This window comes from Photinus pyralis, unplaced genomic scaffold (assembly GCF_008802855.1).
Source record: "Photinus pyralis isolate 1611_PpyrPB1 unplaced genomic scaffold, Ppyr1.3 Ppyr1.4_LG5, whole genome shotgun sequence".
In the NCBI taxonomy this organism is placed as follows: Eukaryota; Metazoa; Arthropoda; class Insecta; order Coleoptera; family Lampyridae; genus Photinus; species Photinus pyralis.
The window spans coordinates 22,341,801-22,403,143 of NW_022170596.1; the positions used below are offsets into that span (position 1 = coordinate 22,341,801).

Consider the following 61,343-nt stretch of genomic DNA (forward strand, 5'->3'; position numbering starts at 1 on the left):
GTCCAATTTATCCGATAGATAAACTAGGAAATAGTTGATATATTAGTGTATCGGGTAAGTAACCGCAAATAATTTAATGTTTTTAAAAGTTTAAAGTCATTAAATACATTAAATTATTTGCCGATACTTACCTGCTACACTAATATATCAAAAAAAATAATTTACATATGGAGCAATACATCAATAAAATAGGAAATGGTTATTTACATATAAGCCAGGAAAATGACACATTACTGGCGAGGAAATATTTTGGGTAAAATGGATTTTTGTAATAATAAATTACCGAAATGCGGTACCGAAAACCACGTATCGGATGTAAAATTGTGTGCAGAATCAGATATTGTAATAATATACAGAGTGTACCATTCGTCCGTCTACAGTGGTAGACAAATCTATTTCAAGCATTCAATTCGTCACATCAATTCGCTTACAAAAATTTTTTTTCATACCAGCAATTCTGTCGATGTTAGAAGGTTGAGCCTTGTTTAATTTTCACACGCTATTCCTATGTGATGATTTTGTCCGTCCGTCTGTTAGTCTGTTCCTTGTCTAACTCGAGAACGAAAAGAGACAGCGATGTCAATCGATTTCTACGAGTTGAAGGATTAGTTCTATTGCACTGTACTGTATTACATACATAAAATTTTATGCCTAGTCAAAAAATATATCATAAACAACACTGTTCATCCAAAAGATATTAAGGCGTATAATAAGGAAAAAGCAGTTACCTGTGCCTCGTTATAAAAAAATAGTTATGAAAGCACGACACTCTATTGCGGAATAAAGTTTTATAACTAACTGGACAATGTAACTAAACAGCAACAATTGAAACAATTTTTGGCTGCAATCAAAAAACTTCTTACATTAAAAGCATTTTACACTACACAAGAATATTTAATTGATAAATGAATAAACAAATTCTATGTCGAAACTTGGCTTGTTAATTACTTTTTAGCGCATTTCCACAAAAATAAAAAAAATGCGCTATTGTGGCCACTTTGTCCGTCCGTCCGTCCGTCCGTCCGTCCGCTAACTTTGCGACGCTACTAGTTTTTTATCTTTAGAGCTATTGTTCTACTTTTTTCGCTATTTGGTTCGTTATGGTGTCGAGTCTTGTACCAAGGAAGGAATTTTTTCTGTACCGCTTACAAAAAAAGTTATTGCAAAAAAAACAAAAAAACCGTTTTTTACATGTTCCATAATTTTACACTTTTGCCGTTTATTAACGATCCTAGAGATCGTTTATAATTTTGCATTGCTATCTGTCGCCTGCCGGTTGGTCTCTCCGTCCGTTCCTTTGTCTGTCTGTCCATCTATCTGTCCGTGAGAACGATAACTTTGTTTAGAAATGTTCGATCGCTTTTACATCTCCGTTAGTTATGAACTGAATTGCATGAAATTCAATATGGGCATAGCTTTAGCCATATAATACGCATTGCCAAAAGTTGAATCGAATCGATTCAAAATTCACAGTGCCCTTTTCGCATCTCGACCATTTATAAACCGAATTGCAAACTTTTTTACTTATGAAAGTATTTGAATGAAATTTGATACATAGGCACTTGGAATAAAGGAAAATCAAACGCAAATTTCAAAATTTGGTTTTGCGCATGCGCAGTGCCAACTTTTTTATTTATGGAAGAATTTAAACGAAATTTGATACATAGGCACTTAAGATAAAGGAAAATCAAACGCCAATTTCAAAATTTGGTTTTGCGCATGCGCAGTGCCAACTTTTTTATTTATGGAAGAATTTAAACGAAATTTGATACATAGGCACTTGGGATAAAGGAAAATCAAACGCCAATTTCAAAATTTGGTTTTGCGCATGCGCAGTGCCAACTTTTTTATTTATGGAAGAATTTAAACGAAATTTGATACATAGGCACTTGGAATAAAGGAAAATCAAACGCCAATTTCAAAATTTGGTTTTGCGCATGCGCAGTGCCAACTTTTTTATTTATGGAAGAATTTAAACGAAATTTGATACATAGGCACTTGGAATAAAGGAAAATCAAACGCCAATTTCAAAATTTGGTTTTGCGCATGCGCAGTGCCAACTTTTTTATTTATGGAAGAATTTAAACGAAATTTGATACATAGGCACTTGGGATAAAGGAAAATCAAACGCCAATTTCAAAATTTGGTTTTGCGCATGCGCAGTGCCAACTTTTTTATTTATGGAAGAATTTAAACGAAATTTGATACATAGGCACTTGGGATAAAGGAAAATCAAACGCCAATTTCAAAATTTGGTTTTGCGCATGCGCAGTGCCAACTTTTTTATTTATGGAAGAATTTAAATGAAATGTGATACATAGGCACTTGGAATAAAGGAAAATCTAGCGCCAGTTTCAAAATTTTATTTTGCGCATGCGCAGTGCCAACTTTTTTATCTATGGAACTATTTAAGTGCAATTTGATACTTAGGCGCTTGCAACAAAGGAAAATCTAACATTAGTTTTAAAATTTAGGTTTGCGCATGCGCAGTTCCAACTTTCTTATTTAGAAAAGCATTGAAATGAAATTCTTCTCATAAACTTGAAATTGAAGTAGCACGTCAACAATGGATTGCCCATGTGCAACGCTATCTTTCATATTTGTGGCCGGATTTTTACGATTTTAACAGAAGTTGCATCTTACAAATAGGAAATGAATGCAAGTGGAAATGCGCTTTATGTAAATCGTTTACGATTACTTTTTAACTTGTTGGAGGTTTGGGCAGTTCTTGGGCTGTAACTTTTTGGCCGGTTGGTCTACGTTTCTACACAAAGTTATCGTGCACATGGACAGACAGACGGGCAGACAGACGAACAGACAGACAGGCAGACAGACGGACAGATAGACAGCAATACGAAATTATAAACGATCTCTAGGATCGTTAATAATGTTTAATGCATTGTTGTGCCAAAGAAAATATTTTTTTAAAATAAAATAAATGATTTGTTTGGACGAGCATTAGGATTTACAACCCTAACGCTACTATTTACAACATATCACTGCCGCGAACCATTTTTTAAATTAATATTTCACTTCGGAGACACCATTAGAACTCTCTAAATCACATTTCCATTTGCTTATATAGAAAACGCCCATCGTTCTCCAAAGTTCTCGAACGCTATCGCATATTCTAGAATGTTCTCGAACAAATACGTCATATTTCCCGGAAAAAATGCGTCACATCCGCTTTCGTTTCTTATCGCCGATGGCAAATATTTTATTGCGCCTGGATGTCTATAGGGATTTCTAGAACATTACAGTATTCGTAAATCTTTGGGAGTTTCCAACGATTTCAAAAGTCAAGCATTAAGAGGCTGTGAGTGTATGTGTGTGTGTGTGTGTCTTTGTGAGGGAGTTCATTAAAGAAAAGAGGCGAGTGTTTCGCCAATTCCTAGGATCCCGTACTGCAAGAAAACCTAACTCGGGGTATCCGGAAGAACGCTCGAAACTGTTCTAAGGAAATTCCCATCCCTGTCACAGATAAAAAATTCTTACCTAAACTCAGGTTTGAACACCCGACATCCAGCTTTATAGCCCAATGCTCTATCATTGAACTACAAAGTCGGTCTTCTTCATCCAATATTACCCTAAACGACTGTAGACCGCTGGGCCCAATTCACGTACCTTTCAACGCCATGGAAATCCTATACAGTAGGTAGTTATGATCCCAAATGTCCCAAAACCACAAGCTGATACAACCAGACCATCCTCTTACCGACCTATTTCTCTCTTGAAATTCATCGGTAAAACTATAGAACAGGTTATGGCTTAAAGATTAAGAAAGCAAGTAGAGACTAACAATCTCCGCACGTAAGCTTCGTATTGAATTTATCCGCTTTGCAACCGTTCCTGCAGGAATATTTAAATTGTTTTTACAAAGGTATTGCTAAACTGTCATTTGGAGATTTCATTCCGACTATTTGGATAAGTGTAATTAACCGTAACTAGTTGAATGTAACAGCCTTCGATTAAGTCAAGATTTCTAGGTGCGCCCTTAAAAAACTTGAATTTTGACATCAGTCCCGTCATTTAACCATAGTAATCAAACTCACGGGTCCAAGAATCCTCAAATAATATCTGAAGAACCTGCAAGGACTCCTATTAACTGAAATATAATCTCAAAATATAATTTGGTTTTTTTGGGATTGGATCGTTGTGTAGATTGCACATAAATAAATAATCGGTTTTAGCACTGGTTTTTCTTTAGTTTCTTATCTAGTTTTCTTTCGGGATCAATCTAAATAGGCCCAGGGTTGAAAATATTTAATTAATTTCCACTGACGAGGTCAGTAACAAATGCCCATCGCATAATGCATGTGTGCTAATGTAAACTGGAGCCCTCAATTCAGCGCAGGATTCTTGTAGGTCAATTTGAAAAACCAAGATGCGTTCATCATAAAATCATCGTCACCGTAAGCTACCAAATCCACTTGAAATCGACCTTTTACCATATTTGGAGGGAATTTACTATAGTCCGGTCCCCAATTACACAATAAGTACGATCCCTGTGGTGGTAGAAGGTAGTATGTTGGCAAAGGGTGTCGTTAAGTTACTGTCTTAAATGGGCAAGTTGTAAAATTTCCGCAGGAAAAGACATTTGTCAAACCAAATTCGTTGTTCTTCATTAGATCGCAAAAATTGCGACCAAATGACAAAGGAAACTCGCGATAGGTGTTGCTCAGAAATATTTTGGAATATACTCGTCCCTAAAAGTGTTTAGTAAGGGCTCGTTTTGGCTAAGATTTGGTACCGTCATAACGTTGATAGTTCGCGTTAAACTTAGAGTCAAGTTTATGGCGGTATAGGTCCGGTTGTACTTAAAACACCGAATGGATGCTTCGACCAAGGCTGGATTGTACTCATTCATGGTACACCACTCCGTAAGTATTTCATATTGATCTTGTACGTACTAAAATAAAATGCAGAAGTAATTTCGATGCCAAAACTAACCCCATCAGCCATTACTGAAGTGTTTCCGAGATGAACTGGTACGAAAATGACGAGAATACAAAATTTCCATGCTACGACCATGGTAGAATAGTACTCGCAAAATCACTGTCCGATAAAATCGCAAACCATCGGTCAGTTGGCCATAAGCTTCAATTGTTGGTGTTATTGTTGAATAACCACAAAATTTGGAACAATGGCTGCTATACAGAGATATGTGAATTAATTGCAGATGTGGGTCATTAAAAGATATTATCTAATGACCACTCAATAAATTTTATTATACTTGTGTCAAAGAGAAAAATTTTAGAATTAGATTCAACGTAATTGTGACGTACCTAATCTTGAGTGGTTTTTACCTTGGGTAAAGTAAAATGGGTTCTTATCTCGTGTGGTTTGAATCTAGGGTAATCTTTGATTTCAGGTTTAATTCGAGGGATTATTAAAAATCGCGGGGTCAACCGTGGTCAATTTAAATGATTTACTTGTTCGTTGAGGTAATGTCCATTAACCTAGCAGAGCAAGGTCAGCTGAACACAAACATACTGAACAATTAGGTGCTAATTAAGTGCCCTATTCCCGAATTAAATGTTCCTTTTTTTTAAATTATTACATATGTTCTGCCAGGTTCATATGAACTCAGCAGAGCATTACCTCAAATAACCAAGAAAATGAAATGAACTAACTATAATTAGGTGCTAATTAGGAGCTAATTAAGTGCCCTATTTCCGAATTAAATGCTCCTTTTTTTTAAATTATTACATGTTCTGCCAAGTTCATATGAACTCAGAAGAACATTACCTCAAAAAACCAAGAAAATGAAAAGTGAACTAACTATAATTAGGTGCTAATTAAGTGTCCTATTCCCGAATTAAATACTCCTTTTTTTAATTATGAACCTGGCAGAACATGTAATAATTTTTAAAAAAATAATTCGGGAATAGGGCACTTAATTAGCACCTAATTATAGTTAGTTCATTTTTCATTTTCTTGGGTTTTAAAGGTAGTGTTCTGCTGAGTTCATATGAACCTGGCAGAACATGTAATAATTTTTAAAAAAATGAATCATTTAATTCGGGGATAGGGCACTTAATTAGCACCTAATTATGTAGCACCTAATTATTATAGTTAGTTCACTTTTCATTTTCTTGGTTTTTTGAGGTAGTGCTGAGCTGAGTTTATATGAACTTGGCAGAACATGTAATAATTAAAAAAAGGAACATTTAATTCGGTTATAGGACACTTACTTAGCACGTAATTATGCAATATGTTTGATTGCGTTCTGCTGACCTTGCTCTGCTAGGTTCATGGACATTATTAGGTCAATTTAATCTATTTCGCGCTCTAATTGTCTGGTTAATTTCACGGTGTTGCGGTTTAAATCACAGTCCCAATGAAGTGTCAACTAAATGGTGGGAATCTTAGCAATTTGTGGGCGTGGCCAAGCGATTCTCAACCATATGCAGTTGATAGGCAGATTTATTCACGTACTTTGATTGCTAACCTACTGTACCCTTAAACAATGACAAATTATTCATTTCACATGGGCCAAAGAAGAATAAAAAAAGATACTTATGTGAATAATAGTCCTATGGATGACTGCTGATGAAGCAAAGTAAAGCGTTCAGCAAAAAAAGCCCTTTAAACGGCTATGTGCAATGGAAAACGGTCACTAAATCACCCACCTAACAACCTAACCAGCTGCCTCAATAAATGGATACTGACCAAACCTTTAAAAGTGATTATTGTAAGGCCCCTCTCGCCTCCGCTACATCGAAAATTTCTAAAATATGCATTAATTTAAGGAACCCAGTAGCCAAGAGTAACTTCCCACAATTCCAAACAACAAACTTTAATAACACCTAACATTGTCCTAAGTACTGCTAAAAAATTTAACTTGAGAACCCGTATCTGGGTCGGAATTTGGGCTCAATTAATCACAAAACAAACTATTTACAGATGAAACAAATTTATTAGACATACAAAAATCAAGTGGAAAGAAAAATAGGCACTTGGGGCTGGAATAACACATACCACGCAACAAGCGATCGATAGAACAAATGATTTAAGAAATTTCAATTACCTTAAGGTGTCAAGAATCCAAAATTTCCAGTCGTACCGGCGATTTTCACAATGATACTTCGAACTTCACTCCTTTGACTTCACTTAAAACTCGATTTAGAAAAATACTTTGTTGCAATTACAATTTTTGATGGTGAATAGAACCTTCTTTAAATGATAATTTGAAAATCTGCACCTGTGTCAAACGGTAATCACACGTCTGTATCTTGAAGCTAATTAGTTTTGCAGCTATAAGAAGACTTCTTATCTAGGACCGGAGAAAGACATGAGATAAACTTTTACAAAATGCTACGCAAATAATTTCCATCTAGAGCTTTAACACGTAATTTATATCTAAAATGATCAAAAGAAAATAAACAAAACAATTATTTAAACAAAATCAAGCATCAAATAATTAAACAATTCTGACACATCAACATTGACCTCAAATTTAACTGGTATGGTAGGGATTGTGCTTAGTCTCAAATTACAACCAACATTTAACGTTAACCATAAATGAAATTCCCATACAGGGCGGTCTATCGTTAAAACAGGCCCGCGTGGCCTAGTTAACACTACAGTAGCTAATATCACTATACCTAATTGTTTAAACTTTATGGGATGATGAGAAGCTGATAGAACTGATAATAATAATAATAGGCTAATGTTAACACGACTGTAGACAGCCGAATACTAAAAACACTTAGAAAGTATTTCTTTAGAGTTTAGACTGCAATTAGGAAAGTGAAAACTCTTGCAAGTGAGTATTCCTTCAATCTTCAATCTCTACGTATGAATTTAAAAGATACATAAAAGATACAAAATTATTAAGGATACGCTTTATAATAGAAAGACGTGGAGGAAGTTGTCTCAATAGGAGAGCGATCTTGGATGTTAATACCATCGCCGTGACCCAGTGACCTACTTCTGGTATTCACAGCAAAATGGCCGCTTGCTATCAGCAGATGAAAATATAAGCCAAAGGAGCAGACAATGGGGAGCTAACACAAGGTTACAAAAATTATAGTCCAACAGGATCGTATGGAACTTGAACTTAAACCCTAAAAGAAACCAAAGGTAACCTGGTAGGTAGGTGTTTACATACCACTTAAATAAGAGGGCTAATCGTAGATTAGCATTGTCAATGGAAATTGCTGTACAACAAATTACAGCCGAACCCTAAAGAGGGTACACTCTAAATCAACGAAATGCAAATGGTGGTACTTACGAGGATAAAAAAGAACGCAAATGTATATCCTCACTAGGAGTACAGGTGAATCCCGTCCACTAATTACTTCGTAATTCAATCGCCAGAGATCAATATATCGGAAGATGGCAATTGAAATTTCGTGCGTTCTACCTCACGATTTCAGCTGCTTGTTTAATTGACGTGTACCTCGATACGGCTTACGAAGGAGAGAGATATGGGAATCGACACCCACAAATCAAGGGCTGGCAAATTAAATTCCATCAATAGATATAGCCACCTATCAAATCGTTTCAAAAGTGACGGGGGCCTTTCAACAAGTACCTAATGAACCGTAAACAATAAGTAATATGCTTCCTAATGGAAAAAACAAGTCGTTACAGGCGTGGTTGAAGTAAAAGGGGTTCTTATCTGAACTAATATCTGCGGTTTAGGTATATGTCTGCCAGATTCGCCAGTTTCGGTGGTTCCGTTATCAATTTTATATAAATAGCTAAACGCACGAAAGCGAGGAGAGATGTTTATTGTTCTGAAAGTGTAAACGTTGCGAAGAGATGCCTAGTGTTTTTGTAACTGTACATACGCGTATAGTGTAGTCTGAATACAGAATTAATTCAAAGCGAATAATCGAGTATTACAATTTACGTAGAAAACGCGCCGACTACGTTTGACGAACATTGTGGGTTCAATTGAAAATCTTCATTAATACTGTTGCTACGAACAAATTAATTCCTATCTTTGAACTGGCGAGGATGGTGAGAGGGCCAATTTGATTTAGTTGGGGGTCTGGGGAGTAAAAAAAGGAAAGAAGCAAAAGAGGAAGAGTTGTTCGAGGTGTTTAGAAGGAGCAAAAAAGGTTATACAATTACCGGAGGGAGGTTTTTTCAAGGCTTTTAATCACCTTTTAGAGATTGTGTTGACTTTTAAAGCCGTTTAAATGCCCTCACGAGTCATCAAATGAATTCTTTGTCCGTTCTTTCCAGTAGGCTTTAGTTCATCAACATCAAATCAAGTCGATAAAAGGGTTGTCACCGACAATAGAGAATGAAAACGGATGTGACGCATTCTTTCCTTGAAGTATGGTGCTCCTTCTATACTCTTCAAGAATGTTCCATAATTTTTGCTAGAAACTTTCCGCTTGATGTATAAGTAAATTGAGGCGTGCTTAATGACAGTTCATACATTGATGAAGTTCTGAACCATTAAAATCGTGTGAGAGTAAGATCAGCAGTCAGCCTTTAACAGTTTCCTAGAAGAGCTTTTATAGTCGAGATTGTACCTTTTCTTTTAGAGTAAAGCATTTTCCAACTGTTGTGCCTTTGAGGCCTTTTATGAGTTTGAAAAATCTGTAATGCAAATGGACTCAAACATTCGGTTTGTCTGTCTGTCAGTCGCTCTGGGCTGAACCGAATGGAACCAAATTTGGAACACATACTCTTACTTTTGGGCAGAATTCCGAATGCGCAAGTGTGCATCAGTGCTGGTCACAGCAATTTCTTTAGAGCTTCCTCTACCTGTTTTGAATAAGATTGAAATAAATCCGCTTAACAACCATTCTTATTTTTAATCAGAAGGTTTCTGTCTATTTGAACAAAATTTATTGCAACAGCGGATTCAGACCGATTGATATAGGATGTTTACAATTACCATGAAATACAAATTTGATAGTCCGATATCGCAGATTCGCAAGGTTATCAAAACCGTTTTTGTTTTACTCTAATTAGGTTTTGGACTTGATGTTGGGAAATCAACCTTGGTCGAATGAAAGTGTCGTCAAAGCGTCTCTATGGACGTTAATTTTAATTGTTGTATGCGTGGTAATAGTTACCCAGACTCTTTAGCGGTTTTTTGAATGTTCATTTCTTCACAGTCCATTTTTTTTAAGTTGCCCTTTATTTGTACTGAAGCAGTTGTAATGTATCGGGTGACCCAGTAACTCTGTTCCTCGGCCATATCGGGTAAATCAGTTATGAAGAATCGGTGGAAAATATTTTCAAGTTCTAAAAATGACCACCAAAGGGCGTAACTGCCATCTTAAATTTTAAAATTTGCATTTTCCTTAAATTTCGCATAATAAACTAAACATTCTTTTTTCACATTTTTAAAGAGAACCAGTTTATCTTTCTGAATGTAAACACAGCAGAATAATTTACAAATTACGGCTGTTATTATTTTATAGTGCATCGTGTTTCATTTGTTTAATTTTTCAAGGCCTACCTAAAAGTGTAGGGTGCTTTTCTTTCGCTCCATCGACAAATACCGGAAATATGTCAAATAAGATACAATTTAAGCATTTTTATTAATTAATAAATTAATCTCATTTTCCCAATATTTGAGGTTAGGAACGATATTTTGAAAAACGGTTTTCACTGGCCTCTTTGGGTGTTATTTGGCTACTTTTTCATACAGAAAAAGTCATATCATTCCATTTGATTTTTTTTATTTTTTTAGGATTTTGGGTCATAGTGTCAAAGCTAGCCTCCTGGCGGAGAAGGATTCAACTAAATTAACTCTATTTCTCTCATTGCCTAAGGAATGCTTTTTTCAACCATACCAAATTTGTTAAAATCGGTTAAACGGTTAAGAAGTTAAAGCAGGTTATTGCAAAAACAATTGAACGCCCCACACCATCTTTGTTTTTGAAATAACTGAGTTTTTGTTTTCACGAAAATGATAGATAAACTCTAGGATAAACTGGTTCTCTTTAAAAATGTGAAAAAATGTTTTTTTAGTTTATTATGCGAAATTTAAGGAAAATGCAATTTGTTACGGCCACACTTCCTAAAGGCGTAGCGCATACCGATACGCATACGCCATCCCACGCCAATGCACCCCAACTACCTTTAGCCACAGGTGCCCGCGCACCTGTACAACCCTTAACCACTGACGCCCCCGCACGCGTCACCAGGAGCGGCCGACAGATGCCGCAAAGGGAAACTCCCTCACGCAAGATCACAACACAAACCATTTAAGAGCCGTTGAGATTCCTCTCAACGGCACCGAGGCACGTGGCGCAGTGGATGCGCTCACCGATGCTATTCGGAAGGTTGTGGGTTCGAATCCCGCTGCCGACTGCTCTGTCTGGGGTTTTGTCAGGGGGTTTTCCTCAGACATACGTAGCTTCGCATAATGCTAGCATTATGTTGAAATCTACGAGGCGAATTCTGGAGCAGTACTCTCCCCCTCAGCACCCTAACTCCGTTCCTTCCGTTCCAATCCCTAACTTTACCCATCCTTACAATCCCGTTCTCTGGCTGAAGAGGGCCAGGAAGCCCTGAGCAGCCCGCCTCCGGTATCCCTGTAGTCAGGGGTGCCGGAGGAATGAAACACGTTGGCCCGGCCTCTCAACGGCAAGAAGAGCAACGAGCTTGCTAGGTGGGACAAGTTCTCAACCAAGCCTCGGGTCTTCAGCCTTGTATCAGCCACGGCGACGAGCAGTGCATTTTCCCGTAAGATCGCTCTCGTTCCTTAGCGTGATAAGTAGGACGGACTGCTCTCTTTCGTCGCGGTATCGTGAAACCCGTGCCCAAGGACTCACTTTTGTGTTGTTACTTTGTTAGTTAAGTGTTAGCGTGTATATATATAAATACTGTATAGTAGTGATAAATAAAGTCACTTTCTATCCGTAGTAAATAGTACTGCGACTCTTTTGCCAACCAACATCCATAACCCCTCTAACAAATTTTAAAATTTAAGATGGCAGTTACGCCCTCTGTTTGTCATTTTTAGAACTTGAAAATATTTTCCAGCGATTCTTTATGACCGATTTACCCAACAATTTTTTTTACCCCTAAGTCATATGACGAACGGTTCTCGAGATATCGCCGAGGAACAGTCTTATTGGGTCACCCGGTACAGGATATCTGACTTTCAAAGTCATTTTTTTTTAATTTTATGCTGAAGAACTCAAGGGCTCTGTTGGTCTTTCGGGTCAGCGTTCCATAAGCATACAAGATACAACATACAGGAGAGGTTCAAACACCTTCGAAACGCTGGCGTTCCTCAAAAATCACTATAGTTCGTAACAGTTCAAGAAGGGCCTTGTAAGGTAATAAAAAAAATTAAGTTCTAAAGCGGCTTAGAATGCTCTAAGATGGTCTTGAAAGCCCTTAGAAACTCCTTGAAATTGTTGGTGACTGCTTAATTAATGCTTTTAAATGCTCACGAAACCTTTAGATGTAAAGGATCTTAAATGTTAAATGCTTCGTAAAGACTCTAGGCTAGTGCAGAATCTTCAATACCGAAGATAATATTTTTAAGGGCTTTTAAAGATCTTGTATCCTCGGCCTTAATTTTGGCTCAATTAAACACACAGCTGATTAAGGTCATTTATTCAACAAAAATCAATTAATGGGGGGGGGGGGGCACGAATGGAAGGCGCTCAGGGCCTACAAACCAGGTACCACGCATATGCGATCGATTGAAAGAAATTAAACTTAAAAGAGAACTTTAATTATCTTAAAAAGTTAATAATGATAACATCAGGTTATAGCTGCGATTTTTAACGAGCGGACAGAAACACTGATGCTGGTTCGGAATCCTCAATTCTGTACTTTTTCTTGATTCTTGATTTCAACAAGCAACAAGCTTTGTTATAATATGGAAAAGTGATTTTTAATGTCGGATAACTTCACTTTATCGGATACTAGGAAAAACCTAAAAGATCCCATTTATGTAATAGATACGACACTCGAACTACTTCTCCGTATACGTTACACAAAGCGTAAGCTTATAAACTTCCTTGGAATACCATCTAAACTTTTTTCTGCAAGAACTTTACAACCACCAAGACTGACTGTCTTTCACAAAAAAAAGAACTAACCCTAGTCCCGTATATCGTCTACTACGCCCATCTAAAAATCCTTCCTTTCTATTCTTTCTTCTAGCCACTTAGAAAGAGGGAACGCCGGTCGCGTCGATAAACTAACACATGTGTTTACTTCGGCGAACACCTGCTTATCTTCAAATTAATTAGCTTTTACGGAGAGATTACGAAATCCTTATCGCAAGACCGGAGTTAAATGAGATAAATTTGTAAAAAAAAGAACACAATGCAATTATTTCCAGATGCCCCTAACCCTTCTGAACGTAATATAACAACAATAAAACACCTAAGTTCAGATTAAAGTGCTGGATCGAGGAGCCTATGTTCACTGTAAGGGATTTAAATGGCTCTTGCTTTTTTATGGGCTCTATAAAATTATTATAGGCTCCCCAAGCCTAACAGAGATCTTAGAAGTCTTAAAAAGTGTGAACATTTTCAGCGGTTCTATAAGCTTCTATGGGACTGTTCGGGGAGTCTTTGAGACATTTAAATACATTTGAATGGTCTTAAAAACCTTTTAGGGCCCGTTAAGGCTTTTTGGTCTCATTAAGGGTCCTTAATGGCACTATTGTTGAGGGCCCAGAACAAGAGAGGGATAATAAATAAATAAATAAATAAATAAACAGTTGGCCGCTTTGTCGTTTCAAAAATTTAGTTTTAAATTTGTATTTTGTTAAACATAGAAACATCGCTTCATAGTGAACATGAACAAAAGTATATCTGGCGATAACAAGCGATTACAAGAAACGTATTACGGAAAGCGAGCGCGGTTGCCATGATCTATTCAATTCTAAGAGGTTGGGTTCATAGCTCTCCGTTCATCCGTTGCGTTGATCCGTCAAACGGATAGTACATTTTGTTAAGGTTCATAGCAATCCGTCCACATTGTACATTTGCAACGTATAACCATAACCTAAATTTTATTTTGTATTGTACCCTCCGTGATTTTCAGTATGAAAAATGGTACGAAAATAAGAACACGTTGCTATCTGAATATCACCGTGAAGAACGAATAGGCGAACACTGTTAACGTACCAAACATAACCTCACTCTTGTTAAAAACGGACCAACGGAAACGTAAATGTTCAACTTCAACCAACTTTTCCGTCGTAAACGGACGACGTACGATTTAAAAATTTGCTGCCTTCTGATTGGCTAACGGACAAACGGAAAGTATGAACGGAGAGCTATGAACTTACCTTAGGGTTTTGTTCCGTTCCGGTTCCGAGCACGTTACCGAAATGCACGTTTACTATTCGTTTAAAAAGGTTCGCTGGTCAAGGAATTTTCCAAGATAAACTCAATTGTTACCAGTGGAGAATATTACCCAAGTGAGTAATGATAATGTTTAAATTTTAGGATTTGTCTAAAGTTATAGTGGTCGGTTATTTTTAGGAATTTGCATAGGACACTTTGTTTAAAGTCATTTTAATATTCTTAAAGGAATCGGCCTATAGAACCATTTACATTTATGAATAAGAATCGAATGTAAACATTGATTGATTGGAAAATTCCATTCCATTGACAGTGTCGGAACCTCTGCTGCTTATTTATTCCAATATTGATATAGTAAATATCTACGTACGTTTATAAAAGTTCAATTCAAAGCAGTTGCCTTTGAAGAATAGTCCTGAAAAGTTGACTGCCCTGACGGCAGAAACATGTGAAGAGCCAGCGAAGAAGAAGAAGGCTGGTGCCCGGGACTTGTTACTTCGGTATCATATAATTTATTTATATGAAAAGGCCAAAGGGCGATGTAATATAGATACGAAATAAATACAGCCAACCTATCCGACAACCACCTAGAATCCTGTCGTTGGCTAAGAGGACGGAGGCGGAGATGATTGTACTTGAGATTTCCCGGTCACCCTTGTGAAGAAGAAAGCGGATACCCAGATTTTGTGTGGGTTTTTGTCATATCAACAACGTCACTAAGAAAGACAGCTATCCGTTACCGAAAATTCACGACATTTTAGATACTATTGCCGGATCAAGAATATTCACAAAGTTAGATTAATAGTTGCTATCTCCAAAAAATAAGGAAAAACGACTTTTTTACCCTTGGATCGGGATTATGGCAATTCACCGTTATGCCATTTGGATTGTGCAATGCGTCAGCCACTCTTGAGCGATTAATGGAATCAGTTCGTAAGGGGTTATCCTGAAAGAAGGGTTGCTGTTATCAAAATTTAACCCCTCGAATAGGCATCTAGCCCCTCGTGCGGAATATGCCATGGTAGTAATGTTTGCCTTATACAATATCTCCTTACGTTTCTTACGCCACTCGGAGAACGCTATCGGTCAACCTTTCTCGCTTGACTTATTTGCCACATAACTAAATTACGCCACTGCGAATCAGATCTACGGGTAACTTTCCGTGCTAAGTTCACGACACCGCGTTTTGCTTTGTTTAATATCGCCCAGAGTTTGTAATGTACAACATCGCGATCCTAGGAGGCGGAGTGATAGGGCTGACTACGGCGGCCGTTCTTCAAGATCGCCTCAGCTCCACGGCGAATATTACCGTCTACGCCGACCGACTGTCGCCCAACACCACCGGTGACGTTTCCGCCGGCCTGTGGACACTTTTTCTCATCCAGGACCCTGATCTGGACAAAATTTTGTAAGTGCAAATTGTCTTAGTTTTGACTTAGCCGAACACCATCAGAGCGTGGGGGAGGAGAACCTATGAGTGGGTGTTGCAATTGTGGAAGGCTGGACATGCGGGCGAGGCGGGTATTGCCCTGCAACCAGTCAAGTTGCTGTTGAACGATGGAACGCAGTCGAAGAATGCGAGCGTCGTCTTCGGCGAATGCCCGATGGCTAAGGTCCAGGTGGAGGAGGTGAACAAGGCTTTACAAGTGGAATTCCAGTGAGTGACTGGAGGGTTCTTGGCTCTTTCATTAGTTCCTTTAGGGCAGGTGTCAACTACGTCACGTTTACTTGCCAAATGACAAAGTACCTACCGTTCTTGCAGCGCAGATTCGTTCAGGAGGGTGGCAAAATTGTGGTGAGGAGAGTGGATAGCTTAAACCAGCTAGGTGAATATGATGCGATTGTAAATTGCAGTGGAATGGATGCATCTTCTTTGGTGGGGGATGACCAAATGTCACCCATAAGAGGCCAAGTTATTAAGGTATCCACCAGTCCTTCTGCTGCAGGTTAATGTATCCTAAGTTTTTAGGTGGAAGCTCCATGGCAATTCTCCACTGTGCTAGCGGGTGGTAGTTACGTCATCGTTAAGTGAGTATTGATACCGGAGACTACGACTGGGATTATACGTAATCTTGCAGTGAGGAGAGTACAGTTCTGGGCGGTACTGCGCAGATTGGAGACTATGGACAGGATGTACGCAGTTCTGATTCGGAAAAGATTCTTCGCAACTGTACCAAACTGGTACCTTCACTTAAAGTAGGTAGTTTGACTGATACCACCGACTTATATAAACCTCTAGAACACCAAAGTAATCGCTCACATGGCGGGTTTACGTCCGGGAAGAACGCGCGTGAGATTGGAGACGGAAATTAAGGAAATTGCCGGAAGGAGACTACCTGTCATTCACAACTACGGACACGGAGGTTCGGGAGTAACGTTATCTTACGGATGTGCTTTGTCAACGCTACAGCTGGTCAAGGAGGCGCTCAAAATCAACCTCAAAAGCAAAATGTGATTCGGAATCATCTCACTAACCTATAGACCTAAAAACAATTTATTGGAATACAGATTTAGCATTTTTTATTAGTGCAAACTGTTCCGTAATCCTTCACGCACCAGCAAGTGTTGCAGTTCTTCAAGTGGGTCTCTCCAACGGAACAATGTACCAAAGTGGTTGGTGTTCCAGAGCTGAAGATTTGCGCATAGTCGATTGTGTTCTTAGTTAAGAAGGTTCACTTACCAATGCTTGTCGGTGCAACCCAGCGTTCCGGACGTATCGCAAACGCAGTCGTTGCACTCGTTCTGCTTGTAGGGAACGCCAACCTTGCAAACTGAAAACAATCGTACTATATTGCGAGTTTAAGACCGGGTTTAGGCTTACCAAAGTTCGCCGAGGTGCAGACGACGACAGTGCAAATAACCAACAAAATTGCAAGCTTCATGGTGTGTTTCTAGACGAACTCGGCGCCTTTGACATTTATATCCACCATTATCGTTATCACTTTTGTAGAGATATTTGGTTTCTAATTAAGGATTTGTACATTTGACCTTCCCGATTGGGCTCAGAGATAAAACAAAATGGAGCGGTAAACAAGTCATGTCGAATAAAGCATCTGACGCCATCATTAAGTATGTTTACATAGCGTCATGCAATCAATGGAAGAGAATATGTATGTGGGCAGCCATACAGACAGTCCTGCAAAATGTTTCGGTAGTTTTTTGTAACAGGTTGTCCATGTCGCGATCTTTTACTAACAAAAGAGACATAATTATTTGGACGCAAAGGAAAAATTTTTCAAAAACAATCATTTTTTCGTAATAACAACGCCCGCAGTACTTAACAGCAGCGGTCGAGAAGAGATTTTGTGCGTAAAACAAGACGAGAACATAAAATGTGTTACGCACACAACCAGGAATTGTCAGGGAAACCTTCGTCGGGACAAAAACCCTTTCATAATAAATAAATAAATAAATAAATAAACAAGAAAAGCAAAAGAAAATCCACGAAACATTTCAAATTGTGTAACAGAAAAAATCAGATCACGAACTTCAAGATTCTAGGAACGTCATATGTTTTTCAAAAACAACGTGCGTCGTTCCAGCTGGTTGTCGAACGTCCCAAGAGATAAACTTGTTCGTCGATCTTCCTGTTTTCGATATTTTAGTAAAGTTGAGCTAGCCGTGGATACATTGAAGGCAAAATTCTAACAGTAAAAAAAAACTTGCAATGTCCTGGTATGGATTCCGCTCTGTTGTCACAATGCGCCAGTTTTTTCCACCTACCCTCCCTATGGCACCCTCTCATACGGCATTTGAGCTAAGAAACCATGAACATTTTTTTTGTTCAATCTCCTCCAAGCCGTTTCCAAACACCAGTACTCACCGTACGAACCTTGTGTAACGTAGATTAACTAATGGCCCAAGTAAAAACTGTCCGTGAAAACTCCGTAGTGCTTTATCTGTTGATAAACAAAGTATAATCAGCTCTATAGAATATCTTATCACATGTTGTTAACTTATTATCTAAATACACAAAAAAACATTATTAATATTTAAACAGATTTCCTAAAGATAACGAAGACATGTAGTTGTAGTTGTTGTTTTTGGTGAATAAATAAATTTTTGTTTAATGCTTAACCAGTATGAAGGGATACTTACAGCCAGGAAGACTGGACGGTACACCGAAAAACTGTTCGGCAGTAATTAATTGATTAATATTCATTTACCTACATTCATAAAAACAGGCGCCAAAGACCAAAAGAAAGACAAGAATTGACATGAAATTCACACAAAAGAGGGAAAAAACCGTAGATCTAATACGAGCCCTAAGTAGCATGGTGAGTATAAGAAGCCGAAAAAAAGAGGGATCAGCGCCATTGGGGGAGGGGGGAGATCTTGGTTACAGACATCTCTCTACGTACAGGGTGTCCGATTAATAATGGTCACAGGTTATATCTATGGAACCGTTAATTGCACAGCTTCGGGAAAAAAAATTTGGTAACAAAAGGGGCCAAGAGAAATCGCTGGAAATTATTTTCAAGTTTCTAACTTTGCCGCTAGAGGGCGTATGATTCATGGTTAGGTAGAAAAATGACTTTTTTCCTAAAATGTACCCAACAAACATGCATAAAAAATACATGCATAGTAATCTTGTATCAATTTTGCATCATTTTGATGGAGCACAAATTGCTCTAGCTCATAAAATATGAGGAGTGGGGGAAGGGGAACATCTCTTTAAAGAATTGATTGTAACAGGTTAACAGATTTTCACAAAATAGGTCTTGTTGGAAGGACCTCTCTTCGCGGAATCAGATTTTATTAAATAGAGTCTTTTTAGTAAATGTGATGAGAGGGCGCGATGTGACATTAACATACACTTTGCAGGTTTTTTTGGTAATTTCAAATGGAATGATATTATTATTATATGATATTATCAAATAAGGTGAAATAGTGAGAATATCAGTGAAAACCGGATTTTGATATCTGTTTTCTAACCATAGATCTGGCGAAAATACGAATACATTCACAAATTTGAATTGCAATATTGATGCTCATTCAAGTTGGCTTTGAAACAAAAGAAAACAGAACAAAAGAAAGTTCAGTCCTTTCATTAAACGTATTCGTGCGAATTATCACCACGATGGATGCCCGGCACATTTCTTGGTAAGCGGGAGTCGAGGCGAGAGTGTTTGAATTTGAGTTATCCTGGCAAATGGATAGAAAAAGGAAGTATTTTTTCATGACCAGCTAGGTCACTCGACTTAACTTGCTTAGACTTAAATTTGTTTGAAGGGATAAAAGACGCACAGTCTTTCTAACAAGGCCAACTACAAGAAACGATATGGTGACGAGAATTAGAAATGTATTTCATAGTCATGGCTGAAGTTAAAGCAACTGTTCTCGCTACACAGCAGAGACTCGTCTTTGTGTCGAAAATAATGGCAGACATTGAACATTTCGTTAATTATAATTATTATTTCTTTTATTATTTACTTAATTCATATTTCTCTGATTTAAAGTTTGAATCATTTTTTTGTTGCTCAAAATTAAAAAACTTAGATTGAGTGTTAATTTTGAACTGCCATCGCCTCATTCACTTTGACATAATTATCGGTTGCTATGTGTTCATTTGTTTCAAATCCAATTTGGATGAATATAAATATTGCAATTAAAATTTGTGAATGTTCGTATTTTCCCCATATCTCTGCTTAGAAAACAGATATCAAAATGCGGTTTTCACTGATATTTTCACTTTTTCATCTTATTTGATAATATAATATAATAATTATATCGTTCCATTTGAAATTTTTTAAAAAACTTGCAAAGTTTATGTTAATGTCACATCGCGCCCTCTACCACTTATCACATTTACTAAATAGACTCTCTTCATGTAAAATCTGATTCCACGAAGAGAGCTCTTTCCAACAAGACCTATTATGTGAAAATCTGTTAACCTAATCCGAAGTTAACATCAATTCCTTAAAGAGATGTTCCCCTTCCCCCACTCCTCATATTTTATGAGCTAGAGCAATTTGCGCTCCATCAAAATGATGCAAGATTGATACAAGATTACTATGCATGTATTTTTTATGCATGTTTGTTGGGTATATTTTAGGAAAAAAGTCATTTGTCTACTTAACCATGAATCGTACGCCCTCTAGCGGCGAAGTTACAAACTTGAAAATAATTTCCAGCGATTTCTCTTGGCCCCTTTTGTTAACAAAATTTTTTCCCCGAACCTGTGCAATTAACGGTTCCATAGATATGGCCTGTGACCATTATTAATGGGACACCCTCTACATAACTTGGACTTCTAATGACACAAACCAGGTTTGTTGGTACCTGGAGAATATAAAAATACCCCTTGTTCCACTCTCCGCTACTTTAACTGGGACTACCAATAATGCACCTGATTAAAAGTTTTGGTATTTAAAAAAAAGAGGTTAGGTACCTCTCGCCACACTTTTTAAGAGGATTTAGTCTCTGCACCACATAAGACATAATTATTTCTGCTTTTGCTTTTGATACAAATCAGTTTTGGTATCAGGAGAATATGAAGACAGCTCTGCGACTTCTGTTCATCTCAGACAGGCAGAATGCCTTTGTTGCCAGGGTATTATGAAACTACTACCTCCTCTGCTTGTACACTCTGAGATATTCTGGATTTTGATCACGATAGTAGGGAGGAAAGGGTCCACGCGTACCTAGGCCTCAAACTCGCGCCCTTTGTACTAGAGTTGACTAGAGTCGTCCAACCCCTCAACGCCACTCAGGCGCCCACGCGTGAGCTGTACCTGAGGACGCTGGAAGGGGAAATTTGCTCCAAATCTCTTTTTTTCCAAGTGAAACTCTAAGAAGTGGATGCGTTCTTTGAATAGCGGGGAAGTTCGAAGGCCCTCTACTTTACCTTTTCTTGTGAAGAAAACTAGCTCCGTTTTTGTCGGGTTGATGGACAGGAAGTATTCCCTACACCATTCTTCGGTTACTCTAAGAGCGGATTGCATCAGTCTGCATAGGGTAGTCTCAAATTTTGCCGATTATTATTGTTCTTCTAGTATAAAAACAGTCACGTCAATCATCGCAAGTAACTGCCCACTGCAAAAAACTGGTCGTCTGTGGGTTGTACACAAATTATCTATTATCTTTCTCTATCTAGCCCATGTGAAGAAAAAGAAGTATGTTTTTCAGTGTTCTTATACTAAACGACGTATAGTATGGATATGTCATCCGCAGACCCCAGCGTATAGTATCCACTGTCATCGAGGTGACAGAGGAGACTGTTTACAGTTGAGTTCCACAGAAGTGGTGCTAGCACCCCACCGTGTGGGCGTCCTCTCACCACTCTACAAGTGTGTACCGTAGTATTTCGTCACCAGCGCTGATGTACAAGGCTCTGAGATTCAGTAGTCCAGCTTCCGATGACTTTAGTTACGCCGTGCGTGGTGGCGGAAAAGTCATCTCAATTGTTTCGAAGGTTGTTTTCTCAAACACCCCTCCTATATCTATGAATACTCCCAGTGTGGACTGTTTATAGTTGATTGTTACAAATTTTCCTTTTTCTCCTACTTCTTCTAGTTGATTAAGTTCTTGTTGCGTAAAATATATTAATATTCCGCGGACGCTCGTCGGCCAATAACCCTCTTCTGGCTTCAAATATTTTTATTCAAGGTTAACGGTTCTTATTTTCATATCGCCTTCAATGTCAAAGAACACATTTTAGTAAATGGGGGGGGGGGGGGGGGGTGAGGCGAAACTATCCTGTAGGATAAATGGTTAGACCACATTCCTATGCAAAATCATACTTCGCATTGGTAGGAACTACTCAAACGTTCGTTTATAGTCGTGTGTGAAACCAACACAAGGTCAAAATGAATAAGTAGACCTTGCACGGACCGTGCACGAAATATTCTCGCTCTCTTCGTGCTCAAAATTTTTCTGGAAACTCGTCCGGGAGCTGATACGGGCTCTATGGAAATAGTACCGGGTTTTAGATGTAATTTTCGGTCTTCTGAATATCTCCAGGAAGACGATTCGCTCGGCTACGCACTATTTGGTTGCGCGAAATAGACTAGCATAGGTTCCCCGCCCGAGAAACCAGTGAAAACACACTTCTTTTGAGCACGAATTGACTTGTATTTATACCCTCTCTCCCAGTATCACTCGTAAGTAAGTTTGCGCACTCATTCTACAAACTTTTGTTAAAAATCAATTTCGGTACGAAATAGACGTATTTACGTATTGTTTCGAAGGTTGTTTTGTCAACACCACTTCTATATTTATGAATATTCTGTGTGAACTGTTTATAGTTGATTGTTAAACATTTTCCTTTTTCTCCTACTTCTTCTAGTTGATTAAGTTCTTGTGTAAATTATATTAATATGCCGCGGCTGATTTCCGGTAAATGACCCTCTTCTGGCCTCAAGGATTAAATAAAACCTCAAATATATTTTATTCAGAGTGAACGGTTCTTATTTTCAGTTCGCCTTTACTGTAGAAGAACACATTTTAGTAAATGGGGGTTGAGGCAAAACGATCCTGTAAGGTAAATGGTTAGACCAAATTCATACGAAAAATATACTATATTTCGCATTAGTAGGAAGTACTCAAACTTTTGTTTATAATCGTATGTGAAACCAACACAAGGTCAAAATGAATCACCGCTAGGTGCTAACAGAAAACTACTTATAACTTTACAAACACTCTGTACAATAAAAATAAAGCAAACTGCAATACAAATACAAAACCGATAGGCGTGATTTCTCGTTGATTCGCTGTGGAACTGGCATGGTTCTCTTAAGTAGACTTTGCACGGACCGTTCACGAAATATTATCGCATTCCTCGTGCTCAAAATTTTTTCTGGAAACTCGTCCGGGAGCTGCTACGGGTTCTATGGAAATGGTATCGGGTTCTCGATGTAATTTTCGGTCTTCTAATTGTCGCCAGGAGACGATTCGCTCGGCAACGCACTATTTGGTTGCGCTAAATAAACAAGCGTAGGTTACCCGCATGAGTATCCCGTGAAAACACTCTTCTTCCGAGCAGGAATGCATTTGTATTTATACCCTTTCCCCAAGTATCTCTCGTAATTAAGTTTGCACACTCATTCTACAAACTTTTGTCAAAAATCAACTTCGGTACGAAATAGGCGTATTTTAACAACTCGCTTGGCGAATAGCTTACTACAATGGGAGATTGCCAACTACGTCCTTAAACAGCTCAAGATGATTGATATCCTGAATGTGATTGCTAGTGTAGCGCCTTTTATGGATGCTGGTCAAAAACCTTGACCAGGTGATTTTGGACCATATCCGCCTGGTTAGCCTACCCAGAGGACTATTGATATCTATAATGCTTACTTCGAGTTGCCATTCGGAAGCTTACTTGTAGCTACTGCGAGGTGCTCTAGCCTTGCTGATACCCACCTTAGTTTGGGGCTAGGGAATTTATTTTATTTTACATTATTTTATTTTATTTTATTTTATTTTATTTTATTTTATTTTATTTTATTTTATTTTATTTTATTTTATTTTATTTTATTTTATTTTATTTTATTTTATTTTATTTTATTTTATTTTATTTTATTATCCCTCTCTTGTTCTGGCTTGCGCCCAATTATAGAGTGACCCACATAATGCTTTTTAGAGGTGCCTCTGCAGAAAGTCTTAAGTTGTTCTATACTACTCCTGTATTTACCTTACGAATTAGGAAAACTGCAGGAAAACCTAATTCGGAGTAGCCGGAAGAATGCTCGAAACTGGTCTAAGGTAATTCCCATCTCTGTCACAGATAAAAAATTCACCTCAACCCAGGTTCGAACACCCGACCTCCGGATTTATAGCCCAACGCTCTACCACTGAACCACAAGGTCGGTTTGAATTTGTGGGATTGCAGAATTTATGGACCAAGCTTACCACCACACATATTAGCAACTCTACGAATTTGATTATTTCGCACATGTTTGTTTTGCAGTTCATTCAATAATTACGCGCAAACCTGTATCTGTTATTAACTTTGTTAAACAGCGAGTGAGTGCGACAATCGGACATATTTTGATACTGTTTTAAAACGCAGGAACCGTTATTCTTATGGACAATATGCCGGACTCGTCGATTGTTTATAGAAGACCTAGTAGAATGGCTGTATGGAAATATTGCAGCGAATATTCTAGAAATCCAGATAGACATGGAGATTACTCACCAGCGACAAGAAAAGACGGCGGATGTGAAGCATTCTTTTTTCGCGAAATAGAATGTGTTTTCTTGAGAATATTCCATTAACGGCACAAAATTGCTTATTTCCGAATGTTTTGCCTTCCCTAGTTGGGGCTGTAGGCTTCCCTTCTTCGTTGCCGGTCGGGTCGGTGTTGAGTCATCCGACCTCTGCCTCTTTTTTCCCGCCTACCTGTTTGCCCGCCTGACTGAAGGTAGCTCTAGGAGTCTGTCTCTTGGTCAGAATGGTTTGGTGTCATTCGGAGCAGTGTGTCACCCATTTGGGCTAGGCTGGCCTTCTTTCTCCTTTCCTGGGTAGTTTGGAGTGCATGGAAATTGGAATAGAGGCACATCGAATCGTAAAAGCTTTCCCTATCACTATCGTGCTAATTACCACTTAAAGAGCAATATGCTCAATGGTCAATGGTCATTGGTCAATGGTCAAGTTTACGTTTGGAAACATCTTCAACTCCTCATCAACTACGTAAACAAAAGACTTATGAAAGAAACAGAAAGTAATGATTGAGAAAACTGATGCTTGTTTCTGGTGTTTGACAATTGGTCACACGTCCACGAAATGCAAGAAAAATTCCGATTTGAGTCATGTAACCGCATTATCAAATTATGGAAGTGTCTCGACCGACTAAGGTGCTTATTACTGTGAAGGAGGTAGTTGGTACAGAACCAGTGGTTTCAACAGCTTTAGAAACAAGAGTCATTCAAACACGTCGAGGAAGAATTGTGGAGAAGCCGTGTTTTGTCCGATCGCGGCGATTTCAGGAGACAGAGTGGCTAGAAGGGGAGGTGTCATTCCCACGGACACCTTCACAAACTGCTACACAGGATGACCCAAAGAAGTCACCTGCATCGTGATTTTGTGGAGGACCTTTGAACAAACAAACATCTTAAATGAAGTGCTCAGGCTTAAGGTGGGAGGATGTGAACTAAATCTGAAGATAAAGAGAGAAAAATAAGTAGATCAAAGGGGTCCTATTCAAAAACAGTTTCACTTTTCCGTGTTTCGGGTCAAGTGGCAAAAGTTAAATTAATGCTAATCTAGAAACCGAAATGTTACTGTCAAGCAACAGGTGTTTAGATAGCATGTCTAAACGATGTTATTATTTATAGATTATCTATAATAGGCAGTTATCGCCGGAATAACAACTTAATAGCTCCAACGTCGCATTAAACAATATCGACTACATTTATATAGACCAGAAAACAGTGCCATTAGACAATCAGAACAAATCAGAATGAAGTATCAGCTGCTTGTCCTGTGGGTGCTTGCGCTAGTTGCTTTTTCCGGGGCTGAATTTCGTAAAAGCCGCGTAGTTTTCCGGTGTCCAAGTTTAATAACTTTTCTATTGCAGATTGCGAGATGGGCACACCTTACGTCGAGAACGGTTGCAACTCCTGCAACTGTATGATGGGAAATCTGCTGGCGTGCACAGAAAAGGCCTGGTGAGTGTTGCCATGGACAATATTTTGTCAGTCTAATTTTAACAATTCTCAGTCCGGGAGACGATTATAATAAATCGTTTAATTGCGTCGAGGGTACCGTTAGCAAGCGAGGCTGTAACACGTGCACTTGTTTTAAGAGCATGGGAACTATCTGCACCAACAAACGATGTGATGATTAGTTAGTAATTTGGTACTCATTTAATAAAGAATTGCAAAGAATTTTCTTAGTCTACTAATTTACGAACACAAAATGTGAGAAAGCGCCCCCAGGTTCTTCACTAGAAGCCCCCTACCCTACTCTACCCAAATTCTCTGAACGATTTTCCTGGGAAGAGCTGTGGTAGTGACCCTGGGCGCATCCCTTAAAGAACCAGACTCGTTTAGTAAGCTTTCTGGAACGCATTCTAACAAAAGAGGGTAGCTAAGGATTTGAGAAGAACCTCACTAATGGCGCCCTAGTTTCGAATGGAACAGCTCATTTTGAACGGATAAAGAAGAACCTCTAGGTTAAATTCTCCCCTTGTAAGGAGTGGAGTGATGGCGTACGTGACGTGGGGGAACTGTTTGGCGAGAACGAAAAGCACAACAGAGGAAGGCATTTTTCCAAGAGCACCGACAGCGCTATCAAAACCTGTAAGATCTTGGAATTTTCTCTTAATTTTTTTCGAAAGTCAACACCTCGGACGAGATAGCGTTCGCAATGGGTGAGACAGTAGCGGAAATGGTTAGAAACAACTCCTCTCCTTCACTGATCCCTTACCCAGAGGAATTTAAGATCCCTGCGGTGAACCTAATAAGAGAAAAACTCAAGGCGATTCAAAATGATTCTAGGGACATTACCAAAAAGATTTTTGGGACTAGAAGATAAGAATAAAATCGTGTGCAGAGAGGTTCAAGCATAAAAACCAAGAGGTGATTGCCGGTACATTGGTTTTTATTCGAACGTACAATTTTGCAACGCGAGGTCCGGTAGTTACAGAATTCTACAATATCAGTTTCGGATTATCGCGACACTAGGGAAGTAATAAACAGTTAACATGATCTTTGTGTATTCGCGTTTTCGTCACATAAAGGAGAGCCGAAGACCCGGTTAAGGTCAAGCTAATTAAGCGCGCCAGTATTACCATAGCTATTGTTAAAAATTCAGTATATTTGTTTGCTGCCCGTGAAACAAGAGAGAAGATTGAACTATATCTTCGTGGTCATAAAAAGTGCAAAGTTGTTTGGGATAGTATAAGACTCACCGAAGAAAATGATCGCATGACAAAGTTCCAAGTTGCAGCTCCGTTGTCTGTGTTTTTATATGGCTGTAAAATTAAACGTCTGACTCTAAGAAACACATCGTAAACTATACAGGGTGTTTTTTTGGGAGCTTTAGTTAAAAGTTTCTGGGAAAGTAAAATAGGTAGGTTTTTGAAAATTTGTACTTAGGAGTTACTCTGAAGGCCGAATCGATGTAAAATATTTTCAAAATGGCCGCACTTCCGGAAACACTGGAAGTAGATAGTAACTTTGTTATTTTAAATGGCAACCCCTATTTTTTATTGCATTTTTGGATTCTACGTGAAATTTCAGTTCTTTTGATACCCATATGTCGATATCTGCCATTTATGGTTTTTAAGTTATTTTGACTTTAAGAAAAAAATTGGCGGATGCAGATGGTACCTTGATAATTGATTACTTGAAAACGGTTGTAGTCATGGCAACCCATTTTTATCAGTGCATAGAGAATGAATAGGGCTTTCTTTTAGTGCACTTAAAAAAAGTTAAGTTGCGTACGACCGCCCCTATGGATATCCAACTTTATGAAACTTCAAAAACTAAAAACTCAGTTTTTTTAAATGGAATGACCATGTTCTTACTACTCCATGAGATAGAGAATCGAAATGGGCATATTTTGACTATACATGTTCCTATAGCTATCTTTAACAGTTTCTGACTTATTCCCATTTTATTGAATTGACACTATTTTTTTCGGATTTTCTTTTTAGTAGTCGGCCATGATTCTATAACAATTGAATTTTAAACAAATCTAGTGACACTAATCCATCACCCACTGTTATAGGTTAACAGTTTTTCAAAAATCGAAAAATGACTCGCAGTGGTTTCACTTATTTTGGAATTTAATTGTTATTTATGGTGAAATGGGCAGAATCGCGGCGCGTGCTTTCCGTACATTCATTCGAAAACTGGAACGAAATTGTATGAATTTTGGAAATTTTGTACCCCTAATGCACTACAAACCGTTGAAGCACAAGTGATACAAAGCTCTACAAGAGAATATTTAAGAAAATGAAATGAATTGCAAATGCAAGATTAACATATTAAATTCAATGCAAAATATAAAAAACTTCGTTGAAACATTTTTGGTATGGAATTGTTGCTAGAACAGATATCGCATTACCTCTCTTAATTTCCAGACTTATACGTTGTTTAAGAAATTCAGTTGAACGACTCTGTTTAGATTTTTCAAAAATTTTCCGTCCTATATCCTTAATAATGAGTTACCTATTTATTAATGAATTATTTAGACTAGAACTAGAATCAATGGTATTAAGGAATCCATTCCTTGATTTGTTTAAAATTCGATTGTTATAAAATCATGGCCAACTACTAAAAAGAAAATGCGAAAAAAAATTGCATCAATTCCGAGATCAATTCAATGAAATGGGAATAAATCAGAAACTGTTAAAGATAGCTATAGGAACATGTAATATCAAAATATGCCAATTTCGATTCTCTATCTCATGCAATATTTAGAACATGGTCATTCCATTTAAAAAAACTGAGTTTATAGACTTTGAAGTTTCTTAAATTTGGATCTCCATAGGTGCGGTTGTACGCAACTTAACTTTGTTTTAAGTACAGTAAAAGAAAGCCCTATTCATTCCCTATGCACTGATAAAAATGGGTTGCCATGACTATAACCTTTTTCAAGTAATCAATTATCAAGGTACCATCTGCATCCGCCATTTTTTTTTCTTAAAGTCAAAATAACTTAAAAACCATAAATGGCAGATATGACATATGGGTATCAAAAGAAACTGAAATTTCACGTAGAATCCAAAAATGCAATAAAAAATAGGGGTTGCCATTTAAAATAACGAAGTTACTATCTACTTCCGGTGTTTCCGGAAGTGCGGCCATTTTGAAAATATTTTACATCGATTCGGCCTTCAGAGTAACCCCTAAGTACAAATTTTCAAAAACCTACCTATTTTACTTTTCCAGAAACTTTTAACTAAAGCTCCCAAAAAAACACCCTGTATTTGATTCCAGTAAAAAAAAAAACTGAGTAAAAAAATTTTTTATTTGTACGTTCTTAAAGAGATCGACCAGTGGGAATTTGAAGCCGTTCTGGTATTACATGTATTATTTTCCCATTTTGAAACTCCCTAGAACTAGATTTGTTAGATAATAAAATAAATCGATTGGTTCAAACTTCGCATTGTAAGAACACCCATAGTGGACGAGCGAATTTAACTTAAATCTTTATCACTTCGGCATTGATGTTGAAACTTTTATCAAATCAATTCATTTTGCTTATATAGCAAACAAGGAATTATAGAGAGTTCTCCAATAACCATAATAAATATACTATACTGATTTTGTCCTTCAATCGTTCTGTTTGTCGGCAAAAACAGGTCTGATTCTGTTAAAGGGAATTATTCCTACTGAACAGAGCCGATTTGATTTTAATGTTTGTTTTGTTTAACCGAGCTGTTTCTGATAAACAAAACTCGAAACCGAATCCAATGAACTTGGATCATTCTCAGATCTCAAGTTCAAAATGCGTTAATAACGGTATACGTTACTAAACACAACATATTTCCCTGAAAGGCTGCACCACAGCCGCGTTCATTGCTTGTCACCTTGATGGTGATCTGATGGCGCCTCTATGTCGCTCTAGAAAATTCGCTACAATATAAACAAAAAATACTAACAGGGCGATATTGCACACAATTTATCTTTTTTCTTACCTATCAATCAAATATCTGCAAGTTAGGTCATTTTTGAAACTTCTAAATAAATTGGTTGGGTAATACTAACAAATCTAACGGTATCCTTTGTTACTCAAAGCTGACTCGGTTTTTCTTAATTTGTAAGGTTGATGGGGGGTTGTATTTAAGTGCTTTTCGCCACTATTGTCTGTCCTGGTATGTCCATGGCCACTCTTCGTCTCCCCCGTGGGGTTAGGAGCTCCACCTTCGTTTGGGGGGGGGGGGCAATTGTAATTTTTTGTTCTCACACTCGATGACAGTTTGTATTGCTCACAGGAGGTTTCCCACTAAAACTGGCTTTGTTGTAAATACAAATGTGAAGGTGATTTTTGGTGGTGGATAACTTCACTTGGTCGGGAACTTTAAAAACGTCATAGAAAGGCCGCACTTCGCGATTACTGCGCGAAACTTGACTTGAACTCTAAAATTCACTTTTAGAAGGACGTATTAAAAACTCTTAGAGCTCAATATAGATTTTCTTGTACCAGAACTTTACAAACAACAAGACTGACTGTCGTTCACAAAAAAAATGCTAACCCAAAAAGTCCTGTTTTTCTTCTGCCATGCCTATTTCACGACCCTTCTCGTCTTGTAACTTAGATTCTTCTTTATCATTTTTTTAACGTTAGAGGATCATATCCACTAGAAAAAACGGCCAGCTCTCCTTGTCGTCTATTTTTAATATGCGTCTTCGATGAACTAACACCTGCTTATCTCCAAATTAATTAGCTTTTACGAAGCGATAACGAACTTATTATCGCATGACCGGATTTAAAATTTGTAGGAAACTACGAACGCAATTACTTTCAGCTGTCACGTAATATGTTTTTTAATGTCAAAAAACCCATACATTTTAATGCTAAACGATGGCAGTCTGATCAGGAGAATTATTGAAATTATTGATCACGTTTGGCGCATTGAAAACATCTACCATCATCGACTTATGATGCATCCAATTCTTCATATCATCTTTATATCTATGATATGCGGGAGTTTCAATATTTTCTGAATACTTTTTTTTCCAATTATGTAGTTTCCCTAGATCACTCAGTCCAATGAGACTTTTGCAATTATTCCGTTTCCTGTAGCTCTTATACATTTTTTTATCAATTTTGCAGATCCGTCAGCACTATTTGAATCCTTGGAGTTTTTCGGATCCTTCAAAACTCCTTTGATTCTTACTTCCTGAAATCCTTCCAGTATAACACATTTTTCGAATTCGTCATACTGTTCAAAGCGAGGTTCAAAGCCTTTAGGATTGAAAGTCTACTCGTCTGGAACTTGAAACAATGCGGACGATTGGGATTCTTCAGATTATGGGAACTTTCTTGATCTGTAACTCATCGTTTTTCCTCAATTACGCACGTGTGGAAGAAATATCGAATCATCGATTTGGGAAAAATTGATTTCTGGGTTCGAACAGGGGGCAGGCAATACACCGAAGTTCGAAGAATGGCAAAAGGAATAAAAAAAAGAACAGTAATTAAGTTCCATTTTATTTGCGACATGTCTTATTCGTACAAATAGTTCCTCGACCTCCAACGCACTCACAAATGTTACACCCTCTTTTCGTTACAGTCCCATCTTTACAGTTTAGGAGTTGCTCAAACTCCCTCGAAAAGCTGCAAGCAGCCGCCCCCTCAGACACCAATTTCCAAAGCGATAGATACTCACCATGGATAGCTGGAGCAACCCAGATCGCCGTACGGATCGCAAAAGCAGGTGTTGCAGTCGTTCTCCAAATAATAGACGCCCTGCTCGCATTCTACAAATCGAACAAGGAATAGGAACGTCACGAGGCGGGATACTTACTAAATTTGGACTCGACGCCCAGGAAAACGACAAATAAAACGACAAACTTGAGGCAGCGCATTTTCGTGAACAATTTAGATGAAACTAAAATTATTGTCGTAAACAGCGGGGCAAGACGCCGCGCAAAGATCATTTCGGCGATGATCTTTTGACCTTGCACCAGTTCATCAACATCGTTTTACCAGTTCAAGTGGAGGTTAGATTTAAATCGAACATGAGTTTCCAATGCAGTATCACCTGCGTTCGTTTCAGGTTCTTATTTTGAAACGTTTTTCAACTCACTCAAATAATTTATTAAAAGTCCATTTAACGTTTCGTATTTTTGAGATGTTCTGCACGATCTGCAGGCCTGCAATCTATGATGCTGCGATGTAGCACACCAAAGAGCAGTAGGTCACTGTGGGTTGAACGATCAGCGCCAAAGTGCGCGTTATGATCAGAACCAATAACTAGGTTTGTATGCAATTTTGCTGTAAGAGATAAGGCCCCCCTGCGGTGAATGCGCCCTTGGGAGCGTTTTGGATTGGGAGATTCTCACACCTGAATGACTTTAAAGATCGTCGCCATGGATCAACCTCCCTAGTTAGCGACCGTGGCGACGACTGCGTGTCACTGGAGTGCATTATGGCTGCATTTATTTATTATTTACTATTTATTATTTATTATTTATTATTTATTATTTATTATTTATTATTTATTATTTATTATTTATTATTTATTATTTATTATTTATTATTTATTTCATAATCATTGTCGCGCTGAATTCAGTTTCTGAATTTTTTAATTTCTGCATATCATCTTTCATCTGTCATTCGTCATCCGTCATCTGTCATCTGTCACCTGTCATCTGTCACCTATCGCCTGTTACCTGTCACCTGTCGCCTGTCATCTTTCGCTCAATGACAGAGTGACCCGCATAATGCCTTTTAGAGATGCCCCTGCTATGTAGCCCAATGCTCTACCACTAAATCATTGCCGCGCTGAATGGCCAGATTAAGTTTCTGAATTTTTCAATTTCTAAAGTATTCACAAGTTGCATAGCTTCCGTACACCAGGGTCCATCTATCATCTTTCAGCTGTCATCTGTCATCTGTCATTCGTTATCCGTCATTCGTCATCCGTCATCCGTCATATGGCATAATGTCATCTGTCAACTGCCATCTACCATCTGTCATCTGTCATCTGAAATCTGTCAGCTGTCATCTGTCATCTGTCATCTGCCACCTGTCACCTATCACCTGTTACCTGTCACCTGTCATCTTTCGCCCAATGACAGAGTGACTCGCATAATGCCTTTTAGAGGTGCCCATGTAGCCCAACGCTCTACCACTAAGTCGCACAGTCGGTTGACGAAATGGCAGGATTCCGCAATTTTCTACGTCAAAACATGCTGACATTACCATGGACATCACCCTATCATGGTTTTTTTCTAAAATCCATTTCATATAATTTCCATGGCCGTAAACCTGGAAAAGATCGGGGTTGTCCCATTTACGAATAGCCGATGACGTTAACTGTTTCTCACCGTGTAGGCACTTTTGGACCTAGAGCCGCCACAGTTAGCTGTGAAGGCAGAGGATCGTAAGGCTTCCCATAAAGCTAAACGAATTGGGGCGAGCGGAAGGATCAAGGCAGCACTGAGCACGGGCGGATCTGGGAGAAAACGAGGGACAAGCCACTGTGGCAGTCTGGTGTAAAACCTCTAGGAATTCTTATGGAATTTTTATGGAATTTTTATGGCATTCTTATAGAATTCTTATGGAATTCATTTGGAATTCTTATGGAATTCATGGAGTTTTTGTGGAATTCATGAAATTCTTGTGGATTTCTGGTGGAATTCTTGTGGAATTCATGGAATTTTCTCAATACTAATGGGACCAACTACTCCAAACACACTAGGAGCGCATTCAGTCTTAGTAACGCTAATATTGATATATGCTATATGCAAAAAAAAATCATATACAAGCAAAAACGTACAAAAAGTCGTACGTTTTCGTCAATAATTGAGTAATTATTTGCTAGAAAAATTAGTTTCGCGATATAAACTCGACAACCGCCCCGTAACCTACTTGGCTCCGCCATAATTTTAAACACGTACATAAATCAAGCTTCTTGTTGTCGTTCTTAATGCACCTACGGGTATACTATCTCCACTGTTATAAATGCACTTTATGTGTAACTCGTGAAGTCTATTGTACTGTTTTCTGCACATTAAACAACATCAGTGTACGACGAAACCGGAAAAACCTCTAACAAATCGCTTTTCGTTTTTTTTTAAGTTTCAACGGATTGAGTTAATTAATTTTACGAAGCGCTCAATTAATTAACTGCCTTTGTGTAAAATGCGATTAATTCTTTCGACGAGATTTAATACAATTCGCGTTAGCTGTTCCCAAAGCAAAGTCCAATTACAAAAATGTGACATTAAACAGAGGAATAATTTTGTACAGGTCTTATTGACGCTAATCGAGTGCACTAAGATTAACCATACAATAAGAGTTGCAAACCTACTGGGCACAGAGAAATAGCAACTCGAATTATGTTTCGTTATTTGGCGGTAGTCCAAAAACTGGTAGATTTAGCCCTCAGCCATCGCTGGATACCACGGTTACTAATTAAAAACCTTTTTATGAGCTCGGCGAGTACATAAGTAAAAATTGGGTGGGAGAATGGGATTCTTAACCAACTTCGAGGCAAATCTACGTACTGTAAGCGCATTCATTTTCTATGAAACAAGAAAATTTCGTCGTGTAATGAACGCTAATGAACGGCGGATGTACTTTCAGCCGTGACTGGTGAAGTGTTACCTCTTAAAGCGTAACCGAACAAATTCGTTTCGTAGTATTACTGGATTAGCATGCTCTCGATTTAAATAAATTGTTACCACGAAAGCGTTAAGGTCGAAGATACAAAACAATTCATTGCGCTATATTTGAAGTGACAAGTTACGCCAATAAAAACTGTACACTGCTCTTGCGTATACGGGGTGTAATTTCACCTACACCAAAGGGCAACTGGTAAAAAGTTTAGACAATTAATTCCTGCTTTTGTTTTCTGTCAAAACACTAAGTTATAAGGGTAATTTAGGACCTAACCGTACTGCGTAACTTTGCTAATTTTTCGAGATTCACTTGGAACGATTAAAAAAATTTTACCTGACCAAGCAAAAGGCCCAATATTATTGTACAAAGCGTTCCACCACCCCATTTTCCAAGCTGCTGTTACCCTTTCAAAGGAGATAATCGACTGTCGACTGGGCAAAATTTTGGCTCATCGATAGATGTGTCATTTCAAATTTTTTGCATTGTTTTATTTATTTTATTTTATTTTTAAAGTTATTCTAACATTCCCGAAGAGGTCGGCCCACGGGAATTTATCGCGTGAACAAGTTTGTCCTTTTTTTATGAATGATCGAGTGCCAGTATGAGTGTAACAGATCAAAAAGCCCTAAAACGCCTTTGATTCTTCGATTACTACGGACTTATTCTCTTCGCACCCCTTGGTAGGATTCATTGGTACTCCCTCACTGGAAAAAAAAAATCTAAAATAGTGCGGTGTGAAGGGTATCAACAAGTTTTGGGAGTTATAGATATATCGCTCACTTAGAAAGTGTAGAACTTGTTGTTATTCTGGGAATAAACAATGTGGAATATCAAAAGATATTAGATATTTAAAAAATTCGGGAACATGTCAAAAAGAAAGTCGTGGAACTGAACATGAAACTCCAAAAAATGTACTGGCTCCTGGGAAGATACTCCGAGCTCTCAACGTACAATAAGGTATTACTGTATAAACAGGTAATACGACCAGTGTGGACATATGGGATCCAGATATGGGGCTGTGCTAAAAAGAACCACATCGATAAAATCCAAACGTTTCAGAATAAAGTGCTGCGCAATATAGCCAATGCACCTAAGTACGTTCGAGCAACCGACCTGCACCGTGACCTCGGAGTGGAGATGGTTAGCGACATCATTAAGAGACATGCTGTCTCACATGCAAATAGAATAAAACAACACATCAATGAAGAGGCGTCCAGGCTCATGATGTCTCGTTTTACCCTTAGGCGGCTCAAGAGGACGAAACCGTTCGAGCTGACATAAATTCAAAAACAACTAAGGACGTCCATTGGGACAAACTTAGCTATCACGCGCGTAGGAATCGTAAAAGACAGACACAATCGTTACTTCCTAGGAAATAGTTTCTATGTTATATGAAAAAAAAAAAAAAAAAATTCGGAAAATCGTAAGGACAAGCACGAGCTGTATTGGACAAAGAGAGGAATACAGAAGAACGCTGTACGAACGGGAAGAGAAGAATACAGACACATCTGGGAAGGGAAAAATTAATGGAAATTCAACAACATGACAATACTTAACGCAGACAAGGGTGGGAAAAGGAATATACGAGATACAGTACTGCGATAGAAAAAGAAAGAAATAAGAGCTGAATGAGCAACAGGGACGTACAAAAACATTGAAAGAAAGAAAGATAAAGACAGAAACCATGTTAAAGAATTAAGGAAATCAAAAACAAAAATTTTTTTTTAAGTTACAAAATAAAAAGGGAAAGCATATAGGAAAATGAGAAACCTCGACTCTGTGACTGAGAGAAAAAGAAGAGGGAGTTTACAAGGAAAGGGTATGTGAAATTCAAGAAAAGAAAATGCGAGTGAAGGAAGAAAATTGGCCACAAGTGATGGACACGTGAAAAACCGGCGAAGAAAAGGAAACTGAAAGAGAAAACCGGAGAACATCTTGATAAAGGGTCGAAAAATCAGGCATAATCTGGAGATATGTAAAGGAACAAGGTCTGAAAGGAAGAAGCGTGAAGAAAGAACGGAAGAAATCTTAAGGGACGGGCGGGCCAAAATCAAGCGTGCAAGAATCGTGAATGGTAGACCAAATAGGGAGTAAAAGAAAGAGATTAGAAGAAAGTACGAAAAGAGTGTGGAGGAAGAGTTTTTAAGAAGGGGGATAAAAAGAAACATAAAAAATACGTGAAAGAGACGTTACTGCAGGAAGTGCAAACAACACACGGTGAACAACTCATGTAAATGAGTAACGAAGAAAGCTTCAAGAAGATATGAAATATACGCGAACCAAGTAGATGTGAAAGAAAGAATGAAGAAGGCAGTACAAATGTTAGGAATCTTTATCCCCAATTAAATTAGTGCATAAAATTCCATTCCTCGACATCGAGTTGGGACAGCCTTCTTAATCATATTTGGCTTAAATAGCCAAGATTTGAGGCAAATCCAGGGTTCCAGATAAAACAATCACCCCGTATAACGCTCTGCTATACTAGAGGCATTCTTCGATGATTTACCCCAATGTGGGATATACGTCACACACATTTCCCAATATCATTTTGTTATTAATTCTATCCAAACCTAATCCTATGCGTCCTCAACTATACGTCAAAATTTTCCACCGTAGTTTGCCATCATGGAGCAAATATTATCAGTGCCTCATCAAACAGCGCTTTGAAAAACATTGTATGATAATGTACTTTTTATTGACTCAGTTTGGTCGTCACCTTAATCTGACTATCAAATCACGTCACAGATCTGTGGGATATAAATACCGAGCATGAATACATGCAACCATATCATCAAGTCTGAAGAATGAAGCTGTTCCTGGTACTCTTCTCGACCATTGCTGCCTTTTACATTTCGGCTGGCCAAGATGAGGGGGAATTTGGTAAGACTAACTTATAAGTTTATTGATATTTACGGACGTGTTGATAGTGTGCCAAGATAGAGCAGTCGTGTACTTGAAAAATTTCTGCAATGTATGTCACTGCAATAACGGTATCTTAAAATGCAGCAGAAATAGATGGTAAGTACGTAGTCCTGTAATAAATATCGTTCATCTAAGCGTTTTTTCGCAGTCCATGGACTCAGTATGTTAAAAATTGTACGGCCGGGAATGAGCCGTCGTACAAACGCATTACTTGTAAGTGCGTTCAGGATTTAGGATTAATTTGCGCCAAACTCAAATACCCAGCGGAAACGACACCCGGTGGCGTTGGCGAACCCTCAACAACGACACTTGGTAACACTGAAGTACACTCATCAACGACACCTGGTAACGTTGAAGGACACTCAACAACGACACTTGGTAACACTGAAGTACACTCATCAACGACACCTGGTAACGTTGAAGGGCACTCAACAACGACACTTGGTAACACTGAAGTACACTCATCAACGACACCTGGTAACGTTGAAGGACACTCAACAACGACACCGAGTGATGAGGTAGCCCCATAGGGTACTTTCCAGATTTGTTGTTGTATATTAATTGTAATCTATGGTGTAGGTGTAGACAATAAAAACCCTGGGCTTTACCATTTTACCATAGCATGAGTGGAGTGGAGGTTCATCAAGTAAGCAGTGTACAACTAATTGTATTTGGTGTTTTCCATAAGAAAGCTTTAGTGAGGTAGGCAACACACATTACTGATAACGCCCCCGTAAGTAGTGTGAGTATTACGGTTGCTCGGTTATGATTATTTGAGAACGTAGTCAGACTGACTGACGGCGACGGACACTATCTTTTTGTGGACGCTGGGAGGAGGATTAACCACCTCTATGACTAACACAGTCGTTTTATTGCTCCGAATCCCGTCAGACTTTTCTGACTTATGGAATATCGAAACCACTAGCGTAAAAGGTTCAATAGACAAGAGGTTAGGGGCGGAGAGCGACACCGATGCTGGTATTTTTTTTTAAAAGACGGTTCAAAAGGAAGATAATGGAAGGTAGTACTCACTTGGAATGGACTAGAGGAGTATTTCCCCACAAATCGTCCAGAAAGTCAGAGGAATTAAGGACGCTATTCCTTCAGACACCGTTATGGAAGAAGGAAGCCTATTGGAAGAAAATCTGGCGCTTAAAAAACAACTGGAAATGAAAAGCCAAACTCATTTTTATTAAAACCCGAGAAAATCGAATCCATTCCTGAGAACCCTCCATCCATTGACGAAGGTATTCCCCGTCCTCCTTAATCTACCACGAAGGAGACATGCAATTGCAAATCTAAAAACATACCAACCATCGACACACAATCAGAATTGACGTATCGGGCTCTCGTTACAGTGCCTCTTTGGAGTTTTCAAAATAATTAGCACGAACCTTGACCTAACCCACCAACCCTTCTACTTAAAAGAATGACAGTTGCGCAAAAACTTTAAATAACTAACCTATAGAAGATAAAAAAAACTGAATATTGTAACGTTATTTATAAATTCGGGTTCGATTTATATCAATGTTTATTAAACAAAACTAAAACACTATAAAAACTGTACAATTTATATCGATTATTTATATCACACACTTCGCAATTTATATTTCCGCGCTCGATGTTTCATTCGTACTCGATCTCGTTCGGTAGTAGACTGCCGCGATGTTCGGTCCGCAACCATTTATACACGCAAGCAATGTAAGTCCAGAACATTCGCGTACAGTCTCGAATATTCCTACACAAATCCCACTATCGCGCGCGTAGAAAATTCCAGAGCACCAAAGGCGACGTCATGTCTGGAGCGTTTCCGTTACAATATACACACTCCCTGCTATATACCGTATTTCATCTTCAAAATGGATTTGTAATAATATGATCCCTTTTCATCTCTTTCTTCTTTTTCAAATTTCTCTATTTATCATTTTTTCAACCTACTCTTGTTCAACTGATTCTTCTGAAGCCCTTCCAAATTTTCTTCAGTTCTTTACAATCATTTTTTTTTCATTTCTTCCTTTGTATAACGTTAATTGTGTCTCTAACGCAAATTTTCGTTCTAACCCCTCTCCTAACTTCTATGTCTATCTGACCCTGTCATATAATATCTGATAACGCATTGGACCTCTCAACGCCTCCATTTTAGTTAATTTTGTTTGATCGGTTGCTTTCAATATCGGTAATTTTTTCTTGTTGTGCTTTAAGTTGGGCTTCTTCGTTCTGTATTTCTCGGTCTAATCTGTTGTTTGTAATGTTGTAATGCTGATTTCCTTTGATTTTGCGAATACCGTTTCTCAAAAGTGGCGATTTGAAGCTATTGGTCCTCTTTCTTCTTCATGTTCTCCTGTTTGTTTCTCTGAAGTTTTGAGGTTAACTCTTGTGCCGTAATAAGATGTGATTTGGATAACTTTTCTTTTGATTCTTCTCTTATGTAAACTCGTTTCATTCTTCTGTGCTGATTTCTACTGCTTGCTGTCCTACTCCCTATAACTTCCCCATAATGACTGGGTGAGCCCAATATTATTTTTCATCCATCTTCAATTTCTTCTTTAAATTGTTGTATTTTTTCAATTATCTGCTTAATTTTTCTTTTTCTTTAAAAATTACTTTGGGTTTCTTCAATATTTCTTCTACATTCCCCTGTTCTTCGATTTTTTCTGTTGCTACCCTTTTTCTAATTTGGTCAAGATAGCATTCTATAAAGTTGATCAATAATTGTGTTTGCTCCTGAGTTTTTGATATTTTCCGAGGAACTAGTAGAGCTCGCCTGGCACCTGGCTCGGTAGTTCTCGATCCTTTAACTCAAATTCTTCCAACATATCCGATCCGTTGCATTTGTTGGTTTATTTAAATCTTTCCAAATCTTGATTCGACACCTTTATGATTTTTTCTTATTAAAAAACTCACGATTTTTAGGTTTCTTCGATCCATCAAGTTCCTAAAATCCTTTCCGTTGTTTTTTTCTGGCATTCTTCCAATTTTAAAAGCCTTTTTGTGTCTTGAAATTGTTCAAATCCGTTAGTTTCGTGAGATTTCGCCTGTCTTCGGAGTGATTAGCGTCAATAGAACGCTTTCTTTACTTTTTCCAATACCTCAATTTTTCTAATCTCTAATTCTTATGAGTGTTGCCTCCATTATCAACTAAGACCACCTTGGCATAAAGAAAGCTGGTGCCGTATAGATCCAGTAAACTAATTTCTTCAATCTTGGCGAATTTATTTACATATTTCGGACCTGTAACTTCATATATCAAAAACACGAACTTCGACCTAGGGGAATCATGAGGCAAGACAATTTCTGTGGGTTCAATGCAACTGCAGAAGAGGATGAATTAGAGGTTATTACCACCTGCACTAAACTTTACTCCATTACAGATGAGAAGATTCATTGGCGTAAATAAATTTTGAATTCAAAACACTTTCTTCGCCATCAAGGGGAAAACATTTTATACTGCTTTAGCAAATAGGCTTTTTAAGAGAAATATGATCATAAATTATTCGCTTGTGACAATATAAGCACTGAAACACATTTATCTTATTGCAAAATGTAGTGATAAAGCCACGACGTTATATCTAGCCTGTAACGCATTAATCTAGCACAGTGTTCAAGCTGAAATAATGAAGCTCTTCGTGGTACTCTTCTCAGCGGTTGCTGTCCTTGGTATTGCAGCTGGCCAAAATGAGGGTGAATTTGGTAAGACTACTGAACTTAATATCCACATCGATTCCTAGGGACGTTTTTATAGTGTGCCAAGATGGGGTTCCATACATAGAAGGTTTTTGCAATGAATGTTTTTGTAGTGGCGGTGACTGGCATGCACCGAAAAATGGTGGTAGGTACAAAGTCTACGATACCATGGTGCATTCAGCAAACGTTTTCTCGTAGTCCATGGTCTGCTGGTTCCAAAAACTGTACGGTTGGAAGGGAAATGCCGTTTAAATGCAATTACTGCCATTGCGTTAAGGGCTACGGTTTAATTTGTACAAACTACGAATGCACTGCGACAACTCGAATCCACTATGGTACGCGACCATAAGGTTGTTGGTCAACATTCACAGCATAGTGATTTAGTTTAGTACGATTAGGATTTATGTAATAAATGGTGGCGGCTTTGGGGTAAATTGATTCTGGATTTATAGAGGAGAGTGAGACTGACATTCGCCCAGACCTTATATTTGGAGCTAGCTATTACATTGCTCATTTGTGAGTCCGATGGTTAAATGACATTCATTCCCAAAAACACACTTCGCACTGAAAGGAAAGATTCAATTTTATTTATAAAAGAATCAAACGCAATGTGTAACGCATCACCGTCACGCACGCAATATGAATTATACCTTCATAAACACTCTGTATAATAAAATCAAAGCAAACTGCAATACGTTTAATATATTGCTAATTTTCAGGCACAGGCCTAAAATTTCCACGTCCAACTGCAATTAATCTTAACACCAAGTACGAGAAAAACAGCGCTTCAACATAAATTCCTCTAATTGGGTAAAATAATAATCGTTCATAAATACCTTCAATGTTCGTGCACTCGTATTTATCGTATAATCTCTCGTATAATGCAATTGGCCTGACCTCCTCGAAGCTAATCTACACGGACCGACTACAGAATTCTAGTAGGCGTGTTGTGGAAGTTTTTTAATTATCTAGTTTTCCTGGAAAATTCTACGAAAGTCTTCGGCCGCGCAACGGCAGCATTTTATCTAAATTGTAAAATTGTATACGTCGTTACAGTAGGTAACTTGTGTTGCATTGGCGGTCTAATATCGGGCGGCCGGTTACAGCGACACCGAAAACGCTTACACTATCGCTGCCAAAGGTTGGATGGAGTGTTTGTTAAAATAAAGTAACCCTCCACGTGTTTTATTTATACGGTGCGTGTTGTTAAATGTTAAATTAGAGAATGATTTACTCCAGTAAACTCCTGAAGGTTGGGAACACAAGGATGCTTTCCGTTGTCCCAACTCAGGGGTGTATATCACGGATTCTGGATTTCTACGACGGAATGTTGTAATGCAGCGATTCTCAACCTTTCTGTAATCGCGACCCCCGATTTTCTGGGTCTGATGACCGCGACCCCCTAGTACTTAATCTTATTGTTAATGCCATTGAGGAACCCAGTGAAATGCACTACACGCTAAACTAAATATTTTTTATTTATTGTTAGCGAGTTGAATACATACAACAGTAACAGTTATGTAATGCCCTTATACGGGGTGTCAATTTTAAAACTATGCAGTCGGTCATATTTTCCAAACTAAAGAAGATATTGAAAATCGCGCAAAACCTTTTCGGGGGTATCTAGAGTGAACCAGAATGACGTTATGAGTGACAGCCCCCTACCCCCTTAAGTCCCCAGCCCCCCTCTTCAAAAATCCTAAATGACAACCCCATACTTGTGACACATCGTTGGAAAGCTACTGAAAAATGCTTTCGAGTGGTTCCAATAAAGTCAATATTCATTAAGAAAATTTAACAAAAATTTAATAATTAACAAAAAAAACTAAATGTTGACATTGAGCGATTTATGTTGTTATTGTCTTTAGCACTTCCAGATTTCGTTAAAAATCCAAACCGATTTGATTGCTTGCTCATTTTGAAACTAAATAAATTAACCTCATCACACGCATAAAGTTATTGGCAAATTGAAGCGATGTTCTCGACAACAGCCGAGTTCGTGTGGTATCACTACCAGGCGTCTCGGAGTCGGAAGTCCCCGCGGTTGTAACTGACTATGTAAGTTTTCTTTACTACAAAACGACGTTTCCGTCACAACTATCTTATGCACCTTGCATTTTGTTGAATTCGGAATTACCTACCGCGACCCCCAGGTTGAGAATCGCTGTTGTAATGCATTCAGGTTTCCAAAGAAGGCCGGATAAGATTAATCTGTCATACGTCCCTTAACGGGAATATTCCAGGTGATTCAAACAACCCCTTATTCAATATTGAATCATTCGGAAATCACGAAGGAAAGTGACAGTTGTGTTGAGTCAGGTCTATCGACCTAATGAACAACATTTTGAGATTGACTTGATTTCACTTCAATGCGGAATCACATGTTTGATACCGTTAACTTAATTGTTCGAAATAGCGTTCATTTTTGGTGTAAATGTTTGCTAAATTTGTGTTTCCGTTTTGATTACAATAGTCTTCGCCATATTTTGATAATTCTTTTTAAACATGTGGAAATTCTCGAATTGTTAAAAAACTGTAAATAAATGAGTTACGACACCTAATGCCGGGACCGTTCTAGATTCTCAACGATAGGCTGGGAAATCTCGCACGACGGCTCCTGGTAGCCAGAGAAAATATTGTCCTGGGCACAAAAGCTTAAATAAATATGCAATGTTGCCTGACCATAGAAAAAGGACTTCTCATGGATCAGGAACTATTGGCAAAACATCCTTGTGCATTGTATTCTCCTGGTAAGACCGTTGAAACGCAAACTATGTTTTGAAACACATATTTAGCACAGAAAATTACGTCATCATGAATAATGTTCTTGTTATAGACAAAAAAAATTGTCTAAGCGGTGCTGGTGCGAATTAGGGCCCGAAGATCACCCTTTAACATTATATTCTTCAGATACAAGAGTTTTAATACTCTACTACTAATAATAATGAAAAAATTGACCTTGTAAATGTAATTTGACACCTCAAAAAATAAAATATGATAACTACGGCTTGTCCTTTGAGGTTTACAGCGACATACCTTCCAAGGTCCCCTATATAACTACTAGTAGCCGCTTTTCCTGTCTAGATTTTGCACCCGTTAGCGTATATAGCGTGTCACCTATTAGATCCAATGGATAATTATTAACTATATTTCTTTGTTACGTTGTTCAGTTGCTTATAATGTACACAAAGCCTCGTGCTGTCATCTATTTTCTTCATTAGCACTCCATGTGAGGTCCAAAGGCTGGTTGAATTATTCCTTAAATAGCAATGTCGCTGATGTTGATCTTGGATGTTGCTTGATAGGTTGCGCAACTCCCGTATTTATTTTAAGAGCTTGTATTGCTTTGAGCCGAAAAGTCCTTTCTCTGAAGCAAACACGTCTTGGTAGCGTTGGTAGCTTGGTTCTTTTGGGTTGTTGTCAAATTCCTGCATAAGGCTGTACTTATCTCGAAACCTTTCTGGCCACTTCAAGGTGTCATATTCACACATCGCGCGACAGGAGCACAAGTCCCAATCTCACTGCCCTTTTTTTAAACTTTGTCGGGAATTAGTTCAAATTTATCAGCCAAACATTTAGTAGCACCTTGCCAATCAAAATTCCTCGACTCACATTGGTATAATTGGATTCCATCACTCCCGAGCGGCCATTACAGCTTTCTCGCCAAACTCCGGACATGCTCAAGCATTAGGCATAGTAGCTCGTCTCCCTCTTTGTGAGTGGGAACTTCTTCATGGTCTACTCGATGTACTCCATTTTTTACGTTTATCGTAAACTCGAATTTTCTCATCCAGTTCATTCCCAAAGTCACCTCTTCGACATCACCAGCACTTGATACTTACCTTTCTTGAATGCAATAGCAATATCAGCTTTCTCAGTACAAGACCTTGATCACCAGGTGCAGTCTTCAGTCCTAGCTTTTTATTCCGAAATAGGTCAGGTCATTGGATGGTATTCTTTGGACATGTATCTAACAGCATTGTACCCGTTTATTTCAAATACAGTGCCATCTACGTATAGACTATTTGGTTGAGTATTAACTGTTAAGTGACGAGACTTGGATGGCAGTCCCCGGGGCATAACTTAAGTCACTCCTTCCCATCGACCCGAAACCATTAATATTAACATTTTTTCTAACAGACACTACCTGAAATTAAGACAAAAATGCCTCCCCACTCCTGATACAAAGGTTTAAGTAAAAATAAAAAATTGGAGCCCAGGGGTTGGATAATCTTACCTTTCTAGCCGTAAAAAATGTACTCCACGGAATAAATTTCATTGCACCTTACTTATATTCCCCTGATACGAATGTTTAAACCAAATTACACTACATTTTTCTAACAGATACAACGCGACACCCTTCGCCACGCTACACTCTCCTGATAGAAAAATACAGTGTTGGGCATAGAAGCAGTCCTCATGAAATTCTGGCAGCTAGAACAAGGGTGCAACAGGTACCGTGTAGAATAGGAGGAGCAATACCTATGCCCATGAACTTGGCAGGCCTACGACATCAGACCATGGTTCTGCTTACTCATATCGTTAGTGTTCCGTTAGTGCACGTTAGTGCCGCTGAAGAAATCGTTAGTGCACAAAAGGAAACACTATTTTTTTAAAATATTTGTGGGCCTGCTAACTTCATGCCAGCAGAACCACATTTGTCAAATTGACCCTGTCCTAATGCGAATTTGAAGCAGCTCGTTAGTGCTTCACATGCGAACGGTAGTGCTGCAAGGGATCCGCACCAAAAAGGTACCAAACCACCTCAAACTTAAACTTGACTTATCGGGACCTGCCAACTTCACGCCAGTAGCCCAACAAACGAAAACGTTCGAATGTGAAGCACTAACGAGCCGCTTCAAATTCGCATTAGGACAGGGCCAATTTGACATTTGCTGCATGAAATTAGCAGACCCCTTTTTACAACGTTTTGAGCTGGTACACTTTGAGCACTAACGTTTATATTGGCGGCACTAACGAGCATTAACGCTGCTAGTTTAACTAGTGTAAAGATTGAATCGATTTTCTCAAATGGGTCTGCTGGCATGAAGTTGGCAGGCCCACAATTATTTTTTAAAAGTAGTTAGTTTCCTTTTGTGCACTAACGATTCCTTCAATGGCACTAACGTGCACTAACGGAACATTAACGATATGAGTAAGCAGAACCATGGTCTGCTGTGGTAGGCCTGCCAAGTTCATGGACATGCAATACCTCCCTGCACATCAACATCTCCATAACGAAAATTAAAAGTTTGAAGATTCCTCTGAGCATATAAAAGATCTCCGGGTGAAATATATTCTCCTGCTTGCCAAAAAATTACAACCATTTTTATTGCCACCACCATAGATTACAATATATTATATTTACCAAATTTACACAATTAGATTTTCTTACGGTTCCGTAGCATAGTGGATTGGAGTCGCCGTTGTGTTGCAATCGCGATTTGTACAAAGTAGCCCCCAGCCGACAACGCAGTGACAGGTATGGCATTCGGAGATCGTTTCCATTTCCACTGTACAGTTCCTATACTCGTCAGACCATGAACTAAAAGAAAACGTTTACTCAATGTACTATATTAGTGTGTACCTACCAAACCATATCAGTGCACCTTAGGTTACCGTGATCACAAATACATTCATTGCAAAAATTTTCGATATATGTAACCCCCAATTCGCAAACTATAAAGATGACATAAGGATCAGTGTATATGTTAGGAAATCTTACAAAATTCGCCATTATTTTGGCCAGCCGCAATGTAAAGGACAGCAAGAGCTGCGAAGAGTACCAAGAAAATCTTCATTCTTACAGCTGAACAATGTGTAAGGTGAAGACGTTACTGTGGAAATATGTCGTTCCGTTATCACTACATTTTTCACTAAGATAAGTGCTATGTCATAAAAAACGATTACTTTATGATCATATTTTCTTGTAACGGCTATCTTCTGGAGCAATGATCAATATTTACTCCTTTGTGACGTAAAAAATGGTTAAATTCTCGCCTGATCAGATTAAGCGGAAGCGTGTCGTATTAAAATCCATGTGGAAGAATTTTGCAGAGAAAAGAGAAGGTATTATGACTCCTAAAAGTTTCATTGTGGGGGTCTTTGTGTATCTGAGCACATGAGAATGACTGCTGAGAAGTTGGGCCCCTATACATTTGAGTTTCTAATCCTAGAGCTTCGATCTCTACGGTTCACTGAGCCTACTATTCACTATGTCGGTTGTAGATTCTTTGCGCGTTTGAATCTTGGGGTTTTGAGGCTTTCGTTTCTCCGTACTCTTGTGATCAACATCTAGGTATCTTCAAATATGTATTTCAGATTTTGCGTACTCTTTTTGAATATTTTAAGCTTTTCGGCTCCATGAGGTATTGAGACCTTAAATCTTTGGTTTGGGAACCGCTGAGCCTTTGAGTTTTTGAACCAATGATTCTCTGGGTGGTTGATTTCATTTTCATTGACTAAATAACGAAGTCGTTCAAAGACTGAGGTATTCATAGACCTGAAGGCGACATAATAAATTGTGATACGGGTGGATTGAGTTAGGGATAAAAAACTCAACGGTGCAAGGATTCGATGGTTCTGAAGCGCGAAGGCATAGACACAGGATTCAAGGATGTAGATATAATAAAACATTCAAAAACTGGAAGACAGACACACCCCGACCTACAGGTTAGGCATACAGACGTAAGGGCCCGAATTTTAAATGAGATCCAAATGAAATCAAACACCCAGAGAATCATTGATTCAAAAACACAAAGGCTCAGCGGATCCTAAACCTCAGATCTAAGGACTCAATACCTCATGGAGCTTAAAAGTTTAAAATATTCAAAAAGAGGACCAAAAATCTCAAATACATATTTGAAGATACCCAAAGGCAAACAGGCCACTATATAATCACAAGAGTACGGAGAAACGCAGGCCTCAAAACCCCAAGATTCAAACTCTGAAAGAATCTACAACTTAACGATACAGTAAGCTCAGTGAGCCGTAGAGACCGGAGCTCTAGGACTAGAAACTCAACAAATATCAAAGCCTTTTACTTTTACTTTTAGTTTAAGAAGCCATAATACCTTCTCTTTTCTCTGCAAAATTCTTCCACATGGATTTTAAATTAAAATTTTTAATACGACACGCTTCCGCTTAATCTGATCAGGCGAGAATTTAACCATTTTTTACGTCACAAAGGAGTAAATATTGAACATTGCATCAGAAATTAGCGGTTTCAATAAAATATGTTCATAAAGTAATCGTTTTTTATGATATAAGCACCTATCTATATAGTGCAAAATGTAGTAATAAAGGCACGATATATCTCCGCAGTAACGTATTCACCTAGCACATTGTTCAGCTGAAAGAATGAAGGTCTTCTTGGTACTCTTCGCAGCTGTTGCTGCTCTATACATTGCGGCTGGCCAAAATGAGGGTGAATTTGGTAAGATTTCCTAATATATACACTGATCCTTAGTGTCATCTTTATAGTTTGCGAAGATGGGGTTCCATATATCGAAAATTATTGCAATGAATGTATTTGTCGTAACGGTAACCTAGGGTGCACTAAAATGGCTTGGTAGGTACACACTTATAGTACATTTATACTCTGTTTTTTAACTAGGAAGACGGATTTAGGTAAAGTTGCTATTGACATGATTTAACTGTCAAATTTAATCGTGATTCTCGTCCGTAACTGTTGTACTTATTTTTGAGTTTTTTTTTTTTTGTTTGAAGTACCTACATTTCTTTTATTTAATTAATTACAAAGTTAAAAAATTTTTAAATATTCATAACAAATAATAAATTTCTTCCATGGGGATCGCAGTTGGAAGCGTCCCCATTATACTTGCCGCATTGCCACGTTGTATAGCAATACTGATTTTTTGTTTTAAATATATTTAAAACTAGTAGCTCGAGGTTCTCCAGTAATACTGGCAATACGTTTTCCTAAACACTCCACAAAATTACGAGCCTCTCTGCACCAAGGTCCCAAAGTCTCTACTGCGAAAGGTATAAAAATATGGTTCTGTTCTATAATTGAACAATATTTCCTTATTTTTATACCTGCCGCAGATTCAGCTACTGCACCACCCGTTTTACTTGATAAATTAACATGGGATGGTGCTAGACTGTCGGTGCATGTGGCATCCCAAACTAGCATTTGTCCTTTGGTCCAAGGCACAAGGGTCATTCCATCAGGACGTTTATTGTCGTCACGTCTTAGGCCTACAGGTTCCAACATAGCAGGGTATTTTGCCGATGCAAGTGAACGATGTATTATTTCATTCAAAGATGAGTGTCGAGAATGTCGACCTGCGCTCATCGAGCAAGATAGTCCGTGTATTCCACTGCTGTCTACTTGCGTACCACAAATGCAAGTATGAGGAACGCAAATGTTTGTTCCAAGGCGTAAGCTGATGGAAATACGAAACGTATTGTTGTCCAATAACAATCCAATGGTTTTAGAGGGAAGTGTATTTAACCATATGTTAGATTCTGGAACCGCCGAAGCTTTATATCTCGCGATATCGAGTTCACTTGTCAGTGTCATAGATCTTACTACACGTTCAACGTTGATCAAGTCCCAATTTCTTTGAACGGAAGGTATAGATGGTATTGTTAGTTCTTCTTTATTAAAGCTATTGGAACTTTGCTGTAATGTTTTCCAGAAGTTCAAAGCTTCATCGTAAAAAGGAATATCAACCTTAACTGTTATAGATTTATGTAACATGTCACAAATAAGGTCGTAAACTCTATTTACTGAAGCCAAAAAAGCTGGTATTGCTAAATCACTTGCTTTCCTCACACCTAATCCACCGACATTGACAGGTAGGGATGTTAAAATCCATTTTTGCTCTGATAAAGTTGTGTTTAGTAAGTTTCTAGAGTTTATCTGATTTCCGTATCAAAAGAGTGCAGGATTTCCTCAAAATTCCACGTCGGGGTAGTGCGTAGAAGATATGTTAATCTTGGTATAGCAAAGCAGTGTCTCAGTAGATAGAAAGCAATATAATAGCTATTCAAGCTAGGTAACCGGGCAAACAAAATCTTCATTTCCTCTAGTTTAGTGTTTAAACAGCACATTGCTGCTTTCGATGTCAATGGGGCTCCTAATAGTGTAAGATTGTCTTTCGTGATACTTCGGATTCCTGGAGATAATAATTGAAACCTCTTTAAAACTTCTTCGTCGGTATCAGACATAAAATGTAATTCACATTTTGAAGGATTGATTTCAAGTCCTATCTTTCTAGATTCATGAATTATCTGGGCAAAGTCAGAAAGAACTGATGCTGAATCTCCGGCTAAGGTGCCATCATCAAGATACCAAACATTAAGTTCTGAAATTAGTGAGTTTATAATGGGATGAATCGATAATGAAAAAGCCATGGGTCCTATTGGATCACCCTGTTGACAGCCAACTTGACTGTTAATTACTTCAGGCCCAAAAAATAGTTTTGATGGAGTAGCGTAGCACTGCCAGAGGTAATGATATAGCTCCGAAGTCTTAGCTTGTATAGCAGCTAACATTGTGTCGCGTTCTACCGAATTAAATGCGTTCTTAAAATCAATTTTCAAAAGCACTTTGTTTGTATGTTGATTTGATTTTAGAAACGTTCTTACAGTGTGAACGGCAGCTTCGCAACCTCCTTTTGTGCCAAACCCCAACTGTGTAGGCCGAAAGTATTCTCCAATTCTTTGCTGAACTGCTTTACATGCGAGCTTGGCTGACAGACGACGAAGTGTATTTCCTACAGCTATTGGACGAATTCCTCCACCTTTCTTATTTAACGCGCACAAAGAGGCACCGTGGAGAATTGGCAGAATATATTCATTGACATCTCCTCGTAATATTAAATTGCATAGCTCTGTTATAGTACACAATAATTTCCTTCCGGATTCGCCATTTCCGTAAGATATCAAATCCTTTAAAACCTGTGGTGCTAAACCATCAATTCCTGATGCTGATCCATTTGGAAATGATCTAATAGCTTTAGAAACGTCTTCTTCGGACACTATCAGGCACGTTTCAGCTGAGGAAGGTGGCATAGGAAAAGTAAGATTTCGTGATGGAGCTGGATGTTTATCTTGAAGTTGTTGAATGGTGGCTGCATCGTGTTTAGCAAGTGAATCGGTTGATGAAAGTAGTTTCACAGCCCCTTTTACATCACCATCTGCAACTTTGGCTTCCACGCGTTTAACGATATTAGACTTATTTGGTATAATTGTTGCTGTTACAGTACTTTCATTGAAAGACGTGACATTTTTTTTTAACTAATGAGGTCAGAGACTTCAACTTTGTTGTACGTTTTGGGACCTGAAGAGCGATGTAGGAGAAAGTCATCAAATCTTCCCAAGATTTTTTGTCATTTTTCAAGATGCATGCATTCAAAAAACAATGTAATTTTTCTGCGACTACGTGACGAGCACCTTGAGGGATCCGTTTCAACACTCGAACAGTTTGCTTGTACGTTCCTAATTTAACTGAAAAAGCATCGAGGTCATTTTCTTGAGATGGTTGTTGCATCAACTCAGGCAAAAATTGGTTATGTGCATGTCTATAATGCGCTCGGAGTCCTCGGATTCCTTTATATTTTTTTGTTCCTGGAGGACAGTGACTGCATACTACAGAAGTGGTAGTTATATTGGCTTCACTTTGAGATAGTTGAGTATAAATCGAGTCTTGATTATTTGTACAGCTTTCATTTAAAATTGATGAGCTTGTTGACATTTTAATTTTAACATAGATGACATTACCTGCTTTTTGTAATAAAGAAGAGCAAAACCATGTGGAAGAACTTCTGTTGAGACGGAGTTTTTGTGTGTTCTGAGTCCATTTGCATAAATTTTAACCAAAAAAAACAGTTCTTTTAAGAACTAAAGTTGATATTTCGCGTCCTAAGTGTACTGGTATTAGTGATGGATTCAACTCCAAGTACCAGTAAAGCAAGCTTGTCTCCTTTGAAAAAACGTAGTCGCTTAAATTTGGGTCATTTTATCAGTCTTCGAAAAGCAGTTTATTATAAACAAATGTTGTCTGATATTCCGGATATGAATTTTGCTACGCTTGTGTTGAAGATTGCATCTACCACAAGTAACGTAAATAATGATGTAGGTATATATTTGGTTGTTAAAGTATGACACATTTTAGGAGTTGCACGATCTACAGTATCCTGGATAATTAAAGAATATCGAAGTACTGACATTGTTACCCCTTCGAAACGTCCCGGTGGTCATAAGGCTGTTGCAAATGTGAGCTCTAACGATTGGCGGAATTGTGTGCAACACATTATTAAGGAAGAAAATAAGATGTGTAGATTGGATGGCCTAATGGATACACTTATAGAACCATTAATTATTTCACTCGGATCGGAGGACAGTGCGACAGTTTTAGTGAACTTTCGGAAAACAGTGACTAAATCGCTTATACATAAAGCAGTAGTTCACTGCTTTATGTATAATGCTGTTTAATAATATGAGTATATAATTCCATTGTTCTGAATTTGTTCAATAACTTAACATTTGTTGTAAATTGTAATGTGGATTGTGTAGTATTACAACTGATAAAACATTTAAAACTACAATTCAAAATAATGTTTCAAAGGCCAAAAAATGTACCTATTTTTTATAATTTGCTTTTAAAAGTATGATGTATGCATAATATAAAGAAGTTCGTATCAAATAATAACCCAAAAGCATAAATAATGAAATTTATCCAAATATGAAAGAAAAACACATCACGCAACCCACAATACATGTCTGTATAAAATGACTCTATTATTTTTGTTACTAGCTGGTCCAAGTTATACGTGATCCCACCCGTACTACCCGTACCTCAAACACACTTTTAGATGCTATCATGCTTAGTAATCGTTCTGCTGTCTGTAAAGATGGTGTGGTTACTCTACCGGAAATTTCAGACCATGCTCTTGTATTTGTATGTCTTGACTACCCGTCTCCTGAAAATAAGCCTAAATATATAACGTTCAGAGACTTCAAGAACATGAACATGGCTGATTTTGAACGAGCTGCTTTGCAAGTTGACTGGACATACTGTCACGCCCTTGGGGATATTGACTCTAAAGTAGAATACTTCAATTTGTGTGTGACTGAGCTATTTGATGTATTTGCTCCATTTAGAACTGCTTTAATAACTAGAAAACGGTGCCCTTGGATCACCGATGTAATTCGTGTAATGATGTCGTTACGGGATAAAGCCCTAAAGGAATACAAAGCTAGCTTAAAAGATATTAACGCCAATCTTCAATTATCTAATCGTAAATGGATCGCTTATAAGTCCCTAAGAAATTTTGTTACTGCTTCTATAAGGAGGGAAAAGAGAGCTTACATGGAGCATGTGTTAAAGGTAAATGTGGACAACCCCAAAAAGTTTTGGTCAAATTTGAAAACGCTAGGCGTTCACAGTAACGATCCGGTTGACACAATACCAATTAATTTAAGAAACGCGGAAGATTTAAATAAATATTTTATTAATTCCATTAAAGCTATTCCTCCCAACTATACAACCATGAATGAATTTTCCACGTCAGTTCATCCAAATGTAAAAAATCCATTTAGTCTTGTGTGTGTATCCAAGGACGATGTAGAACGTATCACGTATTCCATTAAATCTAACTCCCCTGGAACTGATAATATACACACATATATGATACGGTTATGCTTGCCTTTTTGCTTAGACGCACTAACTCATATAATTAATTTTTCTTTTTCAACAAATACTTTTCCTTCGATCTGGAAGCAAGCTAAAATACGTCCAATTCCTAAAGTAGAAGCACCCCAAACATTTTCTGATTTTCGACCAATAAGCATCTTGCCAATGCTATCAAAGATTATTGAGCGTGTTGTACTGAGGCAGTCGCAAAGCTATCTTTTGCAAAATGATCTTTTACCAGGGAGGCAATCAGGATTACGCAAAGGTTTCAGCACCTCCTCGTGTTTGCTAGATCTTATGGATGATATTCTTAGAGCGATGGATGAAGGAAAAATAACGTTACTTCTGATGTTGGACTATTCGAAGGCTTTTGATGGACTAAACCATAAAGTGCTGTTGTCTAAGCTATCATACCTGGGCAGTAGTGAATCCGCGGTAGCGTGGTTTGAAAATTACCTAACCGGTCGATGTCAGTACGTTGCGTTGCAAGAGGAGAGTGGAGAAAGTATGTCGTCTTCCATGCAAGTATTTACTGGAGTTCCGCAAGGGTCAATTTTAGGGCCACTTCTTTTCTCCCTGTTTACTTTCGACTTCAGTAGATGTGTACACCACGGTCGGTACCACAGTTATGCAGACGATAATCAAGTTTATTATTCGTTTTATTCAGAGCAGTTTTCAAATACAACTACCTTAATTAATGAAGATCTGCATCGTATATCCGAATGGTCAATTAACAACTCTCTTATTCTAAATCCATCTAAAACTGTAGGAATGTTAATAAACATTTGCTTGGGGGAATTAATTCTTCACTAACCGATGTAAATATTGATAGCAACGTAATAAACTTTAAAACCGTTCACAAAAACTTGGGTCTGATATTGGACGAAAATCTTACCTTCACCCCGCATGTAAGTAAGTTGATACAATCCGCGTATGGTCGGCTTCGGTGTCTTTATAAATATAAAAATATTCTTTCACTTTCTGTCAAACGTAAACTTGTTAATTCCCTTGTGTTGTCCCTATTTGATTATTGTGATGTTGTGTATGGTCCTTGCTTAAAAAATTCAGACTCGTACAGAATCCAAAAAGTTCAAAACGCATGCGTACGTTATGTAAGTAACGTAAATAGGCAAGAACATATCACACCTCATCTCAAGCAATTGAATCTTTACCGAATGAACGATAGGAGGACTATACACTATTTGTGTTTAATTCACAAAATTATAAAATCTGGCGTGCCCCCATACTTACAGTCCACAATACGTTTTCGGAGAGATTTACATGATCGTCAACTTAGAAATACAAACGATATTCAAATACCTGCACATCGATTGCAAAGCTACAAATCTTCGTTTACATACATGTCAGCATTTTTGTACAATAAGCTGCCTGATGAATACAAATCATTGAATAGCTATCAATTTAAGCGCAAAGTAAAAATTATGATTTACAATGAATAATAATTAGACCTTTAAGTATAGCAAGTTTCTGTTACCTAATCTTTCTATATGTTACCTCCTATATACTTCTTTTAGATATTATGTACACACGTGGAGAAATTTTGTCATTTTTGTCAATCTGTCTTCGTCTAAGATTTCATTTATTTTCTTTTCATGTAGTCTCGTACAACTCAAGTTATTGAAATAGTATACCTTTTTTAGTTTATGTTATTTTCAATCAGTATTTTGTAATTGTAAATTGTAATTCTGCTGGTTGGGAAAAACAGCTTACAGCTGGTCTCCGCCAGGATAATAAAGTATTATTATTATTATATTATTAGATTCTAGTGACATTTTCAGTGTAAATCAGGTTTTTAAATCCGTCTTTCTAGTTAAAAAACAGAGTATAGTAATCGTTTTCTTTTAGTTCATCGTCTAACGACTACAGGAACTGTACGGTGGAAACGGAACCGCCCTCCGATTGCAATACCTGTCACTACGTTGTCGACTGGGGGCTAATTTGTACAAATCACGATTGCAACGCAACGATGACTCCCTAGACGACTCCAATCCACCTATGGTACGGAACCGGAAGAAACTCGAATAAATGTGTAAATTTAGTAATTATATGTAATCTATGGTGGCGGCAATAAAAATGGTTGCAACATTGAATTTTCCTTTCTGTGGGGAAAGGTGTCGCGTTTGGTGCATTCATTCAAAACTTCAAACAATGCTGCGATTAAAAAGTGGAACAGGTTTGGAAGCACACCCTAAATTAAGCGCGTTTGTAAAAGCTTCAACCAAAGGATAGGCACAAGACAATGAAATGTTCTGGATTTACAGAAAGCGACCTAAGAGGATTTTTTATTTCAATTCCAGATGACAGTTTCAAAAGTCATACTTGAAGTATCATTACTTAGCAACTTTAAAGCACGTGTGTTTTAAAGGTCTCTTTTCGCACGCTTTTGAGTGTTGAAAACGGAGATTGAGATTCTAGTATAAATAATAAACAAAAAAATCTTTATGTCTAACGGCGAATCAATCATTAACTCGGCACACGCCAACCCCACCACCGGTTTTGTGTGAGCATCAGAAATTAGAAACGCAAAGCATTCGGCCAAGGACTCAAAATCCTAGAAATTAAAACAGGTTTGAGGGTCCCTCATTGACTAATTAACCAATTCGTTCAAATACTGAGGTATCCATTAGCTCCAAGGACCTAAAGGGGCATTAAAAATTGTGAAACGGGTGGATTGAGTTAGTTCCAGGAACCTAGGAGTGAAGTGCCCGAAAGATTAACAGATAAAAGACTCAATGATGCAAGGACTCGAAAGATCTGAAGCTCGAAGACAAAGATATACAGGATTCAAGGATGCAGATATATACAATATCAAAAAACTGGGGGACAGACACACCACGACTTACAAGTTAGGCATACAGACGTAAGGGCCCGAATTTAAAATGAGATCCAAATGAAATCAAACACCCAGAGAATCATTGATTCAAAAACACAAAGGCTCTGCGGTTTCTAAACCAAAGTTTTAAGGACTCAATACCTCATGGAGCCTAAAAGTTTAAAATATTCGAAAAGAGGATCCAAAATCTGAAGTACCTACATATTTGAAGATACCCAAAGGCAAACAGGCCACTAGATGTTGATCACAAGAGTACGGAGAAGCTCTAGGACTAGAAACTCAAAGATTTAAGTGCCCACCTCCTCAGCAGTCGCTCAACAAATATCAAAGCCTTTTACTTTTACTTTAAACCGATATTAAAAACAGGTTTGGCATCTAAAGTTGAAAATTATCGCCCCATATCTATTCTATGCAACTTCTCCAAAGTTTTTGAAACAGTACTATACAAAAAACTTTATCAACAATTTAACACGCAGTTGTCTAGTTACCAGCATGGTTTCGTTCCCAATAGATCAACTGTTACAAATTTGACTTGCTTTGTGCAATATTGTTCTGAAGCACTAGATAATAGACAGCAAGTTGATGTTATTTACACAGATTTCAACAAAGCCTTCGATAAAATTGATCATAACATTATTTTAAACAAGCTTGTCGAATATGGTTTCAGTTGCCCTATTGTTCATTTAATAAAGTCATATCTAACTAACCGACGTCAATTTGTTTCCTATAACGGGCATGACTCACAATCATTTATTCCTACATCTGGAGTGCCGCAAGGGTCAACTCTTGGTCCCTTTCTCTTTTTAATATTCATTAACGATTTACCCTCCGTAATTTCATCTCAGAGATTATTGTTTGCGGATGACTTAAAAATTTTCACTAGGGTCACAAGCCACAAGGATTGCGAGAGCCTTCAAAGCGATTTAGAAAGTGTTTATAATTGGTGTAACGCAAACAGGTTGTACCTGAACATTGATAAATGCAAGGTGGTAACTTTTTCACGCAAGCGTCAATTAATCCGATACAATTATCAAATTCAAGATACACCCTTAAAAAGAGACACTCAAACAAAGGATTTAGGGGTTCTGTTCGATAACATGCTAACATTTAGCTTACACATTGATACAATTGTTAGGCAATCTTTTAAAACCTTCGGTTTATTATACGCATTGGTTCAGATTTTGCAAATTTGTCAACTCTTATACTACTTTTTTCTACATTTGTACGAAGCAAGCTTGAATATGGTGTACTAGTATGGAATCCAGCATTTAAAAAACACGAAGAATGCCTAGAACGTATACAACGTCGTCTTTTAAAATATGTAGCATTTCGTTGTGATGGATACTACCCTACAAGAGGTTACCCACAAAATCTACTGCTAGAAAGATTCAATCTTTTACCCTTAAAGTAGCAGACGTAAAAGAATAAGTGTGTCGTTCTTGTACAAATTATTATGGAATGAAATTGATTGTGTCACATTACACAATTATTTAAATTTCTCTGTGCCTCGTTCTTCCTCCAGACATTTCTATGGAACGCCAATTTACTATTTATTAACTGCATTTTAAGTATAGCATTTTAATTGGTTACGTTTATATGCCATTGTAATAAAATGGTTTTGTTAAATTAAAATCCACATTTTCTTGGAGTACGATAGTAATTTAAATAGTTTCCTTTGTAACATGTCACAAAATAACGACGTTTATATGACGAATCCCGTAGCACCACTTCAGTTTTTAATGCCTGTAAATACTATAAATTGCATTTAAAATGCGATAGGTTTATTTTGAATGCTTTTTCTTTGCGATCATCTACATCACAAACCTATTTAAATGCTGGTGTGTACAAGATGCGTTTTACTATTTATTATACATTTATAACGTATACCAAAATATTTAAATAACAATTGAATTGTTACCAACAAATTAAACATGTCAAAAAAATGTTAGCCAAATGTATGCAAATGTAGGAAATGTTAATATGGATTTTAGCGTTTGAATCCTAAAACACTACAAGATGACAGAGATGAATATTAAACATTGCCAATTTAATTGTCATGCATCAAAATAAATAGCAATTTGTATAAAAGATTTAAACACATAACGCATTTATTTGGAACTGTCCAGCTATACCAGAAGTGAAATACATTTGCTGCTGTGTGTAATTGAATTGATATTAAATAAAATTGAGTCGAGTATATTTGCATCCAAAAAAAATGTAAACCATTCTCATGCGTATATCAAATTAAATCGCATGCATTCAAATCCGTATATATGCACTTTATGACTTTAAGAACAAACGTTATTCACGTATTGGATTAAAATAGATACCCGTTGCGATATTACCAATGGAAATAAAATTATTCGTAAGGTATGGCATAAAAATTAAATCGAAGTTTAAGATGTAGCATTGAATTCCAATGAATTTAATAGTGCATCTTTTAATTCAAATGAACGTCGAATTATTTTGTGAATCATTTCTATGCGATACACCGCATTAAAATACAGCGCATTTTAAGTGTGCTTATACATACAATGGAAATTCGGTCTGCATAAAATGTATCGCATAAGAATGAGACACAAATTTAATGTATCAAATGGAAATGGTATGAATGAAAATTACTCTGCATGCAAATGCGCAGTTACGTTAGAGAAGGAAAGTAGCCGTAGGTCTTAGGTACGTTTTATTTGCGGTTGCGCAAAAACAAAACAGCTGTTATTGATTGTTACTTACATCGAACGTGTAAATGGATTAATTAATACGTTCATCAATTTTGAGAAGGCAAGCGATTTATTGGGTTATTTTCTGTCGGTCACACGTGACCTTTACAGTTTTTACGTACATATTCGGTAAGTCCAATTTTACGATTCCTTTTATGATAACAGTAAACAATGAATGTAGGATTTGCACCTGCTGCGCAATATTGTTTAATATAAAGCAAGAAAAAGGCCGATGGAAATCGAAAGATGTGCAAGAGGCGCCGGGTCCCCTTAACAATAAATTGGAGGTGTACGCTGTCGCTATAAAAATAGGTAATCTCAAATTTCACTTATTCTTACCTGTAATGCAATTTGAGTGAACAGTTACAGGTTCGTGGGAATTAATAATGGATAAAGAGTCCAGAGATAAACCGTTAATGGAACGAAGCTCATGTTCTACGACTCTTGTAAGGAACAAGCACATCGACAAGTTGATGCTCCTTCGTAATGGAAATTGTGTCGAGTTCAATCGTGATATATCTACTAACACGATAAGTTAAATATGTAATCTCCATTGAATGAGAGATTTGTATATTTACAAGATGCTAATACATGTACCTGTGTAGAAACACGAGCACGTGAGACATTGTTAGACACGTATCTTGTTCTGTTTGATGGGTGCACCGTAGTATGTAAACGATGACGTCGCTAACAAAGTTACACAAAGATTGTCAAAAAAAATTTGTATCCTGATAATTAAATGATTATCCTATTCGTCATCTGGAAGCGTTTATTTCAAAAGTGAACCACACACCGAGAAATGTAACTTCCCTACATACCAAAAGGCAGATTGAAAGAGAAGTCCTCGCAGGGATGATAGAAGCGTAGTTCCTCTTAACCCTTCAGTGGTGACGCACGGTCTCTCAGACCGACGAAAAGTATTTTTCAAATTTTTATAAAAACGATGCAGCGCATGGCACTGCTAGTTCTGCTAGCTTAATATTTTGCGTGTCTGAGTTTAGTACCAGACGAACAACTTGATGAAGCAAGCCGTTCTTTGACAATTTAGTGCCGTGGGTAATTGGCCGCTTTCCAGTGCATTGATGCTACGAAAATTCTAGTCAGCGCAGCATTGCAACGCGCATCCCCCCATAAGCTTAGTATTGTGTATAATTCAATTTAGTTATGTTCAGTGGCGGTCCCAGGGGGCCCGGCCCCCCCCCCTATTGTTCATTTTTTTCATCAGATTTATTCTTTTCCGTGTTGGGACAAAGTTCGGGTTTGGGCCCCTCCCTTTACCAAATCCTGGGACCGCTACTGTCAGTGGCGGTCCCAGGGGGGGGCCACGGGCCCCCTCATTCATTTTTTTCATTAGATTTCTTTCATTTTTTTCCATGTTGGGGCAAAGTTCGGGTTTGAGCCCCTCCCTTTACCAAATCCTGGGACCGCTACTGGTTATGTTACAAGAATAAAATTTATTTTTCGATTTATATGCCTTTATTTATTGACTGTACTTTTTCCTTTATTTTAAGCCAAGTTGCATGCGTAGTAACTACGAAATCAAGCCAAAATCAAATTCGGTCTCTCAGACCGAGGTCACCACTGGTGTTCCAAAATTTCACGTCACCACTGCAGGGTTAAAAACCCCTGTTAAAGTTTTTCTAGAAGTGCTCCAGAATTTGAGAAATAAATTTTTAAAGTTGACCACGCACATACTTCTAAATAGAACACCTAACTTTGACATCGCATTAAAGAAGTTACAGAGAGGTTGGAAGAAAACCCCCTATAGGGGTGATAGAAGGGATGTTCCCCTTTAAAACCCATGTTACAGTTTTTCTAGAAGTGCCCCAGAATTTGAGAAATTAATTTTTAAATTTGACCTTGCACGTACTTCTAAATAGAACACCTAATTTTGACATCGCATTAAAGAAGTTACAGAGAGGTTGGAAGAAAACCCCCTGTAGGGGTGATAGAAGGGATGTTCCTCCTTTAACACCCTGCTCGCAGTTTTTCTGGAAGT

The 61,343-nt window shown here is 37.9% G+C and overlaps 6 protein-coding genes and 2 long non-coding RNA genes across 8 annotated transcripts; 5 read left to right on the forward strand and 3 right to left on the reverse strand.

Annotated features, from left to right (window-relative positions):
- The first annotated feature begins 15,230 nt into the window (after positions 1 to 15,230).
- On the forward strand, positions 15,231 to 16,776 carry LOC116172507 (D-aspartate oxidase-like). Its single transcript, XM_031489739.1, has 6 exons — positions 15,231 to 15,663; positions 15,709 to 15,912; positions 15,957 to 16,176; positions 16,225 to 16,283; positions 16,334 to 16,451; positions 16,495 to 16,776. Exons 1-6 carry the CDS (start codon positions 15,473 to 15,475, stop codon positions 16,708 to 16,710), a joined length of 1,008 nt encoding a protein of 335 aa, XP_031345599.1. The 5' UTR covers positions 15,231 to 15,472; the 3' UTR covers positions 16,711 to 16,776.
- Positions 16,732 to 17,229, reverse strand: LOC116172508 (protease inhibitors-like). The gene is made up of 3 exons (XM_031489740.1): positions 17,077 to 17,229; positions 16,936 to 17,026; positions 16,732 to 16,883 (listed from the first exon to the last, which is right to left on the reverse strand). Exons 1-3 carry the CDS (start codon positions 17,135 to 17,137, stop codon positions 16,766 to 16,768), a joined length of 270 nt encoding a protein of 89 aa, XP_031345600.1. The 5' UTR covers positions 17,138 to 17,229; the 3' UTR covers positions 16,732 to 16,765.
- An 8,314-nt stretch (positions 17,230 to 25,543) lies between these two features.
- LOC116172374 (serine protease inhibitor I/II-like) lies at positions 25,544 to 26,084 on the forward strand. Its single transcript, XM_031489584.1, has 3 exons — positions 25,544 to 25,721; positions 25,775 to 25,865; positions 25,918 to 26,084. Exons 1-3 carry the CDS (start codon positions 25,658 to 25,660, stop codon positions 26,042 to 26,044), a joined length of 282 nt encoding a protein of 93 aa, XP_031345444.1. The 5' UTR covers positions 25,544 to 25,657; the 3' UTR covers positions 26,045 to 26,084.
- Positions 26,085 to 31,344: 5,260 nt separating this feature from the next.
- Positions 31,345 to 32,045, reverse strand: LOC116172123 (protease inhibitors-like). The gene is made up of 3 exons (XM_031489265.1): positions 31,679 to 32,045; positions 31,541 to 31,631; positions 31,345 to 31,488 (listed from the first exon to the last, which is right to left on the reverse strand). The coding sequence occupies exons 1-3, from the start codon at positions 31,809 to 31,811 to the stop codon at positions 31,362 to 31,364; spliced, it is 351 nt and encodes a 116-aa protein (XP_031345125.1). The 5' UTR covers positions 31,812 to 32,045; the 3' UTR covers positions 31,345 to 31,361.
- A 3,048-nt stretch (positions 32,046 to 35,093) lies between these two features.
- On the reverse strand, positions 35,094 to 46,970 carry LOC116172207. Its single transcript, XM_031489369.1, has 4 exons — positions 46,832 to 46,970; positions 46,698 to 46,785; positions 46,502 to 46,651; positions 35,094 to 35,204 (listed from the first exon to the last, which is right to left on the reverse strand). The coding sequence occupies exons 1-4, from the start codon at positions 46,905 to 46,907 to the stop codon at positions 35,126 to 35,128; spliced, it is 393 nt and encodes a 130-aa protein (XP_031345229.1). The 5' UTR covers positions 46,908 to 46,970; the 3' UTR covers positions 35,094 to 35,125.
- LOC116172206 lies at positions 37,290 to 38,037 on the forward strand. The gene is made up of 3 exons (XM_031489368.1): positions 37,290 to 37,380; positions 37,428 to 37,518; positions 37,571 to 38,037. The coding sequence occupies exons 1-3, from the start codon at positions 37,305 to 37,307 to the stop codon at positions 37,950 to 37,952; spliced, it is 549 nt and encodes a 182-aa protein (XP_031345228.1). The 5' UTR covers positions 37,290 to 37,304; the 3' UTR covers positions 37,953 to 38,037.
- On the forward strand, positions 41,003 to 41,555 carry LOC116172208. Its single transcript, XR_004145607.1, has 3 exons — positions 41,003 to 41,112; positions 41,165 to 41,251; positions 41,305 to 41,555. It is a non-coding gene; the product is annotated as an uncharacterized LOC116172208 (long non-coding RNA).
- A 12,079-nt stretch (positions 46,971 to 59,049) lies between the features above and the next one.
- On the forward strand, positions 59,050 to 59,999 carry LOC116172675. The gene is made up of 3 exons (XR_004145730.1): positions 59,050 to 59,473; positions 59,526 to 59,656; positions 59,708 to 59,999. It is a non-coding gene; the product is annotated as an uncharacterized LOC116172675 (long non-coding RNA).
- Positions 60,000 to 61,343: the final 1,344 nt, after the last annotated feature.

Bases quoted from the DNA above. Each gene is read 5' to 3' on its own strand.
- LOC116172507 (XM_031489739.1), top strand. From the start codon at position 15,473: ATGTACAACATCGCGATCCTAGGAGGCGGAGTGATAGGGCTGACTACG. The intron at 15,664-15,708 runs GTAAGTGCAAAT...GAACACCATCAG, and splicing joins CCTGATCTGGACAAAATTTT to AGCGTGGGGGAGGAGAACCT. The intron at 16,284-16,333 runs GTGAGTATTGAT...GTAATCTTGCAG, and splicing joins GGTAGTTACGTCATCGTTAA to TGAGGAGAGTACAGTTCTGG.
- LOC116172508 (XM_031489740.1), bottom strand. From the start codon at position 17,137: ATGAAGCTTGCAATTTTGTTGGTTATTTGCACTGTCGTCGTCTGCACC. The intron at 17,027-17,076 runs GTAAGCCTAAAC...GATTGTTTTCAG, and splicing joins CTGCACCTCGGCGAACTTTG to TTTGCAAGGTTGGCGTTCCC. The intron at 16,884-16,935 runs GTAAGTGAACCT...GCAAATCTTCAG, and splicing joins GGTTGCACCGACAAGCATTG to CTCTGGAACACCAACCACTT.
- LOC116172374 (XM_031489584.1), top strand. From the start codon at position 25,658: ATGAAGTATCAGCTGCTTGTCCTGTGGGTGCTTGCGCTAGTTGCTTTT. The intron at 25,722-25,774 runs GTAAAAGCCGCG...TTTCTATTGCAG, and splicing joins TTTTTCCGGGGCTGAATTTC to ATTGCGAGATGGGCACACCT. The intron at 25,866-25,917 runs GTGAGTGTTGCC...AACAATTCTCAG, and splicing joins GCGTGCACAGAAAAGGCCTG to TCCGGGAGACGATTATAATA.
- LOC116172123 (XM_031489265.1), bottom strand. From the start codon at position 31,811: ATGATCTTTGCGCGGCGTCTTGCCCCGCTGTTTACGACAATAATTTTA. The intron at 31,632-31,678 runs GTAAGTATCCCG...TTCGATTTGTAG, and splicing joins GGGCGTCGAGTCCAAATTTA to AATGCGAGCAGGGCGTCTAT. The intron at 31,489-31,540 runs GTGAGTATCTAT...GGCTGCTTGCAG, and splicing joins GGTTGCTCCAGCTATCCATG to CTTTTCGAGGGAGTTTGAGC.
- LOC116172206 (XM_031489368.1), top strand. From the start codon at position 37,305: ATGAAGCTGTTCCTGGTACTCTTCTCGACCATTGCTGCCTTTTACATT. The intron at 37,381-37,427 runs GTAAGACTAACT...ACGTGTTGATAG, and splicing joins CCAAGATGAGGGGGAATTTG to TGTGCCAAGATAGAGCAGTC. The intron at 37,519-37,570 runs GTAAGTACGTAG...GTTTTTTCGCAG, and splicing joins AAATGCAGCAGAAATAGATG to TCCATGGACTCAGTATGTTA.
- LOC116172207 (XM_031489369.1), bottom strand. From the start codon at position 46,907: ATGAAGATTTTCTTGGTACTCTTCGCAGCTCTTGCTGTCCTTTACATT. The intron at 46,652-46,697 runs GTAGGTACACAC...GTTTTCTTTTAG, and splicing joins AGGTGCACTGATATGGTTTG to TTCATGGTCTGACGAGTATA. The intron at 35,205-46,501 runs GTAAGAAAATCT...TTTTTTTTCCAG, and splicing joins ATCCACTATGCTACGGAACC to TGAGGGAGTACCAATGAATC.